The sequence below is a fragment of the Zerene cesonia genome, chromosome 22 (genome assembly GCF_012273895.1).
Source record: "Zerene cesonia ecotype Mississippi chromosome 22, Zerene_cesonia_1.1, whole genome shotgun sequence".
NCBI lineage: Eukaryota > Metazoa > Arthropoda > Insecta > Lepidoptera > Pieridae > Zerene > Zerene cesonia.
Window position 1 is genome coordinate 3,315,457 of NC_052123.1, and position 60,124 is coordinate 3,375,580.

Consider the following 60,124-nt stretch of genomic DNA (forward strand, 5'->3'; position numbering starts at 1 on the left):
ACATATAACTTCCTCTTAAATCGCTCTATCCATAAAAACCCCCATCAAAAATCTGTTTTGTAATTTTAAAGGTCTAAGCACACAGATACACAAACGGCGGAAAGCTACTTTGTTATATACTATGTAGTGACGATACATCAATAACTACTGACTGTTCACTAATATAAAAGCGTATTTGTATGGTTACGAAGTAATTTTGGCGCCCACGCTTGGAGCAACCCTTGAAATGCCTATTAAGCATAAAATCGGTCAAGTACGAACTATAAATATATTTCGGGTTCGTCAGCTAATAAAGCTGGCGATTTATGTTATGGTCAACGAATTAATCATCAGATTTGTGTAGGTTTTTTATATATTTAATAACGAGACGCTCGTCCCGGCTCGGCCCGGACAGCAATATTCCTGTTTTATCCAAAGCTTAGAGATTAAAATTTTTCTATCACCCTAGTCAACTCATACTCTGTCTGTATACCAAATTTCATCAAAATTCATTCAGAAGTTTCAGCGAGATTGACGAACAAACAGCCAAACAAACAAGCATTCACATTTATGATATTAGTGTGATAATCACATATATTATACACATACACACACACACACACACACACATTTTTAATATAGAAATATTAACGGCATTAGAATGGTACCGATTTGGCTTTAGCCTCGGTATAAGTGAGTCTTCATCAAGGCGATAAGTCAAATGAAGCAAAATACTTTTTCCACTTTCAACACTGCTTTTTCATTCTTGGACTCCTCTTTTCTGTAGGTAATACGAGTATTGCTACTTAGTTAACTAGTTAGTTAAGAAGTATCTTTAGATTTCCACCCTCTGGACACATATGTCCTTTATGAAGTATCCATCCTAAATATTGCTCACCGCAGATTCATTTTAAAACAAACGTCAACGTTTCTACAAAAAGTTGAAACGATTCAAAGATCATTTCAGTCTCTCTCTAGATGGATAAAATAAAAGCAGATGTTTCAAAGGACAAACATGAATACATTTAATTAGCTCCCATTGAAAATTGAAATGGGATTGGACGTTGCTGCCATTTCGCGTCTATTCACATTTATGTATTCGAGTGTTGCCTTTTGTAGTGTCACTTGGCTCTGGTTCAACGAAAGGCCTACATAATAAATGTGAAAGTTGAAAGATGAGAGATGAGAGAGAAGTCATTATGCGCGCTCGTAGCGATAGTGCTTCAGTGCTTGATCTGCAACCGTTGATAGGCGAGTCACTTGAGCGCTGGCTTTTGGGTGGGAGGCTTCTTGTGCAGTATCGAATAGTACTTGTGGATCAGGAGTTAATGCTAAATATGGAGATTAAATCCTCGCACCAAGAGGGTTACCGTGACGTCTTAAAGCATTTCAATGTGGGATGGCGTTAGACGTACAGTACTACTTCATGACGTCACGGTAACCCATCTGAGCTTGTTACTCTATAATTGAAACAGTGAAATCCTGCAGTATACACTACTCTGGACAATTTTGCTTTATTTCAAAATTGTTTCATATAGACGTCTGCAATATATTTTACATATATGGTTCCAGTTTCCACTGATCTTCATCGTTAAAGGTTTCCGTTCGTCCGTACTCTTCTTCGATCAGTAATAGTTGTTATTTATGTCAATTTCTATCCGTCTTTATTTTATTAAAGTTCTTATTAAGAGAAATGGCTCGTTTCATTTGTTTACGGTCTATTCAATAATAAAATCGCGTTGTTGCACCCAAATTCTTAAAGAATGATGTCTTTTCCCACATAAAACTTAAAACACTAAATCGAAATAATACGCGTATTCGCTGTCGCCCTGATACACGTGTTATATATAGCTCTTAAGAGAAACAATGATAATGATGATGACGAAATACATTTTATATTTATGCAGTTATGTGTATTTCAATTCGCCTATTTTTTACTAAAATTCCCTTTTGTTGATAACTTTTCAATCTTGGTTAGGATTTCTGTAATCGGATGCCCTCAATTCTTCGTTTGTTCTTAATATTATCTCAACTCATATATCTCATACTCAATTAAAACAAAGTTTGAAGCTGAACCTAGGTATCATTATGTTATATTTAGGTCTCGAATCGTGTTCTAAATACATTACAGAATACCACGAGACTAATAAATCTTTAATCAAAATAATTAATAATGGTGGTCGATTTCGTATTTCACGTATTTAAATGAATTAAAGTCGACCCAATGAAAGCGACCTACAAAATATTTGACCCAGATTCAGGACATCATTCCGTTCCCTATATCCAGATATCGAATATTTCGTGTCATTCGGTATACATTAATAATAAATCTGATTTATTCCTCGACGATACAAGTTTTCGTTATTGTGGGATTTCGTTTTCTTATATGGTAGAGGTGGAAAAATGCGTTGCGTATTTTTAAAGATTTAAACATACATAGGGACAGATCAAGTGACTTTGTTTTATACTATGTATATAAGTAAGAATATTTTATAACTAAGTATGGATACAGATTAGTATTAATTGATCTATTTGAGCTGAACCAAGCAATCACATTGAATTTAGTAGAATTGTTTAGGTTATGATATTGATATGGTAATGTGGATATAAAATTTGAAAATAATTATTTAGAAACAAAACTTTTACGCAAATAAATGACTTTATGGAGTAGCTTATATAAAATGCTCGCTTAATGTAGCGTGTAGAATGGGTTATAATAAAATCCCTTTCTCCTACAGAATTGTCGAAATCTGGAACAATACTCCCTAAAATATTATAAATCACATCAGCGGACATGTGTATGGCAATCATGAACTTCTATTTTATTAGGCCATAAAAGCAAGGATCGATATTCCATTAAGGGAAAAGTAAGAAGTTCTTCACTTATTATTCGGATATAAATTAAGTCCACGAGCAAATGAATAGTTAAACCTGTTATTTATATTATTTATTACGCTATGTCGGAAGCACGTGCTAGTGGAAATTTTATGTTATAATAAACTTAAAAACATGACGATTCTGTTATTGTAGGTCGATATAGTTCTAAAAAATCACATGGCCGATTTTTTCAGGCAAGTCGGACTCGATACAATAATAAATCCGTATAAAAACTATCCATTCAATTTATGATCATACCAGTCGTTACTTAGCCACGATTTTTTTTATTATTCGTTGTGACAGCTGGAGGAAAAATAAATCGTCTCTGTAAATGACAACTTCACTGTCATTGTTTATGGGATAGTGCCGGTGACAAAGAGACGGACGCATAGACATCTGGATAGTACTGCTCAATATTATAGAATGTCCAATAGTGGACAGAAAAGCTTCCGATACCAAATCGTTTCCGTTTACCAAATTAATCCAATTCGTATTTTCGAACTACATATTATTGACTTTTACCCTATACTATAATACATTTTAAATAAAAGTAACTCGTGTAAGAATCCGAGCTCCCTCTTTGAAGTGTGCAAAAGGGTGTCAACACGATGTATTGACACGTTCTTTGTAATATGATACGTTTTAACTTGATCATTTCGCCAGGGAGGTTCAAGGGAAGTCCGTTCGATTTATGTACAGTCCGCGAGACGTAACCTGAGCTTTGCATAGTTACTGACAAAAATGCAGCCAGAAAGCGCTAACTACACGCGCAGCGCCTCAAGCCGCAAGACAGAAGACTGTTAAAACTAATCAAAGGTATAAGCAAATCAAAGGATGCTCCGCGCTCTAAGCCGTTATCTTATCTATCAAATAACTCACACAAAAGCATAGTGCAGCTTATGCCTTAAGGGCTGAAAGATTGAGGAACTACGTTTATACTTATGCAGAGTACGATTCTATAGAAATGCTTAACTTGTCACATGGATTATGCTCTTTTATCAGCTGTAGCGTTATTATGACTTCGAGATCCAATATTCGTAACTGCATTCGATCGCTTATTATAGATGTTGGAAATATAAAACGTTCGCGTTGTTTTAATAAAAACTGCATTTAGTTAAATGGATGGTATTAATAACTCCTGCAAATAGAAAGAAAGAAAGAAAGAAACATTTATTTGTCAGGGACAGCACAACACACCAATGATAGAAATTATACAAATAAAAAGCAAGAAATAGATACAATTACACAACATATATATAAAATTACACAAACGAAATATAGAATCTTATTCTTAGGTTAAATATGTACCTGAGTCATCTCATCTGCTGCATCTCTTGACGACTAATTAATTAATGAGATGCAAGAGAAGTACAAGAAATTTAAACAGCAAAATATGTATTTCTAAATACAATTAACAATGAGAAATTTTGAAATAATAGGAAAACGGGTCACGGGTGGCCGAGAAGCTAGGCGTTGCTACGGTTTGGCAATAAACGCGGGTTCGAATCCTACCTCGTGATCAATCTTTTTCTATTCTTTCAAAATTTCTCATTTATAAAGCATTTCAATGCTATAAAACTAAAAATTAAATACAATTAACAACATTTATTGCGGATAGATAATGCCCAAATTGCTAAAGTAAAATATCATCACAACTATACATTATGGTATTGTTAATAAACTAGTTGCAGCTAAAACAAATATGTATTTGCCATGTCTTTTATATGGAAAAATGTATGGAAAATTATGTTATATATATTCAACTTTTCAACCTAAAAAACACTGTTATCGCTGGGACACCGTCATTCTCTTATCGATATGGGATTGAAACGCGTCTAGCGTTCACTGTCAAGTGGTTGCCTTGGCATTAATAGCTGAGCTTTTAATCATGGTGTGTGTCACTTTGTAATTTATCGTCTATGAAATACTGAAAATATTGTTGTATTTATTTTAGACCGATTTTTATTAGCTTCACTTGTATGTTTGTATGTAACCGATTTCGACTCGGCGGAATAATGTTTTTTTTAGGTTCTTGAATATATTTAGATTAATTTGAAACGTTAAAAATCAAATTTTCAAATATCCAATCTATCCTATATTGGTACACGTGTCATGCTTAATTTTCAACCAATTAGCTAAATTTCAATTTATTACAATTTCTCGGATATATCTATCGATTTTCCCAGCTTTTAAACTATATTAATTTTTTATAACTAATGTTTTAATATTCAGTTTAATTGCTAGGTTTAGGTTAATTTAAGGTCATTAAACTTGCAAGACATTCACACCACAATTATATTTAAATTTTAAAAGGTCATAGGTTTTTAGTGTATTGCAAACATTGCTAATTAAAGTGAATTTGACAGAGAACGATAATAATAATCCCTTATTCTATATAATCAGCATCACAATCTAATCTAGGCAATAGATTAAACCCTTGTCTATATACCGTAGTAAGATAAGATAGTTAAATAGTATCGTGTCTTTTTAATCTATCCGCTAAACTTGCAACACTAATGAAACTGACTGGTTATAATAAAAAAGAAAAATAATAATTAATTAGAATAATTTAAAAAGCTCTTATTAGTTAGTCTCTTATGGTTTCGCATCTTCATGTTAACTGCCTATTTATCTTTAATGATGGTGTCAACAGAACAAACGTGGTTACAGCAATTTATGTAAATTATTCAGCTTTGTGTTCTAGCTTGTATGCCCTTGGAAATGTATAAATAATGGCCGCATTATAATTGTAAATTTTGTAACATAGTTCGCGTCCTTCGGAAAGGTTAGAAAAATTATTCTGTTACATGTCCAGAGAATTTCTTTATAATACATAATTTCATCAAAGGAGCTGATTTTTTTATACAGGCATGCCAATCAAATTGAAACTTCGATGAAATACTAACTTACCATCCAGTTTTGCGATATAAAATCGATATCACAAATTTTCTTCAGCGTTATTCGCAACAATTCATCCCATTTGAAGAGATGAATGTATAAAACGATAAAAAATGCAGCACTTTCTAAATACCTACAGATAGAAAGAAAAACCTTAAAACGGACAGAACACAAAGGAGGTCATGTTATATTACAAGTCTACAAAGCTATCTCATAGCAGATAACAAAACCATAAAACGCAAGCATAATAACTTTGTAACCAGCTTCTACAGATTATTTATTTGTATGCAAATTAAATGAGCATTGCACAAATGAACAAAGTAGTAATAAAATTATGAACTCAGTGCGAGTTATTTTAATTATTACTATGTTATTTAATAGTTACCGTAAGCAGCTATCTGAAGATAGAATAGATGACGAACATCTAGTTACTAATACCGATAAAGAGCGCCGCTTGATAGGTGTTGCAAAATCATTATTAACGTACCTTACGTTACGACAGGAAAATATTGTAATGTAAACATTGTAAATAAAAGACGAAAGAAGAAATGACACTAAGACAGATGCGCATTATACATATACATTTTTAAATATGGAGATCGAGCTAGCTTCGGCTCGAATTAAACTTCGCACCGAGGAAGGGTACCGCACAAACCCACATAAGATTGGCGTGAAAATATTATAGCCGGTGAATGCTACAGTGCTTCGTACAATTGGTGTAGGAGCCGGAGTTCCTTTCGTTCCGTTTCGTACGTTTCGTTTTTTTTATACCTTTTTCGACACAGCAATAGAGGCCCTACGTCTGCAAATATGAGCGGTGGTGCCCGTTTACCGTGACCCGAGCCACCAGCTCGGATGCCCGCTCAAACTTAAAATGTAAAAAATACCTTCAATCATATCAATATCTTTAATACGGAGCGACATTGCTCGGTCATTCTGTATTACAATTATCTTTTATTTAAAGTCATGACGTATTCGTGTAAACTTTTACATGTGCTTTAGAATATATCATTCATATACAATATTCATAACGGCACAATGGTCTATTATAGAAATCGATATATTCAAAGGTTACACATTTAAAAAGGTTATTGTGCCCGTGCAATAAAAGTATTGGAGAAAAAGAAATGATGACTAACACTTAACTAGAAGTGCTCAAAATAATCTATTTCAAGTTAAACAGATATTTAAATTAACGCATTGTGAAGATGCATAATGCCATTATTGCTTAGCAGATAACCACTCAGGATGACATTCAGGTCATGCTCATTATTCTTTTAAACATAACGACTGAATGCATTTATGTTAATTACTTTGCATGCGTGAATAGATCGCTGTATGGAGTAGAAAATGCATTTCTGCACGTAAGATGTAGATCTATGTGTGGCGGTTCAAGTTTGTCTTAAAAAGAATAAGAAATTCAATAGTCCAATGTATGTTGGAGTCAGAATACATGGCAATGCATGCTTTTAGAAGCTGATATAACGAAATGTTTTTTATCAAAAACAATATCTACATGATCTTGTTTGTTATCAGTCTTGCTCCAGAATTTGGTATCGAGTCTTTATGCACTTAACCGTAATAATGATATTTAAAAAGGTTTTTTTATTTTAAATAAATAACTACGGGCAGTCATATCATATGCGCCTTCAGTTTCCACAATAACTGATATAAAAATAATTCTTTGTTTTTTGCAGTAGAGTAATTTATCATTGGGGCATTGTGCATTTTGTTCATAAAAGTGTGTAACACTGTGTAACTTAACTGCCCAACTTGGAACTATAATTGTTTCATAGAAATTTTAATAATGACTTCATTAGTTTTGAATAATCAATAGCATTTCATTATATCTTGCGGAGTTAGTCATCTTTGTTAGAGCAATCGATAAGCGATAATGCCACGCTGTGCAAATCAGATTATTTTCTCACATAACGGAACAGATGGTTGTTGTATATAATTGTATAATATAGCCAATTTTTATCCTACGACGCAAAAACAATTAGTATGTATGTGTGTGTAGATATATCTGTTTGTCATATCGTAGCTACCGAACCCTTGCCGTTCACTGGTGTAAATGGATGCACTAGTTATCCATTTATGTTGATGTAGTATTGGTAGTTAATAAAATGTTAAAGTTGTAATGCATGCACAGTGTAATTCTTATACTTTATGCACGAATACGTTTGCTTTGTTAGTAAATAAGAACACAAACATCAGTTATTAGAACTCAGTATGATGGAGTGTTGCTGCCATTAAATAAAAAAAGGTGTGTGTGTGATTCACACATGATAGAAGTGAAACTTCAGTAAATCGACAAAAGAATGAGATGAATATATATAAAATATAAAATAGTATGCATATTTCTGTCTCATTCTTTGCCGGCTTCATTAGACACATTTTTGTATTTGTGTCTCTTACCTGTCGTTTTTTCCGTTGCATCAGGTTTGAAATCACAACGATTCTAAAGAAGTTTCACTTCAAAAATTGGATATGATTTATTCGTTTTGTAAATTAAAATTGTGATATGCGTAACTTGATGTTGCCTAGAATAGCTTGCACCGTCTGCTGCTAATGTGGTGATATAGTAGCAGGCAAATATTTGATACACTGTAAAAATAAGGAACTTCAGTGGTCTGCGTAACATCGCCAATGAGAAGTAGTAGATAATTCTGCCCTAACAGTGTGATTAACAAACGTTCCGATCATTTTGAAATTAAACTTGTGTAGAACAAGCCATGGTTTACATGACTTTTGTATGTGGTAGTCGAGCACGTTTCGGCACGAATTGGGCCATCTCGCACCGGGGAAGTACCACACCCCCACAGAAGACCGGCGTGAAATAGCATTCTGTTGTGTTTCGTTCGGTGAGTGGGGGAGCCGGAGGCCCATATCCTTTTCCTTCCCCTTCCCAGTCCTTTTCCTTTATTCCTCTCGACAATCCTTTCTTAATCCCTTCCCAATTTAAAGTCGGCAATCCATTTGCAGAGGTGTAAGGTTTGTAATAGACTTTACGCCTCTACAAATGTTCATGGGCGGTGGCGGCGCTTACCATCAGGCGTCCTACCAGCTCCATTGCCGACTGTGACTTAAAAAAAAAAAAAAAAAGATTTATGAATGTAAATGTGTAATTCGAGGCACTCTTTGATATCCTACGTATAACATGTCTAAATTTGTATTTTGGATACGAAATACTATCCTACTAATCCTATCCTACTTCCTACTATCCTACTAATATTATAAATGCGAAAGTTTGTAAGGATGTGTATGTGTGTTTGTTGCTCTTTCACGCAAAGACTACTGAACCGATTGCAATTAAATTTGGTACGTACGCAGCTGGACAACTGGAATAACACAACTTTTATCCCGATATATTTTGCATCCAAAATACTTCCACCGGATATTCGTTAAAACTTGACTTGTAAGAACACTTTACATCTAGCATATAAAGGTTGCAGAACCACTTTAGTTCCAGTATAATGTATATAAAAAATATTTATAATAATGCGACCGCACTAAGAATAGGGACGACAATGACCTTTGTGTCAATTGTCATTTGAAAATTACTACATATTTACTTAGAAATCCTTATGTTCAACAAAATAATCTATTCTTGAAGCATCAAGATGCAATAGATTATTTTGTTTTGGTTTATTTCTGCATTAAAATTAAATACAACTCATATTAGTTCGTAAAATGGCGCTTAATCGAACCTATTCTTAGTTGGATCGGATAGTATCACACTAACCACCAAATCAGCTGCAATAACCATTAATTTATTATTATTCCAGTCGTGCGGCATTTGCACGATGTTTCCGTCGTGCATGTCACTGCTGCCGCGGCGGAATGAACCGCGCCCGCCGAAGCCCGGTCAGGCGCCGGTCGTGCTCAATGTGTACGATATGTACTGGACCAATTGGTGAGTATGCGCTAATCGAAAGCTGACTGGTGGTACAGTGTAGTCAGACCTTAGTTTTGCAAATACAAGGTCTGGGAAGTGTGTAGAACAACCCTTATATCTTTGTTAGATAGAATGCATTATTAGCACGCGTCAGGGCGCTATGATATCGAATTGTTTTATTCTACGCTCTAATGGACAGAGACAGCGCGTACTTAGCGCACGTTAGTCAATTTCAATAGTTTTATAGTAAAGTTTTACTTATGCCCACGTACCAGATCCTTGTAATATACAAAAAAATATTGTGTATATCATGTCATCTGTGTGCAGTATGACGCTATAACCGTAAGGTACTTTTGTCTATGCTACCGTGCGAGGCTGTAACTATATGATAATTAGGATTGTCTATGGTGCTGTGTGACGTGCGTTGTCTATGGTATAAGGACTTTGTATTGTACCACGGTATAGGTACACAGCCGGCGCTGGTGTCGGTGTGTTCCACAGCGGCGTGCAAGTCCACGGCTCCGAGTGGGCGTACGGCGGGCACCCGTACGCGTTCACCGGCGTGTTCGAGATAACGCCGCGCGACGAGCGCGAGCTCGGCGATCAGTTTCGGTTTAGGTGAGGGTTTCTGGAACGTTCCGTGGAAAATTGCTCTAGAACTAATTGTGTGACTAACAAATATAGGTGTAAGTCAATTGTTATAATGAAAAATTTGTGTATTACACGTACAGTATGCATTTATAGGAGTATGATGCAGTTTATACAATTATCAAATTTTTGTTTATAGGAATTGATCAATGATTGTAAATGATGGATAAACTTGATAACTCCTTTACATATTAGATAGATAGTATATGTTATGTTTGTCAAATATGTATCTATAATAATCAAACCTAAGTTTAAAAAATAAGGTCTCTAAAATAAGACTGGCTAGTTTTTACACAGTTACACAATTAAAGCAAATTTTGTAAATTAAAATATCACAATAAAATTAAGTGAAGAAACAACATTATGATTTACAGACAAAGTGTACATATAGGATATACCGACTTCAGCGAAGAGGAGGTGCGCCGGCTTGTCACCGAATTGGGCAAGCAATTCCGGGGCGACAGGTTAGTATCGCCTAATATTAACATATTTCCTGCCAAATATTAAGACTTATGGGGACAATAGAGGAAAATAAAAACAAAAAAAAAATTATTTTAGCACCCATATGACAGGTGCTTAAACAAAAAAAAATGAATTGAAACACATGCAGCTATACTGTGTGGCATTAATAAATAGAGGAATAATATAAATTATATGGCTGCCGATTTTTCCGCTACCTCCAAACATTTATTTATTCAACTGGACTGCGTTTAGAAACGCTTTCGCTAAAATTCAACTTTATCGATTCGGAAAGCAGTTTATACAGAGAAGAGTGGGCAAGGAACTGTAATTGCCCTTTTAAAACCATTAAAACCATACTTCCCACCAGGGAAGTGTCCTGTGAGACTTCAGTATTTCCATTCTATTTGATAGTCTATTGAAATAAAGACATAATGTTTAAAACTCTTAATGTCAAGAAAATTATTCAATTCAATATAATGTTTTAGTTAATGACAATTTCGTTTATACAATGGATTTTTTTTGAGATATAATAAAGTAGCAATTTTTAATGAAATGATATCTTGTCTATTCTTAATTAATATAGAGTTAATTGCCTGCAAAGAAGATGTAAGACATACATATTTCACTTGACAAGTTTTATTAAATTAAATTGAACTTGTAATTCCTTCCAGGTACCACCTCATGAACAATAACTGTAATCATTTCACATCCGCCTTTTGTCTGGTGAGTGTTCATTTATCACTACATAGTATAAAACAAAGTCGCTTTCTCTGTCCCTGTGTCTATGTATGCTTAGATCTTTAAAACTACGCAACGGATTTTGATGGGGATTTTTTTAATAGATAGAGTGATTCAAGAGGAATGTTTACATGTATTAAACTACGAAAAACGCTTAATTTACCAACACAAATAGAATATATTATATACATTTTGCAAAACACCAATGGCTGTCTTATATAGTGACCTGCGGATTCCTTAAGTCCGATTTATTGATTTTATGATCAAGTCTTATCTTGATTTGAAAATCTCCATCCAATCATCTAATTTTGTCTTATGTAACTTCTAATATTTTATAAGGATTAAAAATTTTAATGAATAAATTGTTTTTAAAACTCCATAAGTAGCTTCACTTGTATAAAACTGACCGATTTTGACCCACTTTAAACGGATAGTTTATTTAAACTTTATACACTTACCAAGGATCGGTGATAATATAATAATAGCACGAATTAATTTTGCTATCCTGATAGCAAGGCTTTAACAATTTCATTACGTATGTCCTCTGTACAAAAGCAAATGAGACAATATTGTTGAATATATTATAAGAGCGTTTTTCTTAAATTTAATTGTAATATGTATTAATAAGTAAATTTAAACCTTATTTGTTAGTGCGTGTGCATTTTAAATTTAATTTAGTGATAATATTTATCGTACTGTTTGTTCAGATTACAATGGTCTTGTTTATATTTCCAGGCGCTGTGCGACAGAGACATTCCCGCGTGGGTCAATCGTCTTGCGTACGTCAGTTCCTGTGTGCCATTTTTACAGAGATGTTTACCGAAGTAAGTTCTTAGGTTATCTAGATTTACATATGCCTTGATGGTATAAACCATACATATAAATGTAAATGGTGATATTGAATGAAAGCAGCTTATAAAATATATAATGTATTTGCTTGTGAAACTAAAATTCTTTTTATAAGCGCAAATCATTCATAATGGTTCATAATGGATGGATTAATACGTTTGACAATACTAATACATAATAACACTTCATTGGGCAGTGCAAGAGTATATTATATAAATATTTATAATAATAGCGATAAAGAAATTTCCAAACTACTACTAACACTGTTAGTAACTCATTCCTAGCTATCTTAGACTAGTTTAAAAATTGTAAATAGAGAGTAGGCAAAATATAAGGGAAGGTTAGTTATACGCTTTTGCGATGTGATCGCTTCTCCCGCTCGCTTAAATGCCAGTTTTTATGCCTAAGTATGAATCTCTTAGACAATTATGAATATACACCTGTATATTTTGATATACAGGTGTATATTTTTTTATATTTGTCAGGGTGTATGTTACGTTCACTCACGTATTAACGAATGTATGAACGCTAGGGAATGGCTGACGCCGGCCGCGCTGCAGCAGTCGCTCGCCGTGCACTCGCGCTCCTCCTCGCCCGCCACGCCGCAATAGCACCGTGAGTGGGACACTACACAGCAGTACGCGACACTGCACTACACTGCACTACACTACACTACACTACACTACACTGCACGACACTACACTACATGTGTCTATACAACACTAAACGACACTACCCGTCACTACACGACACTATACATTACTACACAACAGTGCATTACACTACACGACACTGCACTACACTACATGTTTCTATATAACACTAAACGACGGTAGATGTTACTACACGACACTTAAAGAGACTTAAACACCAAAAGTTACAACGTGCCACTGCAATGCACTATATGGCGCTTTATACAGAAAATAAATTACACTGAACGACATTTGGCCTACAAACTTAACATATTACTTTATATATAAACAACTTAACTTGGTTTTACAGATGAGGCGCTTATATTGAAGATATAATATTGCATGCAATATAATATATCGAAACACAACAAAAATGAGTATTCTAAAATAATACTTTCTCAAACTATTATTTTTTTTTGTTTCACAGACGAGGCGCTGCAATGATGCAGACGAACAGACAAAAGTGTTGTGCGTTATATTAGTATTAAGTTTAACGTTTAGCTAACGATAAGTTTGGCGCATTGTCGACTGGTTATCGATGCGTTGTTTTGTATTTATTCATACATCTTTTTTTATTTATGTTTTATTTTTTTTATTTTTCGGATAGTTCATATGTTATGGACTATCCGCTATGGACAAGTTACTTAATTCTTATGTTGGTATGCTGTATTTGTAGCAATTTCGTTGCTAAAATTTCTCTTAAAACGCCTTTATTGACAATTCTGTAATGATACGCAATATGAACAGAGTTAAGTGTAATTTAAATTGTAATTTAAAATCTAAAAAGTACAAAACTGACGCATCGAATTGACAATGTAGTTATATTATATTAATATTATTATAATAAGGATAACTGATTATATATTAGGTTTTATTATAAGGAGCCTGTTTCAATGCTTAAATGGACTTTTATGTTAAGTCCGTGATGAAGTTTCTCATCGTGGATCTGTTTTTAACCGACGTTCCAAAAAGAAAAAAAAGGTTCCCATTTTTTGACGATTATTTTTTTTTTTGTTAGTCGACAACTCCGTGTGTTTTCAACCGATGGACGTGATTCTTGTTGTATTTGATAGGGAATTGTTGTCATTTGGTCTGATTTTAAAACTAGAGTCGTATCAGTCTTCTTAGGAACGTCGGTGATCCGTTTTTGTAGAGAAGAATTATATAAATCATGTTTTGCTAGCGTTATATTATTTTATTTGCCGTATAATTTTAATCTGTAGCACCTACAATAAAAAAAGAAAGAAAGAAAAAAACAAAGAAACATTAATTGAAATAAACGGATTGAAACGCTACTTAAAAATGACCACTTATGTGTATAACCGTTTGTGCAGTGGAATAGTTAACAATAAACATTATAATAGTCAAGTTGTCAGTTTGTTATCCAGTGGAGGTAAAAAATCAATACAGTTGTATCTTATGTATAGATAATTAAATAAATAGACACGTTACATACATCCGTCTCATACCCGCATATGGGAGATAATAGACTACTTGGTTAGTCTATGGTCTTACATGAATCGAGCTAATACAATATTTGAATAAGTTTCTTTGCATCATAAAAGTGAGTAATTGCCTTAAAAACCACACTGATAACTCCAAAATAAATATAATTCTAAATTTATCTTTTTATTAAGGATTAAAAATAGTTACTTTTTTCATATAAATAAAAAAGTATCACACAAAATTCATATTCGTAATTAACGGACAATAATTCAAAATTCACGCATTATAGCAGTCGTTAACATTACACTTTACATTAAGGTACACAACACTTTTAAAAATATCTCACGTTCAGTAATAAGCTTAATGGTGCCTTGAAGTGACAGCACTGTTTACGAACGTAAGTTGTTTCGAATTAATTTTATTAAAATATAATTAATTCATAAATAAGTTAAGGCGCTCGTGCATCTCTTATTTATAGACTAGCTACGCACATTTCACGTGTACACATCGAATGTTTTATTCATTATCAAGAAATTAATAGTTGTGCCTTATACATAAGACTTAAACCACGGCTAAATTTTGAAGCAATAGCGATAAGTTTCTCATTCAGTTCTGCGGCTGCTCAAGTTATAGTTCCTACATTGAAATAGTTCAACTAATGGTTTTCGTTTACACAATGAAAGGGGCATTTATCTATTTGTATATGAAATCGAAATCTTTACTTATTGAAATATAATTTTTTGAAGGAAAATGTGACAACGTGCATGTTTTTAAATAACTCTAAAAATCATTATAAAGAAATTACTCAATGTAGTATATTTGTTATTCACTACAAAATTGGTCCTTCGAGCCGGATAAACAAGCAAAATTTTAGCTACAATGTTATGAAGTCAATAAAGACGTGAAAATTTACGATACTTTATTATATCTTCAATATAGTAAGTTAATTTAAATTTTTGAAATAACTATAATGCCTCGGAGGATATATCTCAATGTCTAAATGTCTCTTTCATTTTGCCAAATGGAAATAGATGATATAACCCATATTTGATGACAACTTTGCTGTATTTTATCACGTTTCGTGTAATTATTGAATAATATACGTAGTTGTAGTTGTCCGTCCGTTGAAATTTTTAGATTTAACGTTGGCATAGCTCATTATAACAACATTACTTTAACCAATATTATAAGATGTGTTATTCTTCGAGATTGTAAGAATATAATAATTTCGTCAATACGTTTAAATGTCCGCCTGCGAATGATTTAAATTTATAATACCTATTATTACGATAATGTTCCGCATTTTTCAAAATGTCATTCAAATTTAAATTCCGATGTTAAAATATATTCAAAAACAAAAAACAAAATTATTATATTCCGTAAATCTTATAAAAACTAATTATTAAGAATCTATGAAATTAAATTATACTTCTAAGTGTTTCTCGATTTCGTATTAAAGTGCCATGTTGTTAAATACTATTTAAATGAAATTAATCCCATCTTATAATGTAGTAAACAATTTTAACTTGTTATCTAATATCTAACGGTAGGTATAAACGGGCAGACTTAGAACACATTTTTTTATTTTCAGTAAATAAAGGAATCGAGGTAATCCTTTACTTCAGGAATGAAGATACATAACCTTCTACAAATTATAACCAAACTCCATAACTGAATCGAACTAGACATTATTGCTTCTACAATTGATACAGGTGGGTTACCGTGACGTCTTAAAGCAGTTCTAATTCCACTGTGAAAAAAGTATGTACGCAATTATTAAAAAATGTCAAGAGTTAAATGAAATGGAGTATTGACTAAGATGCAATTAACATATGCTAGTACTTTGGGACAAAATTATATGAAAAGTAATAAATCCAGAAAAATTATTGTTACGGTCACTCACTTGGATAAATTTGGTATCTACCTATTGTATACTAACGTGTACTATATGTACCTAGGTATAGGTACCTAGATTATTTTGAACCATTTTCTTCTGAAAGTATTGATGTTCGATAGATAGGTGTAAATATAGAATTAATTAGGTTTACTTGACAATGCGCCAGTGAAATGACGTTTTTCACAAGGATAGTTTTAATATTAAATGAGCCTCATTTATTAGTTAACGATATTTAACGATTGTCGAATAATCGTATAACTCATTGGAAACTTAGTATGGTCTAAGACTAAGAAGTATGTTTAAAAATGTTATCTCATTTTGATCACGTTACAAGTTGTATTCAATAAGGTCTATTTGGAAAATATAAAAAAGTTACGGAGATATGTAAAAGTAAGTATATGTAAAAGTACGTGTTGTGCAAAGAAAATATTATGTTCACAATGAGGATGACTTGAATATTAAATTTTTTTATTACAACTGCACCATCTTATTACTCTGGTGAAAAGAACGTATGTATAAATCCATATTACAATACGAGATATCGTTTCCTAATAAATATTGTTACGTTTCCATATTTCTTATTTGTTCGCTAAGTGTGAAACGTAAATGGTTATCCGAATGAAAAACGTAGTATTTATGTATGACTTCCGTGTGAAATTATTCATCTATTGATTACTTAATTGGTATATTTTATCATAGAACTTTAATTGGATGGTTTCTTTCAAAGGAATCTTAAGGTCGCAATTCATTAGAGTCACCCGGTATCCTATCAAGGCCTTGTTGTCCGCGATACCTATATACTTTATTTGAGTATTATATATTTAGATATCACTTGATATTCAATGATATGAACGTATCACGTATGATAGATGCTCTACCAACAATTGGGGATCATACGAACAGTGTTTAATCACTTAACCGTACGAGTGTAGGCGATTGGGGTCGGGTCGGGTGGCACTAATAAGGTGAGACCTCTTTTATCCCAACAATTACGTGCCACTGTTTCATATATTATTATGAATTAAAGTTTTTATATTCTATTTAAATAATTTAGATCATATCTACGTCCTAGAGAACATTGGTCAATACATTATTACATTATTTTATAAGCTTTAATTTGCTATCAAAATAAGGTATTCAGACAATTGCGTCGTAAAACCATTCATGAAATTATACAAACAATGTATTTACGGTTAACAACTAACCAAAGATTGGGGCTGTTTGATTAAAATATTAAACATTATTGTCTACGGACGCTAGTGTTGGCGCTGTTACATTAAAATTTTATTTTGACTCACTTTTAACTTATCTGCATTGTCGTTAAGTTTATAACATGACAAATAATTTTAAGTTATAGTTTCATGAATTACGACATGCTCATTGTATTTTAACAATTAGTTTTGTAATCGGAATATAGATATTTAGTTTGCATTTATTACATTGTAATGTTGTGAGAGCGGATTTTAACTAAAAGCGTGAACTGTTTTATTTATAGAAGTTTGTTTTAATGCTATGCTAAAAATATGTATCAATTAATAATCTTACTTTAGTTGATATTCTACTTGGAGTTGAACGAGATAGCAGTTGCTGGTTGAAGTACTAACAAATTAACGACTGAATGATTTAATAATTAATGTAATTAAAAAATATATCGGCAATAGAAGTTTTGAAAAGAATAAAAATGTATGTAAACGGTTTTCAACACGCAGTTTTATTTTTCCTCGTAACTTATAGCTAATATATCATAGCAATTTAATTTATTCATAGAAATAAATGTGTTTTATATGGAGCTTTTATTTGTTAAATAATATCTTAGGACAGCATATATCAGGGGGTGGGATATATTATTTTCCCATATAAAAAAATAGTGTTTGGGTTGTTGGGCGTTACAAAGAAATGAACATACATACACTCGAAAAACATTAGTCTCCTTCTGCCGAGTAAGACCGCGCGGAACAGCTAGTGATAATTGTAAATGTCTTCTTGAATTATTGTTTCACTAATTTTCTAGTCGATGAGGTGTATGTTACGTTTTGTTTAGAATTTATGCGCATACTACGATATTTAATGCTAATAAATATATAGGTATTTGTGTAATGGAATATATGAGACTTATTAATATTATGTGTATCTTTCCATAATATTCGGGTACCTCCAGAAGAAAAGCACCCGGTCTTTTAGAAGGATTACGTGCGGACACAGATCCAACACGCAGAGGCCTTTAGAGAATTTAATGTGTTGTGAGACACCCGCCGCAGCCTGCCCATGACTGTACTATAGAGATACAGATGTAGGACTATTGCAAAAAAATAGCGTGGAACAAAACTGGGCTATGGAAAGGGGGTGTTCGATGGATTGGTGGGTTGGGCCTATGGGAACTATGCGTCTGCCTTTTCAACTTATAAAAATTGAAAAATAGTGGCAGACGGTGACTTGCCAGTTCGGTTGATGGGCTCCCAAAAAAGTTACCTAAAATGGCAACAAGGTGGCAACACCAGCTGACTGGCTAGGGGTGTAGAGAGGTGCGGCACCGGTTTCACCATCGCGGGCCTGCAGGCCCGGATTGGGTTTCCCCGTTATTACACCATTAGACACTTCCACCCCCGAGCATATAACTCTTGCATTTCCACTCCATCCGTCAATAACTACTTATATGTGGTAGTCGAGCACGCTTCGGCACGAATTGGGCCAGCTCTCACCGGGGAAGTACCACACCCCCACAGAAGACCGGCGTGAAATAGCATTTTGCCGTGTTTTGGTGAGTGGGGGAGCCGGAGGCCCATATCCTTTTTCTTATCCTTCCCAGTCCTTTCCTTTATTCCTATCGCCAATCCTTGCTTAATCTCTTCCTAAAAAGTCGGTAATAGTTTGTATAGGTATAAGGCCCTTACGCCTCTCCAAATGTTCATGGGCGGTGGTAGCGCTTACCACCAGGCGTCTCACCTGTATACAGATGAAATTTGGTTATGACAGGATATGAGCTGACTTTGGTGATAGGATACTTTTTATCCCGATTCAATGCTCCCTTGTGATAACTTAATCATTTGTAAATGTTCTAATTCCACGCGTGCAAAGCCGCGGCGGTACAATATAGAAACCAACTAATAATTAAAAATTGCTTCTTTATTTACATATTTTTTTCAAAAATTGATGTCTGAGCAGATATGCATTTTTTTCTTATTCATAATAACATTTAAAATATAAATTATGACCGGTAGGCATATATAACTAAAATAACTATGACATCACTAATTCAGAAACAAGTTACGATTGGTACTCTGTGGTAAAATAAGTAATCCACTTGGCCGCACTAGTGACTGCCCGCCGCCATATTGAAGATAACTTGGCGCTATTCTATTCGCACGTCGCATAATTTGCGAGTAATGTTATTTTTGTTGTGTAATTGTGCGATATTGTGTTAAATTGTGTAAGATTGACTAATTTAAGTGAAATAGAAAAGTACTGTTCTAACCATGGATCCCGCTAAAATGAAAGTGGTCGATCTACGATCGGAGCTTGGTGCCCTAGGATTAGATACTAAGGGCAACAAGCCGGCATTAGTGGAAAGATTAAAAAAGGCGCTTGAAGCAAAATCTGGAAAAAGTGAGCATTTTGTTTTAAAATTATCGTTGTAATAATGCAATGTTTTGATTATAATTGCACTATAAATCATTCTGAGCACGTGTAAAATGACGCCGCCTCCATGTTTTTTTATGTAGTTACGCTTCCCAAAACTGTCAAATATAAAAACGTAGCCCATTTGAAATTTAGCGGGCATTTTTAATATACTATGTAAACAATAAAACATGAATATAATAAGATCTAGTACAGTCTGCATGGTTACAATATAAAATTTGTTTATTAGGAGTTTTTATAATATTTATGTTTACTCGAGTAGAGAGTTAATGGAATTTTTATTTATAATTGATGCAATGCAATTTCTTTCGCTTGTAGATTATCAAGGCGACCTGAAGCCCTATACCATGATTCACAATTTTTTTGGTACATTTTTCTGAGAACTGAGCTTTTTGATTTAGCTTTTTTTTTCAATAATAAACAGTATTATATCAATATAAAAATACAATAATTATTAATATTAATAGTTGAAAATTTTGGTAAATAACATTGCACACTCTTCTAAAGGTACTTTTTGCTAGTAGTATTCATAGCAAGATAAATTGTTGTGTTGTTATGGAAATAATAATGTTATGGAACTAATTCTTTGATCAATGTAATGCTTTGCTTAAGTTATGGAATAGTATTAAAAATTACATAGGCTCAATTCTGTAGTAATTAACAGTTGCCTATTGTTTTAAATTAAGCACTGTAATAGAAATCCTTATCAGAAGTTTGCAATAAAGTTGAACAGTTATTGATAACACTAGAGCTGTGCAGCGTGAAATAGTGTTTGCAATAAACTTGAATAGTTTTGGATAAAACTGCAGCTCTGTTGCATGAAATAGTTTGGTCACAGTTAAACACAAATTATCTTGAAGAATATTTCATTTTCATTTATATTTTTCATATATATCATATAAAATAAAAAATTCCACTTATTACCTGATTGAGAGTAAAATTATGACAAATTTATTTGAACTATATATATGTACCTACACAGAGTAAATAATTAACGAGAATAAATTTGTGATTGGTGAATGATGTATGGTAGTTTTGCACACTTTACAATGATAACATAATTGTGTATGTCATAAATTTTTTTCATTTCATCATGTCAAAATGAATGTGTTTGTATTTGTTGTAGGCCTACCCGACACATCGATTCTAGAAACCTCAACAGAGGATGCAGATGAACCTGCTACTCCACGGAAACCAGCTCCGAGAACTACAAGAAGAACCTCATCATCAAGACTTGCTGCTACTCCTCTTAAGGTAATTATTGAAACTACTGTTTTACATTATCATATCGGTATCGGTTTTTGTTACCAGCAATGTGATGAATTTTGGGTTATTTGTTGCCATTACAACTTTCTTATTATTAAACAAAAGAGCTTGAATTGAATTTATTATATTCAATATTTAAGTAATAATTGAAAGACTTACAAATAAAATATTTACAGATAGCAAGAGAGGAACCATCAGAACCCATCCAAGAAAAAGAGGAAGAAATTAAAGAACCAGAGAAAGTACCATCTCCTGTCAAACAACCAGAAGTTGAAGAAGAGCCCCCCAAACCAATAGAGAAACCAAAAGAAGCCGAAGAGAGTCAAAGTCCCGATGAAGAAATGGAAGACAGTCAAGATGATAAGTGAGTTTTATTGGGTTATAAAATTGCATAATTAAATAATCCCAATACTCTGTTGTTCATCTCTTATTGGACTTACCTTACTGTACAAATTCTGGGTAAAATTAATTTCCACATAAAGAAAATATATAAGCATGTATGTGTGTAATTTCCACATAATGAAACAAATTTAAGAGCAAATTTTTGGAGACTCATACCACAAGATTAGTTTTCTAGTAATATGTTTTTACAGGAGTCAATCATCAGTAAAAGAAGAAGAAAATGTGCAAGCACCAGGTAATTAATAAATAGATAATCATTAACAGTAATTTGTAATTATTTGTAAATTGGTAAATTGAAAATAACATTCAAAAGAATAAATTCTTTCACTTGCTTCCTTATGAATGTGATGAGCATATCATACAGACATATCAAAATGAGATCAATTAAAGAAGAACCTAAAAACATCTGATTGGGAGTTGGGACTGCTCCCATTTGGCATTAGTTTAATCCCTATTCCATTTATTCCCTATATTAGTATAGGAATTTCTACTTTTTAACAATCTGAAAGCTATATTGCCCTCTAAAATTCAATATATTTATTTTTCTTTTAAGAACAACCAATGGAAGTTGACCAGAAGCCAAATGATAATGTTGAAGAGGTAAAAGAAAAAGAAAATGAACAGGAACTGGAACCGGAACCGGAAAAGGAAGGAGAAAATGAAAAAGAAGAAGAAAAGGAAGAGGAGCAGAAACAGGAACAGGAAAAGGAAAAAGAAGAAGATAAAAAAGATGGAGAAGATGAGAAATCAGAGAAGATGGAACAAGATGATGATGGTGAAAAGGATAAGGAAAATTGTGATGAGGAACAAAGGGAGGAGGTTTGTGTTTATTTTTGTGTATGTTGCTTTTGATTCTTCAATAGATCATTAAAAAGCAAAAAGTAGTTATAATAATAAATATGCAATATAAAATATAGAATACTTATAATGACATTGGAGAATCATATGGCAATATGTATTTGAATGTTTATACATTGACAGCTTATAGAAACTCTTGTTATAAACTTATTTCCATTTTTATATCACCTTAATTAGTTATTATAATAGTGTGGTCTGTAGCATGTTAAGAAATTTAGAAGAATAAGCCTGTTTATTTTGCAATTAAACATTATTTGGAGAAAATACTGGATCAAAATCCACTGATTGAACTCATTTTGAGTACCATGTGAACTATTGGGAAAAGGATAATTTCACCTATTTTAATAATTGATGTTCTAAATATGATTATTTTGTACAGAGGCCACGAGAATTGACAGAAGAAGAAGAGTGGGAAATATTGAATGAAAAGCTCCGTATCAAGGAACAAGAGAGGATTGAACGGGAAAAGCGGCAGGCTGAGGAGGATGCCAAGTTGCTTGAAGAATTGAGCAAGGTCCGTAGCATACTTTGTAATATAATAATACAGTAATATTGAATGTCCTGAGCCCTGTTATGTTCATAATATTTTTAAATTATTGTTTAAAAAATTATATGATATTGATTTTTTTTTAATTATGAAGATACCTATAGGTCATTGGAAATTGTGAATTTATAATATTTTGTGAAAATTATTATATACCATATTTTGTTGTTTTAATTTTTGTACAACTAATATGTCGTCAATGTATGGTCCGGTAGAGACAAAGAGTATGATGAATTGTTATAAACATAATAAAAAATTGCTTCTTGTTGAGCACGTAAATTCGAGTGAAAAATGAGAATTGGTAAAATGAAATCAGGTAGTATTTTAATTTTTTGTCATATGTGCCATTTATCTAACAATATGCTACATATATAATTATGCTATGAATGTAATAATTTATTGTAGGTTTTGGATAAAAAATTATAAAATAAGTAATTGCGCCACTTTGAGTTTTTTTATTTGTTTAATGATTTTATTATATTCAACTCACCATAATTTTTTGTTACTCAGAATCCAATAAAGCTGCAGCGTTTAAAACGCAAGCAAGAAAAGAAAGCGAGATGGAGTAACTACTATAGAACTATTGAGGCGACCAATGAGATACTGACACCACCTCCTGAGGTCAATATTTTACATTCTCTATAAAGTATTGTAGAAAAAAAAAAAGTTGTAATTTAAGGCATTCTATAAATCTTCGGAAAACCTATTTTGATTTCATACATTTTGCAATCTGTATCAGAAAATTTAAAGAAAAAAATAGGCAAGTTTTAACTGACAAAAGATGTTGATTATGGTGAAATATATTATCGGTCAAATAAAATTCTACATATTCCTATAGCATGGTTTTACCAAATGCCAATATAAAAATTAAAAGAACATTAAAAAGTCATAAAATGTTATTATATTCCTAGTGTAGTGCGTCATAAGATTGTTTAATAAGTAAAATAACAAATACTAAAAAAATTGCAGTCATAATTAGTATAACTATAACTAATAATATTATTAGATATTATTACAATAATTGTAAATCAATCTAGTATTTAAAAAAAATATTTCTAGTTAATATTATTACTCACAAAATTTGCTATTTACAGCCCATGGCCCTGTTACCAAAGAAGGACAATGTGGAACAAAAGCCAGTCGAACCTGAATTGAATGACAACAAAGTGACACTTTCCTGGTGTAAGTGAATATATGAATTATATTATTTATATATAATGTTGTATGTGCTACAATCGGAACTCTATTATTATAAATAAAAGAGAGATTTGTGGTAATTTTAGAACCAAAGCACTATGCTGTTTAACCATGGTACTATGAATTAAATTGCTGTTTTGAACTTTGATAAGATATTTTCAAAAATCTACAAACTTAAATAAGGTTTCCACCTGATTAAAATGTTGCTTGTTTGTGTACTCTTCACGCCTAAACCGTTGAACCGATTTTGTTGTAATGCGGTAAAAAGATACGCTGAGCCCCCCCGAGAAAGGATATTGGCTAGGTTTCGTCCCGGATATCCGACGGAAACGGGAAGTGGGCGATCGGTCGGGCGGCGAGTGATGTTGGGGTGTGACGTTGCAGACGACAGCGACCTGAACCAGTACCTGGAGCTGCCGGAGCTGAGCAGCGCGGTGGCGCTGAGCGAGGGCGCCTTCTCGCACGCGTGGGCCGGCGCGCGCGCCACGCACGGCGCGCTGCACCAGCGGATCTGCTTCGAGGTGCGTGTACACTGTACACTGTACACACCGACGACCTCGTCCAGTGTACACTTGCATTGTAAAGTATTGTTATCTTTGTAACGCAAAAACTGCTGGACCGATTTTAAATAATTCTATCGCCATTGGAAAGCATGGTCGAAACCGGGGCGAACTGCTATTTTTATTACATACTAGCTTATGCCCGCGGCTTTACATGCGTTAAATTCGGAGTTGTTTAATAGATGTTACTACCTCACACATTTAAAACTACATCTTGAATAACTCTATCTATTTAAAACAAAATGCGTCAAAATCCGTGGTGTAGTTTTAAAGATACAACACACTCACATATATACTTACAGACGCGGAAAGCGACTTTGCTTTATACTTTATACTATGTACGTAATAGTGAAAACGCAATGGTGGCCAACTGACTACCAGTACTAACTACTAAATCGATTGGGCTCAATTTGACATACAGTTCATAATCAGAGTCACTATGATGTAGGCATCCACTCAAATCAAACAACAAACAAACAAACAAAATACTATATGATGTATTTGTTATACTGTTTTTTTATTTTTTAATTTAAAATGCCTTTTGCAATAAATTAGTAAAATGACCTTGACAGATATTCAAAACTAGATTAAATCAATCTTATTATTTGTTTTCAAATTATTAGATTTAAAGCACATTTAGATACAATGTAATAATATGTAATGTAGAAAATATAGGAAGAACCTTAAAAATGGTAAAGTTTATATAAGAAAATGAATAATGTATAGGTACGAGTGGGTTCCATTATTACAACCAACGAGGCAGCTGAGAAAGAAACTGTACTAAATGGTCTAAGAATCGGCTGGTCTACTGACGATTCCACATTACATCTTGGTGAGTAGCTTGCTTTGAATAATTTGAAATGAGTATGAAATATGCTGTCAAATATATTGACCTGTATTTAAGCCATTAAAGTAATGTAAAACATATATACATTATAAACTACATAATTTTTCTCTGATCAGAATTGTTTTTTTTTTTTTTATTTGTTTTTAATCAATTTTGTTGATAAGGTCGCTATGTTCTTGCCGTGAAGTGATGTTCAAATGTTACTAAATTAAAGTAATATTAATAAATTTTAACATCAACCGTCAACCATCAAGAAATATATTTTGAACAGGTGAAGGCGAATTTAGTTTCGGGTACGAGAGCACCGGACGTGCTGTGAACAATGGAGAGTTCAAAGAGTATGGCAAGGAGTTCCAAGAGAAGGATGTTATCGGAGCTTATTTGGTATGTTCCTTTATTTGAATCTCGTATAAAACTTTTTTAACGTCGTTAAGTAAACCAAAAAAGTAATATATAGATGTTATTTAATTAGATAAGTGGGTTACAGCTAGTAACTGCATATTTCCTGCTTATATTTTCAATTGTGTTATTCCTATGGGTAACACTCCATAAAAGCAGGTACAGTAATAATTTGTATTTACTCTCTTTTGTTATCACATAGCACTTGAGATCGCAAGCAGAATTACATATTCTTTTATAATTTTTTATTCTATCTCTGATTTTATGAATGGTAATTATGTTTTTTTTTATATAATTCGTCATAATTGAAAGGATTGAGAGTAAATTTATTATTATTTTATGATTTATTTATTGCAGCTTATTATTTATTATCAGTATATTAGTTAAAATCCATTTTGACCCAATCTCATAGTATGAATAAAATGTAATCCAAACAAGAATAATAATATAAGGCTATGTTTCAAAATTCAAACGTCATAATAAAAATAGACTTATAGTAGATCATTAAATAAATAAATATAGTTAATTAAGTTTTTATTACTTGGTATATTTATTATTATATAGTAATGCATTTTTCACGTTAACAATTGTATATTTTATTTTGCATATCCATGAAACCTCCAATTACGATTAAATATGGCGCCGAGTCGACTATGTTCTAATTTGAATCGCATAGCATATTTATCGACATGAAAATGTAAAAATAACAATTAATATTTGTTATTTAACAAACAGGATCTCCAATCGAGCCCGTGCAAGATATTCTACACGTTGAACGGCGTGGAGCTGGGCACCGCGTTCGAGTTCGACAAGGCGCAGCTCGGCGAGCGCGCCCTGTTCCCGCACGTGCTCACCAAGAACATGTGCTATAAAGTTAATATGGGATATGAGAAGTGAGTATATTATACTGATACTAGCTGACCCGGCAAACGCTGTTCTGCCCTACTCTTATCATTTAGGGGTATGATAAATAGATGTTGGCCGATTCTCATACATACCCAATATGCATACAAAATTTCATAAGAATCGGTCCAGCGGTTTCGGATGAGTTTGGTAACTAAAATTGTGACACCGGAATTTTATATCTAAGATAAGACGGTTTTTTTGAGTCACGAGCGGTCAACTGAGCTGGGTAAACGATTACCACCGCTCATAAACGTTCGGAGAGATGATGCCTATTCGAATTACTTTCGAGTTAAAAAGTCATAATTTTGGAGACAATTTGACAACAGTTGTATACATATGCAGTCAGGTCTTCTTCATGCTTGAACTTCTGAACCGACTAGGCTGAAATTTATTAATAACATTTTATTATATATTTCTTTAAACTTTAGGATAGTAAAAAATACTCACAATATATAACATCAATGATAAGGACAATATTCGGTTATTGGGTAAAACGAATTATACTAAAAAAAATGATTATTCCTAGGTACACTCTGTTGACGAGAACGAAAATCGTGCGTAAGCGCATCGAAGTGCCGATCGAGCAGGTGTTAGAAGAGAAGCGTAAACGCGAGGAGGAGATCAAGAAGAGAAAGGAAGAGATGGTCCGAAAGAGACAGGAGAGACAAAAGAAAAAGAGAGAGGTAATTTTTAATTTCATAAATTTATTTCTATAAATTTGTTTATAGAAAATGGAAGGACTATATATTCTTTTGTATTATTGAATTGTTATTTTATTGTATCAAAATTAAAAATCGTCCCACCAGGAGAGAGAAAGAGCCGAAAAAGAACGAAAAGAGAAGGAGGAAGAGGACAAGAAGAACGACAGCATGGAAACGGACAAGGATGATAAGGATGAGGACAAGGACAAGAGCGAAGACGGAGGAAAGGAAGAGGAAGACGAGAAGGAAGAAGCTCAAGTAAGCTGATTTAAAATAATACAAAAATTTACACTATACAGTCCCAACTAAGAAAAGGGTTATTAAAACCTTTGTGTGAAATGTTTTTTTAAATATTAATTGCTTAGGATTTGTTTTTTGCTGTTCAATAATGGTTTAATTTATAATTATGCCGCACTCTTACATCAAATTAAAATACAAGCCTTAATGTATAACTGAGATAATTTTTCGTTTGAATTAAAAACCATTATGTCACAAAATGACGCTGCATCGATCCTGTTCATAGTTGGATTGCGTAGTATGGGGAATTATATAGAGGTATTTTAATTAGTTGTGTAGTATAAGTAATATTTATACATTCCACTTAATTGTAACACACATATTCCTGCTATCAAATAACGCTGTTGTGCGCATTTTATATACGTACAATACAACGTGGCAGGAAAATCAGTATTTCGTATTTACTCTCGTTCATTCTTTAACGATCGAGGTCGCAAGCGAAATTACAATTGTTGTCTTCGTCACACTTATAGTCACACATCGTACATTATATCAAGCAGATAGTCTTTATTTCGTTCACCTGTTTAGACTTCTTTTTCCAGTTTTTTAAGTATCCGAATGCAAGTAAAGTTAATTTAAACTAAATAAAACATTAAAACACTCTCTACTGGCCTTGGATAATATATGGTGAAACTTACACCTCTCTTTTATAAAAGTAGATGTAATTTTCAATAAAATATTCAGGAAAACGGTGTGAAAACTGAAGAGAACGCTGACGCAGCGGTAGAGGTGAAGGCAGAACCAACTGAAACTGAAGCAGAAGAAAGTAAAGCTGAATGCGAGACCAAGGAAGAAATTGGTTTGTGAATGGATTCTTTTAAATCTTTTCGAGCATCTCACGTTGTTTTAAGGGATTAAAGTTTGTTGTGTGGCCTTGTTTGCTGAGAACTAAATAAACCCATAAATAAGAATCTTTATTAGGTACTTCAAGATACACTTAGGGTTTATGTTAAAATACAATATGGTATCATCAAAGACTATATAAAATCAACTATGACCAACAGTAGCAGAGAATTATGCCAAATTTAAAAGAAAACATTTCACTTTTAAACAGACTGTGGGCGAGTTTAAGTAATTTTCTAGTTTAATTATCTATTACAGTAACAGGAGACGTGTCCGAGGTGACTGAAGAGCAAGTGATGCTCGGAGCCACACTCGACAAGAGGGTCAAGTTTGTTATCAGGTACCTACACTTTTTTGTTGTTTTTACTATGAAATTTCGTATGGGCATTTTGAAACCACTTTTTTAATGAACACTGCTAAGGAGTGGAATTCCCTTCCTCGCAACTGTGTTTTGAAGTCGGCTATCCATTTGTAGAGGCGTAAAGTCGATTGCAGACCTTACGCCTCTACAAATGGAAATGTTCATGAGCGGTGGCAGCGCTTACGGTCAGGCGACCCGCCAGCTGCATTGCCGATTTAAAAAAATTAAGAATGAAATTACCGGCTATTCTACTTATATGTGTCTTATGTGTGTTTATTTATTTATTAAAGAGAAAAATGATTGAACCATAAAACGGGATTGGGCGGGCGGGATCGATCAGGTTGGCCGCTCGAAAAGTGAACAAATAATAAATGTATATATGGGGACACTCAGGTGACTCACAGTTATTTTAAAAATCTTTTAATTTATTGTGAATAATATTAATTCCAGGCACACAGTGGAAGAAGAGTTAGACGGCACCGAGGCCTGCCTCGTGCCGGGCTATGTGTTCATATCTCAGGCCGACCTAGTCGAAGGGCCTAGGCGACCTAACTCTAACGCCGAGTGCGAGGTAAGCGTTACATATATTTCAATAAGTTAGGTCTCATTTTTTTTCACTACAGGAAAAAATGTCCTCAGGAAATTTATCAGGTGTTTTTCATCTGTCCCATGCCTTGGCATGGACTCTGGATTTGTCACTCGGAATGTGGACATTTTTAATCTCTATATATATATATATACTTGTATATTTCGAGAAGAAATTTTCTTACCAGCAGATATTGTCTACAATGTGACGTGTTGAAAATATCATAATAACTTAGTTTTAAACATTATTATTCCATGGAGTTATAGGCGATCAAGCGATAAATGGATCTTGCTGTATTCTATCGAAGATACTATGAACATATATGGTTGGGTGTTGTCAAGAAGATTTTGTACAAGTTATTAATAAAGCAACATGGATGCAACTTAGCTTAGGGCAATCGAGTTTCTAAACGTAACGAAACAGAGTGTTGGGATTTGTATTTGTGTGACGCTCACGCACACCGCCACAAATCAGTGGAAACTCGTGTCCACAGGGACAAACGCAGGCATGTGAAACTATTACATATATATATACATATTAATTTTTTACACGTATATATGTTTGTCCATTGTTGTATGTTTATATAAAACTTGCTAAAATCCTACTAGGACTCCGTATGCGGTCGGTGGTAATACATTGACCGGCGATGCGACGGCATGTCAACATAACAAGGTACGATTTATAGTGAAAGTAAACAAAATATTACTTTACGGTCATTAATATTAAATAGAAACAAGTAGTCACATATCGGGTGGGGATACCAGTGCAATAATATGTCTTTATGCATGGGAGATTTTAATAATGAAAACGCGAGCAGGAGGGGGGGGGGGATTATACAGAAATCGAAAGGATTTAAAAGGATTGTAGTTATTTATGTATATGGGGTATTGTAATGTTACAATCGAATAGTATAAGTAAAGGGATTATTGGAAGGTGTTTGTATGAAAATATTAATTTATATAATATAGATTATTATGAATGTGTATGATCATACACTTTGGTACATACAAATGGTCTTCGCATATGAAATTTATCCTGCATCTGTATTGCTGTTAGAAAATCTATTTTACTTTACAGGAAGCTCTCAGATCAGATATGACCAGTGGACTCTATCTTCTATGTTAAAACTTCATACAATTTAATTATATTTTCACTGCAGATAATTAAGCCATCGATGGTGTAGGATATGATCGACTCAACAAATTAATGCAGGACAAATGGATGTCATCTCCCGTCATTATCAATATGCTAAATATGCTGTAATATGCTGTTTTAGTTTTGTCATTTATTTTACGTGGTCTCGAACCTTCGACTTTAACCTTATGATCAGGAAATTCGGCACTTTTCTTCAGTTGATACTCTTAGACAATTATATCATCATATAGATATTAGTTTGTCAGACATACCTAACGTATCCTTGTATGGAATATATCAATATATCATCGTTAACAAATGTATCTTATACCAGTGAAATGATCACTACTCTAATTAATCATTAATTAACAGATACATAGTCTAAGCTGTATCTTTGAAAACAAGATTGGATTATAGCATTTCGCAATTATTTCTTAAAGTACAGAAGTTTTTTTTCTTCTACTGATTGGATTTGAAAAAAAATTGTCGTATTTACCTCTAGGGTGCAAGCTTATTTCTATTTGATAATTTTTATATAATGTATAAATGAATCTTACTTTAAGATGCGCTGCGTTTTTTACTGATTGATGGAAAATTATTAAGAAGTTAATTGCCAATTTTATTTACAAAGTATTAAGTATAATAGCAGTATTTTCTCCTCAGCTAATAGTATAAACAGCGCCGATATTGCATATATTAATAATAATAAGCGTATAATTTATCTCACAAGGATTTGAACGAAGCAAAAAGAACAAAAAAAAAATCAAAAGTTCGGGTGTCCATCTTTTTTAAAAATCCCATTTTAAATCACCGTCCTTATTATGAGTTTCCGGCCATCTTGAATTTGATTTATTATAGTGTATACTCTATAGCATTCTACTAGTTAAACATTTTTATTTGACATATTCAGAGAGTAGTGAAAAAAAAAAATCGTAACAACCGGTCCTGTTTGCGCCGGGGGTTGGAAATAAGTGCTAGATATTTAATCTTCCCTGACTAATCTTATAATTCGTTTTTAACACGAACACGGATCAAAATTTGGAATAATAAAAATAATGGAATAAATAAAGGACTTAGAACTATTTTACAAAATTTGCTGCCTTAGACATAAGTGAGCTCAAACAATGTTGAGACGACATTAATTGTGTATAGAAATTTATTCAGCAATAATTTTGTTATAATACAATATTTGTATATCTTATCCACAGAGTTTAGGTCTCATAAAAATATATTATACCAGTTTTCTGAAACAAATTAATGTTTTTACATATGAAAGGATTGCAAACAAAACAGGCGCGTCACCTGAAAAGCATCACACGCAGCCCATAAGTACTTTCTGCAAATGAAACAGTTGTAGATAAATGACACTGGAATGTAAACTTCTTATTTAAATATAAAATCTATGTAAAGGAAAATGGAGGTAAAATTAAACGCAGCAGACGTGTCACTTGGTAAGCAACAAACGATGCCTCTAAATGCCCCATGTTTATGGTTCACTGTTGTCCTTGGTTTGAGGTGCATGATATGATGGGTTATATTTTAGATGACCTTAACTTCTTAGCTGACTATTTACCGGTGGAATGGCAGACGTTGACAGAATCCGTTTAAAGTAAAATATTAGCGGATACAATACAACATTCTGAGCAGGTGAAGCATTTGCTTTATATTTTATACTTGTAAAACTAAGATTAAGCGATAATTACTATGTGAAGAAGCGAACATCGAAGTCTCGAGCAAATTCCATGTGAAGATTTGTTTTATCAGCGGACTGACTGTTTTGAGATGTGCTATTGTGAAATCAATGATATCAAAATATCGTTAAATTGATTCCTGCACCACGGACCGGCAAGAAGATGGCTGTTTCTGTCGTGGATAAGAAGAGAGAAGAAGAAAAATCTGATAAATTTAGATAATTGTTATCCATTATATTAAGCGTTTTCTTATTTGTTAAGGCATTATCTGCAAAATTAACAGTTAGAAAACAAATTCATTCTGAAATCCCTGTCAGATTTTTTTCATCTAACATGGATCAGAAGCGTCAACGATTACTGCATACAGCAAAATGTTTAATAAAATAAATGTATACGTTACATTGTATATAATAAAAAAAAAATAGTCGCCCATAAGCAATATTTATATGAGAAATAAACGCTATATTACGCACGTAAATAAAAAATTAACGGAAACAATGAAACAGGTGATCCTCATGGTGGGTATGCCCGGCGCGGGCAAGACGTACTGGGCGCGCAAGCATTGCGCCGAAAACCCGGACAAGCGGTACAACATACTGTCCACCGGCGCGCTCTTCGATAAGATGAAGGTATGCATACACATACACATATATATACATACACAGACACTACACCAACACGTTTGTGAGCATAGATTATATAATTTACAAACTAATAAGATAGTTAATATATGTAGTTCAAAAGAGCTCAAAAAACACGCTGTAATGATAGCTCTTGGTCTTACACAGTGTGTGTAAAGAGATTATGTCACCCTGGCGATCCTAATCAGTGGTACGTCAATAGCAGATTTACCCTAAATCACACCAATTAATTTGATACTTATTCTCTAATACCGTTATTACAATCAGGATGGTTTAAAGATAAAATCACAAAATTATTGTTTTGTCACCTATCCTTGATAAGTGTACAATGTTTGAATTAAAAACTGTCTGTGTCAATTGGGGTGGTTAAAAAATATTGTACAGCGATAGTAAATACAATTTTATAATAAATTATTCCAATTGTTATTAGAGAACAGCATGTGTATTAATGTCAAAGTAATATTTTTTGAGATATGTTAATGAATTAAACGCGAAATGTTTTTTTAGGTGGACTGCAAACCCTTCCGCTCGACATACGAAGGCCGGTGGGACGCCATGGTGTCGAAGTGCGCTAAATGCGTGCTTAAACTGTTAGAAACTGCTAAGGGCAGACGCAGAAACTTTATTCTAGATCAGGTGAGGGTTTTATCTTTTGAGATTAGTAAAGGTATAATTGTTTTCTTTTCTAAAAACGGTTTGAAGCGTTTTTTGTGGAAGATTGGGCATCTATTTATTACTATTATCATATAATATGTATGTTGGTTGTATATTTAAATTATTGCCAAAGGGTACACACGTGTGAGAGAGTGTGAGTTTGGGATTGTTTTTTTTGTGGGTGGTTAAAAGTTCTTTACACTTTAGTGTGTACCTGAATCATTGTGAGCAAGTATACGAACTTTATAATATAAAAAATGTACCGTATGTTCAGACCTCCGCCAACTAGGCCGTGCCTAGAAATTCGCATGGCGCCGTCGCCACTTCAACGGTTGGATATCACAATATAAAAAGTACACTCTCGCTTGCGTAAGATTAATATTATAATAATATTATCTTCAAATATAAACTTACGCTTGGAATAATTTACAACTACATGTACTAACCCAAAAACTTGTTCATTGGTCAGTAGCAAGATTCGCTATTTCTACGAGTGGTAACGAGAAACGCTGCTCCTGTACTTGTACTCATGACTATACGGTGCCGCAGACGAACGTGTACCCGTCGGCGCAGCGGCGCAAGCTGCGCGAGTTCGAGGGGTTCCGGCGCGTGGCCGTGGTGCTGGTGCCGCGCGCCGACGAGCTGGCGCGCCGCCAGGCCTCGCGCGAGACCGCCGACGGGAAGGAGGTGCCCGACCCCGCCGTGCTCGACATGAAGGGTGCGTCTGCCGCCCGTTGTCGCTATACGATAGCGGCACTCTTTCTTCATTGTTATATGAGATAGCCGAAATTAAATTACTTTGTTAAAATAATTGTATCTATTGATTAGCTATGTAGGACTAACAAAAACACATAAAACATCAATCAATATCAGACATGCAGCACATAGTCAGATTCAATTAAAACTATGTAAACTTATCGAGGATCGGTGACAATACGATAATATATTAAAATGCATTATATTCGAGAGTTGTCCTATATAAAAATAAATGATATACTTCAATTATGTATCCATACATATTTAGCAACAGAGGTAACCGACTTAACAAATTTCCATCACAGCGAACTTCAGCCTCCCCGAGAAGGGTAACTGGGTGGACGAGGTGATATTCCCGGAGCTCGGTGAGGAGGAAGCCAAAGCGGTGATTGAGGAGTACCACAAGGAGGCGCGCGCCGCGGGAGTTGTGAGGGAGAAGGAGAAGAGGGAGCGCTCCGCCGCGAGGGACGCACCGCCCGCCAAGAGGCCGCGCTCGGCCGAGAGGAGGCGTCCCAGAGACGATAGGAGGAGGGAGCATGGAAGGGATAGAGGTGAGGGATTTCTGTACATCAGCTTTGATCATTGATATCAACTAAAAATGCAATCCTATACCAAAACGAATACTACCTAAGCTGCTTGACTACACACCAAAACCAATTCAACCTTATTTTTACCAGTTGAAAGTCGGATTTAAATATTTTTGTCGCCGTCTGTGTATCTAGTTATTATTAATGATTAAAGTATATAAGGATGGGCTCCTTATATACTTTAATAGAGAAATATTTATTGAGATCTGTTTTTGATAGTTATTATTAATCTATGTGAATCACCTGTTTTTGCTAATGTCATATATATTACACGTAATTATAATTAAACATAATTTTTTTCGAACTTGCTTGTGTGTACTGTTATTTTTAGGCATATAAACACTATTTTCACATAATATAATATCTTGGTTGGCTATACGCACTTCTGATATTTGATATATATAATTATAGTTCAAACAAATGACACAAGTTTATCTTACCAGACCGCTGGAGCAGCGGCGGCAGCAGGTGGGGTCCCGGGGGCATGGCAGGAGCCGGCGGTGGGGCCCCGCGGGGTGGCCGCTGGGGCCCCGCGCCGCCGAGGGACCGGCCCGCGCCCCAGCCGGGACGGTTTGATCGATGGCCACAAGGGAACAGGTATGGTTCATAGAAATCAAATAAGCATAATAGCGCGGGTCGATAAAAAATTATAACCGCATACGAACCGAAAAACAAACGGATGTTCAGATTATGTACTCATAGAATCAAATTATGTCACTAATTGAATTTCTCGCTATTATATTAAGGAGATTTTCTAAGGTATTTGAATACAAAACTGTAGAGAATATTGTTTTTCATATCAGTGTGCATATCTCTTGTACGCAAATAAAAATAATCATACTGCAACAATTTATATTAAAATACTAATTTGATTGTTCATAGGAATGACTTTGGTCGTGATCGCGACTTCCGCGGTCGTGGACCCGGCGGGCCCGGAGGCCCTGGTGGTCCAATGGGACCGGGCATGGGGCCCATGGGCCCCGGCCCGCGGCAGGACAGAGGCCCGCGGGGGCCTATGGACAACAGGTTCGGGCCGAACCGCGATCGCCCGCAGAACAGGCCGAACCAGGCGGACAAACGACCGCCCGGTGAGTGGAATAATCATTAACATTCCATTGACTAACATCCTAGTACTGGAACTTCTTCTAGAAACACTTTTGAATCGTCATTCACCACCGGTTCGGTAAGTAGTTTCTACAGAGAAGAGCCGGCAAAAAACTATTGTCATTGCTCTTTTAAATAATCTTAATTTCTCATTCAAAAATTATATGAGTGAGGACATCATTATATTATATATGGCTCTTGCAGGTGCGCCGGGCGCGATGGGCGCGGGCGGTGCGGGCGGCGCGGGCGGCGCGGCAGGCGGCGCGGCGGGCGGCGCGGGCGCGGGCGCGGGCTCGTGGCAGCGCGGCTCGCAGGCGGGCGGCCCGCGCGCGCACCGCGCGGGGCAGCCGCCGCGACCCAACAACCCCAAGGTACATTATATCAAACCACGCTCCCAATTACGAAGGAGATTCTTGATTGATTTTCCTTTTTTTTTTCTTGTTACTCGATGAATACATGTGTTTTCGCCCGATTGACGTGGCCTTCAGAAGTGGATGGGTGGAAATGTGTTAGATAAAATCTGCACTATTGTTATGAGGAGGAAACTTGTATACTTGTAACGTTTCCACGGAAAAAAAAAACTGGGCCGATTTCAAAATTTCAGTCATCATTAGAAAGCTGCAACTTGACTAACTGCTAGTTGTATATAAAATTAACGCAGAATATATATTGATATCATGTATTCCCACCACAACAGGATGGCAACAACCAAGTGCAGAACCCGATTCAAAATCAGGGCGCGAACCAAAACCAAAACCAGAATCAGAATCAACAGGGTTGGAACCAGTGGGCCGGCGGCTGGGGCGGATGGGGAAATTGGGGTAACCAGAACCAAGGTAAAATATTATTTATTATATATTATTGTATTATTTAAAAAACGTTTGCACTTAGGTCATGTCAGCCATAGTTATTCCCATAAAATAGTGCCTTTAAAGTAGTCTTACACCTGATTACTATGCTTTTTGAAAAATAATAGACATAATTATAAAAAGACGAAAAAATTCTTATGTTTGTTTGCTGATATGTATAAATATATTGTGAGAAAATTTTCTGAAAAGGATCTTGATGTTCCCGCAATATTATGCTAATTGTATATTGCCCAACTTCTAAATGAATTCTCCCTCAGGCTGGGGTAACTGGAATAACTGGAACAACTGGGGCAACAATCAGGGGCAAGGAAACAACGCCAATCAGCAACAGGGGCAGCAAGGCAACAAGGGGCAACAGGGCCAGCAAGGGCAACAGGGCCAACAGCAGTGGTCGAACAACTACGCGGCGCAGCAGTGGTACCAGTGGCAACAGTGGCAACAACAGCAACAGGGCTGGCAGGGGGTGAGATGTTATGGTTTATTTTTACCTAAAAATGCCTTCAGGGGCACTCCCTTTAAAGATTGGTATAATAATAAAAACATAAAGGCATAGCAGTAACAAGGCTAGCAGGGGATGTGATATTGTGTATTAAACGATTGCGAGTTAGAGATTAGGGGGGAAAGGAGGGCGGGGGGTTTTCGGACAAGATGTACATTTTTTCGTTGAGAGTTGTGTCGTAAACATTCGACTTAATTTTAGTCATTTGAGAAAAATAATTTATCTCTCTGTTCACGTTTTTGAATACTTAAAAATATGATCATATTCAACGATATGTATATTAATAATATACAACTTTTTCAGTACGGTTCGGGTGCCGGTGGACAACAAAGCGCAACGCCCGCGGATCAAGCGCAAGCCTGGGCGCAATACTATCAGGTATATATGTTGTTTAAAATAATATTAAAACACTATTATATTTGACGAGATGTGATTTAAAAAACAATATACTTTCTTGAGAATTTTTTTTTCCACGATCACGGGTGGCCGAGAGGCTAGGCGTTGCTACGGTTAGACAAGAAATGCGGGTTCGAATCCCGCCCCGTGATCGAATTATTTCTATTCTTTCAAAAAAAAATTCTCTTTTTTTTTTAATTTTTAGTTTTATAGCATTGAAATGCTTTTTTTTTTCTTTAAAAATTTCTCAAAAAAATTATAATAGCATATACTTTCTTGTTTGTTTATTCTATGGTACTAAGACACAAGCAAGTGTTTTTCTGTATTTTGTTTGTCCAGGTATTCGAACAGGAAAATAGATTTTAGTGTGATATTTCAAGTAGTTCTCAAATATCATTGTTTTTCATAAAAAAAATAACGTTAACTAAAAATAATTTCAGAACTACGGTGCCGGTAACGCGGCGGCGGCAAGCACGACACCCGGAGCTATCGAAAAGAAGTAAATCCGTTGCCGAGATCTGCCCTGACATTCTGACGTACCAAACAACAGACAGACACATCACATTCTATATCAAATATAAAGTTATTATATACAGCGTATTCTCAGACCTATTGAATGTACACTAAAAATTGTTTTTAAGTATTTAATGTATGATATAGATATGTTCAACGTTCATGTGTTTAAAATTTTTTGCACTTATATATTCATATATACACTGTTGCAGCAATAATATCGATAAAAACAATATACTGTCTGTCTGTACTTAATTAAATTTAGACGGTTTTGAAAGCACTTGTGTCGCATTCACGAAAAAAAAATCACTTGTATTTTTATATAAATTTCTTATACACTTGTCTCAGTGGAGGTAGATTCGCAAGTTTATTAAACTTTGTAAATATATTTCGCTTGAAGTTCGCGGTTTATCTTCGCTCGATACTAAATAGAGGTGACTGTTTGGATTTGATTTACGACGCATGTAAGTATTTCGTTCGATTTATCAATAGATATAATATATAACTGTTGTTTCTTTTTTCATGTTTTACATAATATTGGATTTTAAACGAGACTAATGTAAAGAGCGAAGACAGTAGATGAAAATCATTACTGTAAGTTAGTTATTAAAGGCATTATTAACGCAAAATAAGGTTTTTTTTTTAATGTTAAGAAATGTCTGTTTTTCAATCTGATTGATGAATGCTTGAGATATGTGTAAGCGAAGGCTTTGAGTACGTGTGTACAAAGGTAGCGTTAAGTTCCGACGTCATTACTGATGCAATTTTATTACATTTATTGATTAAGGAATGTTTGTTTTATTTTTTGTAACCCTGACCCCACTTAAGTTTTCAGAGGTTTCTTATCTCGAATACCTTATATGTCAAATTGAAATTATTTCTGACAAACGTTCTTCCAGAAACTTATCTGTTAGGAGTATAGAAAATAGTTTAAGTCTTACTTAATATTTACAAGAATTTTCGTAAAAATCAATCGCAGTTTTGGTACTATAATTTTGTCATTTTATATGAATACTGAATGATCGTAATAGCGAAAACGAAACATTTGCTCATAATGCTTTATGGCTACATTAGATACATATGAGGACCACAGCGAAATTCGTGCTATGTCCGTCATAAAATAACCCCCCTTCTGTTTGTAAAAAATATTTATTTTCTAAATCGTTTTTGAGGATGGAAGTGAGAGTTAATTAAACTCCTTAACTCTCCTCCTATCCTCTACCTACATATTATGGTTTTGCCCATGGATTAGATAATTTATTAATTCACTCGTCATTTTTTAAGATATATTCTTAACTGAAATATAGATATAATGTGAACGAACATTCCATGAATGCATCCTTAATGGTTGCTATGGTAAAGATTGTTTGTTTATTTACAACAATTTTACATGAAGATATTTTGATATTTTTTTATTAAATAATTATATTATTTTAAATCTCAATAATTATGGCGCGAAAAGAGGAACCAAAGAGTAGGTTGATGTGCTAAAACGTTTTGCATAGTTTATTCTTCGTATTCGTCTCATCAAGAAAAAATATTTTACTACTTTATTATGAATATATCACGCTAATATCCAAAGAATCTACTCTGATGTCATTAGGGAGCACCGCTAGTAAAATCATCAAATTAATGCACTCAGCAATGATTGGTTGTCATCACAATTTTTTTGAATGTAGAATAATTTTTAACAATTACCAGAATATCACCGAAGTCTAAATAAACCCAATTGAACTCCATAGAAAATATTTTTCTTTATCCCTGTTGAAGCAATGTTGAACTTGAACCTTATTCTGTACAGTTCAGGCCAACAATGATCTAGAGAAAAAAATAATCGAGGCGTTTGAAGTGTTTGATCATTCTGGAAAACAGGTGGTCGATGTTCGAGAAATAGGCACCATATTGCGTTCGTTGGGTATGTATATTTTTATGACATTCCGACCAGTCTTTATATAATTACTCGTGAATAGTTGAAAACGCGGGGTCGAAGAAAGAACACATTTTTTTGCAATCAACCCCTTTATGGACTGAAGATTGCTCACGAGCCTCTAATCACATCCAATCTAATAAATGTACTACATACATTGCCTAAATTTTCATATCACTTTTAAGGGGAAATAGCAATTGATTTTCAAAATCTTATAAAATGACCTAATAAGCTGTTATTAAATTACCCAATTTAAATGACTCAGGATGTTGTCCAACGGAAGCGGAAATACAGGAAGTGATTTTAGCCACAGAAAACAAAGAGGCTACGGGAAATGTGCCTCTGGCAAATTTTCTTCCTTTCATGTGTAAAGTGATGATAGAACACAGGTATTTTGGATTTAGTTATGTATGTATGTGTGTGCCTGTATTATAGTAAAAGTACTACTGTTCAATTTGAAGTCTATATACTACTGATATTATTAATGCGAAGTGTGAATTGTTGTTTATGGATGTTTGTCCTTCGATCATGCTAAAACTACTTAAAGAATTTTTATGAAACTTGACACTGTGTTAGCTAAGGTACAAGGTTAGCTAGGTGTGTTAGGTAAGGTACTAGAATAACATTATTATTTGCTATTCTATATTATTTCAACTGCACTTTATAGTAACACAGGTAAACCGTTGGACACTAACTGTGTGTGTGTGTTATTGTAGATAAGTTAATATTATATCTCTAATTCGTATATAATAACATTTATAATTTTACTGTGTCACAAAGATTTTATCCAGCCAGCGCAGAAATGTTGTTAGCTGCTTTCCGTTACTTCGACAAAGAGGGTCGGGGGTATCTCACAAAGGAGAGATTTACACAACTGATGATGGAAGAGGGAGAGCCATTTACACAGGTATCCACAAGTTTATCTTCCATATAAAAGCTATCTTAGAAAATTTGTGTCTCTAGATTGTGTGAATGACAGGTATGATGTCCATTGCCAAAGCTACACACGTCCAAAACGGCTCGACCGGTTTTTATGTATTGTATGTATATGTACGACTTAGTCTGATAAATAGTAGTTCTGAGAATAGTTTTGGCGAATTTCTATACTATAAAGAAAAATATTTTGTCTCGTATCTCGTACGAATTAATTGCACAATTCGTTTGTTACATTGCTAATTGCAGGAAGAGTTTGAAGAAATGATGCAGACTGCTCTCGATCCCGTTACGGACACCATCACATATGAATACTATATTAATCAACTCATGGTATGTATAATGATTTTATTTGTATGAGCAGTTTCATGAGCATATTGAAATGCTTTATCTATTATCTACTAGATCTTTATCCCACCTCGTGATCGAAATATTTTTCTATTCCTTCAAAATTTCTCATATCTGTCTGTTTTTATGACACTACAATGAAATATATATATATGTTAGTTTTTCACTATGGTATATAATTTAACTAGAGGTCCGGCTCCGATTTCGTTCCATTTCTTGAAAAAAATTTTTTTGCACCCACTGAGAACCTTGTGCTTTTTAAACTAAAACGTTAAAAAATAACAAGTTTAAAATTTTACGCTTTACAACACATTAGGCAATTAATTTTAATTTATATAGATTATAACTAAAATTTAATTAACGCCGTGTTCTTGGTAATTCTTTCATCGAATAAAATAAAACTACCATATACTTATTAAAATTTATTATTTTATAAAGATTGTATAATCAAAAAAAGTCGTGATCAAATTGATGAATAATTTAAAATAGAGCAGTGTGACCAAAATAATGTAATAACACAAATAATCAGTTCAAGAAATATTTCCTATACAGGCTTTAATGTATTGAAAAAAGTTCCATGTTTGTGACAAAATTATTTTAATAATAACGTATTCTACTGATTGTTAAGCGCAAGTCTACTAGCTCGCCTAGTTTTAATAGAACTTGGTGTGACAGTAGCCAATCTAGCCGAAGCTCTAGTAGGAGTTGCTCGACCAGACTCCTTCAAACTACTTTTAGGATCTTTATCACCTTCGCTTGCAATTTCTTCTTTGAAAGTATCGCCATTTTTTTCGCCATTATCAATTGTAATATCATCTTCATTGTCATTTGGTGTTATTTCTTTACTTTCGACTGGCGTTATTTTATTATCAATCGTCTTATTTTCGTCTTCCCTGTCTCCAGTTTTTTCTTCCACTTCAGCAATGGTTTCCATTGTTACAGCTTTATTAGTACTAGGTGTAGTGGTATCTACAGCAATTGTGGCGTCATCGCAACTTTTATCATCTTGCTTTTCCTCCATGTCTTGAGATTCAGTGTTTATCTTAGCACTCTCAGATGCGTTGTGCTCGTCCGTTTGTCTGATTGTTGTAAGTAAATTTGTAATTTGTTTGTCTAAATTAGATGGATGTAAATTTGTAGCAGTTGTGTTTGCATCAAGTGATGTTTCTTTATTTTTCTCTGGTTCCGTTTTCTCAGTTTTATCTACTTTATCGACACTCTTGTCTGCTTCGTTCCGCACTGGCGTGTTCTGTGGTGTTGTGGCAACCTTTTCACTCGCCTTTGCGATCATTGTGTTGGTACCTGTGTTTAAGAAAACGGTCAAATTAATATATATAGGAAAGTAAAAAGCAGCTGGTGCTGAATTTGGGTCAAAGGATAAAATTACTTGGTAGTTAATTTTTGACCCAAAATACCAAATTACATCAATGCATTGAGAACACACTTGGTAAAATTTAATTGCTGAGCTCTTATTATAATTATTCGTATTTTGACTTTCTACATAATATCATATATAAATATATTTTTTAGTGAATCTCGACGGTAGTCTGAACGGCTACTACATCTTAGCACAACTAAACTTACCAATTGCAGTACCACTTGCTTCAAGTATCTTATCATATCCATCTTTTTCATTGAAACCCAGCACCAACAAATTACTGACAGTCTTGTGCTTCTTAATACTGGCTGGTTTAAATTGTTGCAAGAAGTCGTATACGGCTTGGCGTGATGGTAATTCTGGACGACCAATAAGCTGTAAGATAAATTAACAGTATAAGTTATGATTTTAATATAAATCTGACATCTGTAAGTCCGGTAAAGTATATAGGTTTCATTCAAAAATAGAGCGGTAAACAGACTAGTAAGCCAAAAGATAAATTTCATATGAAATCCCAGTATATGATGTGGTGAATATTTTATCTCGAAAAATTAGTAATGATAAAATTTGGTATACAAGATGAAATTCATTAAATATTTGGGCCTTTGTCAACGGTTGTGGGCAAAGTTGGACACATTATTTATTTTGTCAGGAGCAATTCAGTACAAACTGATCGTAGAGTTAATTTACCTTCACAAAGTATGGGTAATCAATAATTTTAGCAGGCGTAGTTGCATTTGGTGTTGCACTGTTTTTAGGGAGCGACTTGACAGATGAATTTTCTGGAGTATTAGCCACAATTTCCGAATTTTGAACAAGTGGCAAGTCCACTTTGACAGCTGATGTTTCTGTATTATCAGACTTCTCGTTTATTTTTGTCTCTTCTTCTTGACAGAGATCAACTTTGGGTGATTCGGACGCCATCTCTGTATCGTTTTTGATCGCTTCGATGGCCTTTGCTTCAGTAAGATCGACTTTATTTGTCATCAACTTAACAGCCAATTTTATTGTCTCCTCTTCAATTATTGCTTTTGAATCGTTGTACTCCTTGTCCACATCTAATACAGATACTATATTCTGGAACAATGAAATATATAAAATAGAAAAATTAATATATTTAAAAAGTCTGACAGAACCATTAGATTCCATATAAACTATTGCAACTATTAGAGCAGATTCAACTGCACTACTGGATTTTTAAATACACACAGGATTCATTTTCAGTTTTACACAAAATGAACGAAATTAAATATATTTTGTAGTTATGAATTCTTATATTACAAATCTCTCACTATTTCTTTTCCTTAGCCCATAGATCATAATTTACAGTTGACTGAAATGTTACAAATTATTCCATTAAGTTCATAATTTATGATATCAGATTAAAAGTCGTCCTTAAATGAAATCAGTAGTAATCCTACTACAACTGCTAAGGATATCTATTTTACTAAGATTATAAACGCGAAAGTTATGTTAATGTATAGATATAATGTATGGTTGTTTGTTATCTTTTAATGCAAAAACAGCTGAAATTTGGTACAGAGATAGATTTGCACATAGGCTACTTTTTACCCAGGTACCCCGTGAGTGACGCCGCGCATTAAAGCTAGTACATGCTAATTAACTTACTTGTTTAAACCTAGGCAATAGCTTAGGCAACTTATCTTCAATTAGAGCTTCCATTAGCTTCGCGTACGCCTCGGCTTTCGCTATATTTTTTTCAATTAATTCAGTGTCATTTTTCTCTTTCTCCATTGATTCTTGAGTGCTATCTGCATTCGCGTTATCAACCTTTGTCTCAGTTAAATCAGCAACATGATTCATTTGTTTCAAAATCACATTAGCATTGTCCTTATCAGCGTACATATTTTTTGCCTAGGGACATGTTTAATTGTTAAAAAAATTATTTAATTTCACAAAAACATTAATTTCATTTAGACTTATTTCACGACTTACATGCGTAAAGATTTCTTCCAACTTCTTGCTGAGCAACTTAGTGATATTCATCTTAAAATATTTCTTTGGTTCCTCTGAAAGTCAACTTACAAATTAGTAGATTATAAATTACTTCAACTCTAATGCCTAATTCAATTATACAGCTAAGTTTAACTAGAAATACAAAACAAAAAAGACAATAAACAAGTTTTTGACATACAACAATTATTGTCGTAAATAGAATAAACAATGAACAGTCAGTTCATTACCATATTCGATATTTTGTATATTCATATTTCATTTCACGAATGTCTATTTCAAGCCATTCATTGGAAATAAATTATAAAATGATGACATAACTACCTGATGAATCAAGGCATGACTTTTCGCCCAAGGAAGAAAGGTTGTAGTTGTGAGCTTGTTTGCCGAGTTCAAACAATTCGGCGTCAGTGTCTTTCGGATATTTTTTGCGATATGTATCGACAATATCCGTTACGTGCCCGACCACCTTGCCCGTCATGACGCCTCGAATCCGACCTCTGATTATCTTCTTAATCATTTTTAGGACATAGAACGTCATGGAGGGGTTCGTTATGGTGGGTTCGAATTGTTTTATATCTTTCATAATTGACCCCAGAGCTAATTCCAAACGCCCGTTCATTTGCGGGGACGGTTTTACATTGGGTTGCAGAATCAAGTCGTCACCGACAAGCGGCAAGTTTTTGGTTGGTCCCTCCGTTTGCTGTTTTTGTATATAGGGAGTGCGCAATTTCGGTTTGGTAACTTTAGTTGGATTGAAATCTTTACGCGGCGGCAGAGATTTCGGAATCGGCTTTGCGTTTTGTCGATTCGGGTGAGCGGGCTTGGAATTTTTGAAGTTCAGCTTTTGCGGGTCCATGAAAAGACTGAGGAGTGGTTGTGGTTGTGGTTTAGGATTGTTGTAGTTTTTAGGTTTGGGTTCAGTATTATTATGCGCCCATGGCTCGACTCTTTGCGGCGGTTCATATCGCCGCGAGAGCGGAGGTTCTACAGCCTGGCGTTTATTGCCTTGAGGTCTATAGTAGTTCGAACTATCATAGTCCGCCCTGTAAGAGTTCTGGCTATAGGAGCTACAAGGTTCTTGTTGGTACTGCCTCTGAAAATTAATTGAAAATTTGGATATCGTTAGTGCGACGCCTGTAGCTTTTATATCATTCAGATTTTGCTTTGAAAAACCATTGAATTTTGTTGCTTAAAATATACTGAGCTCAACTTTGTTTTATCGGATGGCCGGGTATTCAATAAACATCTACATTATTGATGTATGACATCATTTATGTAGATTATATTGATTCCTGGTATATTAAAACATGAAAACAAGAAGTATATAAACAAATGCGGATTTGTGCGCATTTTGTAAATTGGGGGTAGATAGACAGACGATGAACCTTTGATAGGTTGACAAGTAGGTGTTGGAATCTAAAATTTTAGTTGAAATGTTTTTGAATATGAAAAATAGAGAAAGATAAGAACGAACCTCAATACTATTTGAGATATTATGTATGATACATAAATGTGTTAAATAAATTATTTAACATAATAATATACATATCCAAAGTTCATATTCATATGGAACCCAATATCTTTGATATGTTTTATAACTATGGTGAAAGCAAAAGGTTTTCTCATCAACTGAGAAAAAGTGAAGGAACATTTGACACGAATATTTAGGCTGCGTGTTTGCAGTCAAACAATTTTTTTTTTGAGGAATAGTAAATTTTAACAATGACAATAAACACTTTATAGAACAGAATTTGTCGAGTATAGTTATTACTCAAAAAAAAGTAAATAAATTTTTGAATATACATAATATTTCAAAATTGAATAATACCTAAATCCAAAATAAAAAAACCAAACAAGTCTTTAGTTCATCTTAACCATTATAAAGTGATAAAAAGCATTTGTATTAAACACCATTAGAAAGATGCATCTTTACTGACTAACATAGGTTATATAATATATACCAGGGGTGAGGTGGACATACCCCCAGGTTTTTTTAATTTTACTTCAAGGTTTTATTACAGATATAACCTAAAACGTAAATAATTAGTAGTATATACTAGAATATTTTCTTATTATTCAATGTGTAATTTGTATATTATAATGTTTTAATAATGAAAAGAATTATTTTTATAATAATAGGAATATTATTTAAGTTACTTGTAACTCAAGAAAGGCTGAACAGATTTTGATGATTTTGGTATTTGTGATTTGTCTTCATTTAAATAAAAACTGCAAATTTTAAAACCTGCAAAAACATACTTTCTATAAATTTTTAGAACAGGTAGGTTCTAAGTTTTTCTATGCAGAACTGCAGGAAGCAGTCATTAATACAATATGATTACCTTTAGATTAAATTGGCGCTCACGATGGAGCAGCTCATGCTCCTGTTGTATCATATCCCTTTTCCTTTTCAAAATCTCCAGTTCGATATCTAATTCCTATAAAACAAATAATGCATCTAGTGGTAGGAAAATTGATTGTGCCTACTAGTATTGTAAATGTGAAAATAAGTCTCAGTTTCTTCTACACTCCAAAATCGCTGATTTGATTTGGATGAAATTTATTAATTTTTTTTTTAAGATTGAAGAGAGGATATTGGATACATTTTATCCTTGGGGGAATGCAAACTGCAGGTGAAACCATCTTTCTATCTTTAACTTTGACAACACGGGTGAAACTTGAGTAGAAAGTAACTTCTAATATACACACTCATCAGAGTTTATCAGTACTAAATTCAATATTTTATTTGCTGTAAGTATGATAGGATTTCAGAGTGGACAAAGAAGCTGATGGTTTATCTGATTGTAATGAAATAATTGTGCCCATGAACATTTGTGGTAGGGCCTTTACCTAATTCTATGTATTCAAGCGAGCTGGCCCAATGAGTGCCTCATTATCAGGCTACATACTAGATATATTGAAGTTTAAATAGCCCCTATTGAATTACTATCAAACTTTGAAGAATAATTTACTTATATATTCTTACATATTTAAGAATAAAAAAGTATCCATGACTCAAATCGAGTTGACAATAATTTATTCCGGTAGTAAATGGTTGTTTGGTTACATTGAAACTAGATACGTAAGTAAGAATCAAATAACCATAGTATAATCCAATTTCTTGTAAAAGGAAAACTAGTCGATTTCAGAATTAACACATATACTTTGTTTCTCTCAAGAAAAAAAAGACAATAGATTGGCTCAATTCAATTGAAAGTGTAACAAGGTGTAAATAATTAGTTCTATTACTTGTGGGATAAATCCCTGTTAGCATTTAATGCTTACCCTTAGATGACTGGTAATTAAAGGACCGCCTTGCGCGTTCGATTCTCGGCCATGGCTTCTCTGAGATGATCCTCTGAACGAACCACGACCCCTCATATTTTTGCTTAACAAACTTGACGGTTATTTAGTAATAATTACAATGAAGTTTAAGATGCTTATATCGCTAATGAAAATTCAAAGTGCCCTTCACAGAACAGTTACATGTACTTTAGTACTTAGTAACAATTAAAAGTAAAATTGACGCTGATCGTCGAGTTCGACGAACGCCACATAAAAGTCAAAATTTGACTTTGGCCTTTCAAGTTTCCAAGTATGACAGTTATAAGACTTTTTTTAAATGGCAGGCACAACAAATCTTGCCAGGTTATGTATTTGTTTTTATGATTAAATACTGTGAGGCAGTCAATTTCAAAATGCGATCTTAAGACAATTTTCATAATATAAACACTGGATAATTGTATAAAAAGATATCTCTTCTAAAATTATTATAATTCATAGGCAAAATTATTACAATATACCTTACGCCGGTCACTCGTATTTGCACGATTATGCAAACCAAATTTAGGACGACTGTGGCAAATGTTTTTGTTCTATACATTCATTGAACGGCATTATGCGCTCATTATGAAAGAGTAGTAGAATACTATGGCTTATTACACTACACTAATTTTAATAGACTTAATTTAGTCGTCACTGAATTTAGGAAAGTGTAATCGTAATCAACGAGTCATCCTAAATTTAGAAGTCATGATGCATTACAAAACTTACTAACTACATAATTAAACTTACCACATAGGTATATAACATAAACGACCCGCCCCGGCTTCGCATGGGTGCAATGCTGATACTAAATACACTACAGAAAAACTGTGAACGTTGTATATAAAAACATACTGCCGCCCCGGTCGGTCATATAGATCTATATTAAATCAACAATGTATTTAAGCTATTTAATCGGATAATAATGCTGTATTAGTTAAAATCACTTCGAAAATTTGCTTTTATTTGTCTTAAAAAGTAAATGAAAAAAAATGTTATTGTGGGATATCCATAAGAGATAGACATATACTATCGCTGAGTTTTTTGTAGACCTTTCAATGTGTACAAATAATTACTATATTATTTTGATAAATCTCGTAGGCTTCAGCGTACGTTTGCAATGTAAGCGGAAAAAATTATAATTAACGACATCACATTAGAAACCTCAAAAGTAACAGTATTTCTCCACTATTTAATGGATGTTATCATCATACATATAAACCTTCCTCTTTAATCACTCTATCTATTAAATGCCGCATCAAAATCCGTTGCGTAGTTTAAAAGAATTAAGCATACAAAGGGACACAGGGAGAGAGAAAGCGACTTTGTTTTATACTATGTAGTGATGTCCTACTGCATGGTTTATTAATATCTTCATTGCGTGCGGCATTTTGATAATGCCAAAATTTTAAATTGAGTGTAATTTCTAATCACCATAAACTTTCTAAAAATCTGGTACACTGGTAGATCACCAGTAGATCCTCTTAATAGAGGAGCTTCTTTTCACTTAGCTAGTGAAAATAATGTACCTATTCAGTTAGTTTAATATTAAAGTATTATCTTAGGTTGCCCCCAAAGATGTTTATGATATAGCTGATGCTCAAGAAGCAGAGAGAAAAAGACTAGAGGCCGCAGCACCGAAGAAGAGACGCGCGTCTTCGTTACTGCGCGCCGCTCAAAATTAGATAATCGTTGAGCAGTTTTTTATCTAGTAGTTAAAACTAGTTTTTTTTAGTTGATTATATTTTATGTTTATTCAACTAGCCGCTTGATCCGGATTGATCGGAAATTAATAATATAATATAACCTGTGTTTCTCAAGAACAAATAGGTATTACATCTATTCTGCTAAATCGTTTAATAGGTAAATGTAGTTTTGGGACTTATTTCACTTGGTTTGAATACTGTAGTTTATTTCATTATAAATCATAATAATATTAGAGTATGTAACTGATTATATTTTATACATACTAATTATTTATGTTGCCACATAAGTATAACGGCTAGCTGTGCATGAATAGGTTGTACTATCATTAAAATAGAAGGTACTCTATGAGACATAAGTTTAGATCTAGTTTGTTATATCTGTTTTTCTAATTTTTGAACATATGCAGATTTGAGTCTGTGAGTCAAATTGCCTTACTCAAAAAACAATTCTGAACGTAATATAAATGCTTCATAACAAATATGCAATGATTTTGTTGTTTCAGGTGGAAGATGAGATTACAGATACTCCGTCGCCTCCGAAATAAAGTGAAATTTTAGTCGAAAACCATAATACTCATGCTGATCATTAATTAAATGCATTATTTCTAAATTTATCTACTTTTATTTCGATTCTATTATTTTGTAATATAACAATATCCAAACTGTACATTTTTTTATGTCATAGCGGGCAACTGAGCTGGTGGTTCGCCTGATGGTAAGCGATCACCACCGCCCATGAACATTCGCAAAGGTAGGGCCTCTGCGAATGCGCTGCCCGCTTATTTGGGGTAAGGGAAATGGAATGGATTAACGACGGGAAAGAAGGAATGGACTAGGACGGGTGAGGAAAAGGAAACGGGCCTCCGGCTCCCCCACTCACCGTACGAAACACAGTGGCATGCCACTATTTCACGCCGATTTTCTGTGGGGGTATGGTACTTCCCCGGTGCGAGCTGGCCCATTTCGTGCCGAAGCGTGTTCGACTCCCACAATAAATTTTTTAAAATAATTGAATTCTTGTATGTCTGTATCAAAAATGAAATGAATTTTTAATTTGAATTTGAAACATTGGGGGAATGTAAAACATACAATGGAGGTCAATAGACAAATCACCATTTAATGACTTCTACACAAGTACGTATGAACAATACAAATTACTTAAGATTAAAAAAAGTCATTCATCATCAGAACCACACTCATCTAAGACCACGCCTTCAGACAACAATGCGAGGATATCTTCATCATCCATTTCATCATAATCATCATATTTTTCAATAACACCCATTTTAGATTGATTTTTAACTGTTTTTATATCTTTAGATTTGTCTTTGCCACTCTGGATCTTTTTTGATGGAACCTTCGCAGTTTCTTTTGCTTTGTTGATTCTTTTAGCAACAGCAGTGGGTTTAGTGAATTTTTGAGGAGTTTTTGTCGTAGGCACCGTTTTAGTGGGAATATTATTTGTAGGCGGCTCAATTTTTGCTTTTACGGATTTCGGTACAATAGCCTGTTTGGCTTTTGGAGTGTTTATTGTTTCATTCTTAGCAGTTTCTTTATTTTTTTCTGCAGTTAGTCCAACAGATTTTTCAGTTTCATCTGTTTTGTTTTCATTAATTTTCCCACCACTATTTTCTTTTGGTTGCGCAATCTTGGCGTTTGTTACTTTTTTAACTTCTGATTTTTGTGACGTTTCTTTATCTGGTGTTTGTATATTACCTGGTTTTGACGTATCGGGTTTATTTATAACTTTTGGTTTATTTACTTCTTTGGGTTTTATATCAGCTTCTTTTACTTCCAATCTTACTGGGTTGGCTTTAGTTGTAGTACTTTCTATTTGATCTTTATTCTCATTTTTCTTTTCTCCAGCTTTTTCTTCTGTTGCAACTTTGTTTTTAACGTCGATTTTTATAGATTCTTCTTCATCGTTATTAGTGTCTGATTTTACTTTAGGGTTTTCCTTTTCTTCGTCTTTATCATCAGCTTCATCCACAAATTTAGTTTTCAACTTTGGTGGGCACTTCATAAACGTGTAGCATGGAGTTATTGTTAGTTTTGCATTACCTGTGATAGAATGAAATAATGTTTAATAACCTATTGTAAAAGTTAAGTTATTGTTCTTTGCTTCAAATATTGTTTTATTATTAAGAAATTTCGCAACTTTTATAATTAGAAGTACACAAGTAAATTACATGCATAGAACAAGTAAAATTATTAATAAACACAGACACACAACCACTGACAGTCATACCAATATCTCACAAGAATCAAATGGAAAATAAGAGTAATTTATTACATACTCAGTTACAGTAGCAATGTTAATAACTTACCACAGCTTATCACCTTCTCCGCGCATATTCTGTCGAAGTCTTCAATGGTTTTCAATTGAGCTGCGAACGTGTTGATCTCTGAAGCGACTCGCTTGAAGCCTCGTATTTTATATTTCTTCAAAAACGCAAGCAAATAACTCTTCTCCGGGCGACTGGAGAATCGAACCTAAAGAACATACATAGATACATATACATTCATACATAGATACTATTGTTTAACAAATCGTTTAATATGCTATTTGAATTTAATTATACAGTACAACATAACACTTCTGTCTATTAAGAATTTGCATGGTATATTACTGTTTGCACTTAAATTAGATTTTCAAGTATGAGAAATTCTTTTAAGTTATATTTACCTTGACAATTAACCTGTTATGTATATTCAGCAGCCTCTTTGTGACGTTTAATCCAATCACCTGCAACATAGAATCGTTATTTCAATTAATTAAATATAAAAACACGAAAATCTCATGATAATTTGATCCCTTCATCCCAGTTACATGAAACGAATGTATGTCACATTCGTTTTATCTAACTTGTTAATTCTACCGCAGTTTAAATAATTTTAAGATTTAACTATTAGAAGTAAAATTTATATGACTTACACTAGCCAAGCCGTATAAAAAAAAGCAGCCAATATAAAAATACACAATACACTAAAGTGAAGTCCCGTGTCCCCTACTGGGGTATGGGGCAGATGATATACATCTGTTTCACTGATCGATTTTCTTAATGGACAAGTAGGTGATCAGCCTTCTGTGTCCTGCCAGATCGACACATTTTTTTTTTTATTGTCCCCATCGGGAATCGAACCCAGGACCCCTCGGTTCTACGCTCACGCGTTTACCACTGTACCAAGGAGGCGTCACAATACACAAGCAACCCGTATTTACTGTTTTCCTTTTTGAGTAGACCATCAGTACAATAAATTAAGGATTTAACTTACATTTCTGATATCATCACCGGCTTCGTTCCTAAACTTTTCGGCGACCAATTTCTCGTCGTCCGTTGGCGGGTCGTCGGGGAACTCTTGCCATACCTGAAAAATATATTTTCAACATTTAAATAACATACGCAAGCTTTTTACACAAATAAATATCGCTATTATTAATCAAAACCTTTATGAAAAAGAAAATTCAAGATTCTTTAACGGAAAATTGCAATATAATGCTAAAGTTTGTAAGGATGCGTGTGCGTTTGTTGCTCTTTCACGCAAAAACTACTGAGCCGATTGCAATGACATTTGGTACGTAGACAGCTGGACAACTGGAATAACATATAGGTTCTGAGTTTGAATGAGATTTAAATTTCGAGACGCTATAATCACAAGACAATATAACATATTTTTATGTAAACGCACCAGTTGAATTTTATATTTTAAATATTTGAAATGTCCACGCGGTAGAAGCCGAAGAAGCAACAGCTTAATTACTACAATAGAGGAAAGATGCGTTTTATATTTGCTTGTTTGTTACGATTTTACACAACACCTGCACGATCGATTTAAAAAATTCTTTCACCATTAGAAAACTACATCTTTACCGAGTAATGTAGGCTTATTTCTTTGGAGTTTTCATAGCATTTTTATTATATCTTACCTTGATCATAATATGTCGCAGCTCATATTCCAACAGGCGTGTAGTGAGAGGATCTAATTCCCGCTCCGTTTCCGGGATGTCCTCTGGAAACATTTCCTGTATCGACTCGTCGGTTTCCTTTTTGACAGCCGTTGTATCTGTTGTTTATGATATGGCATTTTTTTAGAAAAAAAAAATTACTAAAATGAAAGAAAATTTTGTAAATGAAAACAAATTATGGTTGTGTAGGTTTCAATAACGCGTCTTTCAATTAGGTACCACACAATCTCCTCAATTATGCTCATACATGCATACAAAATTATCTACTGTCTTTAACGAAAAAACAGAATTTTTAATCAGAGAAGAGGCAAGAGTACAGTTTCTCCAGTAGCATTATATCTCAGTAAAAGCAGTGGTGGTTCAGTGTTGAGAACCTCGGACTTCAAAAATCGATAAGTCGGGGTTCGAGACCGGGCGAGCAGTGCAGGAAATAAATTGATTTTTCAATTTATCTGCACATGTGGATAACATCACCACTGCTTAAAACGGTGAAGGAAAACATCGTGAGGAAACCGGCATGTCCAAGAATCAAAACGTTCGACATGTGACATCTGCCAGCGTGGTGGATTATGGCCTGAATCCATATAGGAGGCCTGTGTCCCAGAAGCAGAACGTATATGAGCTGATGATGATGATGATGATGATGATTATATCTTAGTGACATGAGCCATATTTTTATCATAAATTTTTTAATTTTTCACGGGTGAAACTGATAAATTGGCAAACAAAAAAAAATATGTACAAGACCTTAACCTCTTTTTAGGAAATAAAAAAAAAGAAAGCATACCTGCTGCATCTTCATTGGGAACCTCATCATCCTTTCGCCCAGTTTTTTGAGACTCCTCAGTCTTGGTTTTGCGCGCTGTCTCATCTGTTTTCTGCTTCACCACTTCTGGACGTGATTTTATATCTAATATATCAAAAAATGTGCTATTATTAAATAATAATATCACACAGAGGGCGAGTTTCTATGTAACTATCCATGTTCTTACTGGAACTGTGTCAGATATGTTTTCCCTTTAAAAACTCGTTTAGATATCGAATCCTATAATTGTCGAATCACTCAGAAACGTGGCGGATTCGTACGGATTGTGCCTTAGTGTTCGTACGTTGTTTATTCAATGTTCGACCCAAGTACCCTCACTTTGTTAAAAGTCTCTATGCTGTAATTTATTATCAACTGACTGCATCAATTAGGCAGTTGTGTAGAATCGCTATACATTCTTATTACGATCAAATTAATATTAAACACACATCCTTTTGATTTGTAACAATATTATAATAAATTACATTCATACGTTAATTTAATCTATTCCAACTTATATATTTTAAATTAAAAATTATTATTGAATACCACATTAATTTTAAAAAGTCAATATTAGATACTTTTAAGGGCTCACCTAGTTTTTTATGCTCAGCCGTTCTAAGTGTAGGCGACCTTTGCGGGAGGGCTTTAGTGGGATATTTCACTGGCATCTTACGAATTGTGGCTGAAACAATATGGAAATATATTTCTAAGTTAAAACAAAAAGAAATGAAATAAAACTTAATTTATATAAAATACATCACAGTGAATTTTTTCGAAGTGTTTGTACTTTACATTTATCTAGACCTATATGATATCGGAAAACATTCCAAATTCAATAATAAAGGAGTGTATTTTTATTCAAATATTTGGAACAAGTTAATATATACTTACAAGAAAAATAGTTAAAAATAAGTACAGTTCACTCTTTATTGGACATTATATTTTAAGTCAATATCTAAGTCAAAAAAAAAAAAATGCAAATCTTCGGTACAATAAAACAAATAACATTAATAAGAAGAGAACTGAAAATGGCAAAGAATATGGTCAAAACAACACTAAAAAAATAATACGGAAATTTTAATGAATAGGATCTTAAGATTCTTCAAAATCCTGGACAAAAAAACAACAACATAACAAAAAAAAAAGCGATAATTTCTTAAATTCCGTACCTCCCAGGTTTTTAGCAGGTGCAAAAGTTTTCTTCAGGAGCATAAACCATAAGCCGAAATAGTGAGATTTCAAGTGCAGCACGATTGCTGAGATGACTCCGTTAGAACGAATCTAAATCTTATAGCAGACATTGATTTATGAAATCACGATCACCAAAGCGCCCATATGTTTGATATCTCCTTATCAGCTTCATGTAAGAGGAATTGACATTTAACTATGTCCATGCCGAATATTATATTACTGTTGGTTGACAAACAAGTGTAATGATGTCTCGGAAACTTCTAGAAAAGATCTATAAAGGAATGCAGATCGACCACACTTACTTTTCATAATACCTTCGCTCCAATTCTAGAAACAATTCACCAATAACACCAAGTATTTATATTCTGCGAATGCAGTACGCCTAATAAAGCTATTGTGTATTTTTAAATTTGTAATGCTAATGAATAGAATATATACGCTGAAAGATTTAACCGTATAAACCATATAAGGATCAGAATAGAAGTCTTGAAGAAGCGCCTGTAAATGTAACAAGGAAAAGTTGTCGATGATGATCTCCTGAACGTGAAATCTCCGTTATCATTGATAAAGAATGGTCCTTCCCCTATAGAGATTGAAAATACTCCAGCAAGAAAAAAAAAACCACATAAAAGTTATCTACGTCAAAATACACGAAACATTATGAAAATACCATAAAATCCCCAACTTCATCCTGCAAAACATTGTTTTCATAGAATCTTACCCAGTTTAAGGACGTTTTTCTATCTCCACGCCTTTAACAGCCAAAGTAACCGCTTCCGAAGATCTGCAACCACGATTCCAATCTTCGTTTCTCTTATCACGAAGATGCCTCGAAGATTTCACGTACTTTCTATAGATAGCGATATATCTGAAACGAACTCGATAATACTTTGAATCAAAATAAGTCAAGTAAAATATTCAATCACGTCATAATATGTGTAGATAACACTTACCTTATTCACGTTAAGTGCTGCAAAACCATTGGACGAAATTCATAAAGACGCATTCATTTTTATTAAAAATACGGCGATATAAATATACGAAAGATATTTCGGACGTTTTATGTATTTATATACAAAAATTAATTTTGATAAATAAATTTATGAAAAATAGTATATACGCTAATTAAGTAAGGGACTATTTTTTTCATTGCTTTTAAATGAGCTCTGAAAATGTTGTCGAATAAAAGGTCTCACACAATAAAACTAATCTAATATCCATTCACATGTATATTAATAACGTAACGTTATAAGGAAAAACACAAATATCTTCTAGCACAAAAATATATAAAGAAATATCAAGCTTAGCCTAGCCTAATCGAGACACACTACATCGTCGTCACTTTCATCCGATGCAATTTCCATATTCGCTACAACATACGTGTCGGTTTGTTCCTCTTTATATTTCTCTAACAATTCGTTCAATTTATCGTGCGAATATTCCGAACGAACCGTAAGCGTTTCAAAATCTGCACCCTCACCTACATAATCCAACTGATATTTAAGCCTAACAATAGTTTCCACCGATTCCATGTCCATCTCAACAGCGAGCGTCGCATTTTGCGAATTCCGATCGAAATTAACTTTGACATATTTCCACTTGTTGAAATTAATACCTTTCACACCTTGATTGCCGTTTCTTAATCTCTCTAATGCAATAGACGCATTTTGTTCCTCTGGCAAATTGATAAACATTTTAATATAGCGAGTATCACTGTCATCGCCACCCATCACAACGATGGCCTGACGATTTATGTATCCTAAATTTAGATGTAGAAGCCAATTTTTAGATTCGTTATTTTCAGGTAGAACTCCGAAATAGCCGGGCGTCATGAAGCCATATTTTACAAAATCGGTCCTACTGTGTCCCGCTAATTGATGGTGTTGGAATAATTTGTATATTATCGAGTCCTTTATTCTTCGTGCAATCGAAAGAGACACTGGCTTGTCTCCTTTAAGGCAGAACTTTATGACATTCGGATTTTGGTTGATAGAAGGCATTGGGGCGTTTTGGGGGGCGGGTAAAAATCGTATAGATGGCTCCTTTAAACCGGCGTCAAAAGCGTCTTTGTCCACGGCTACGGCTTTTAAGAAAACGTTGACTTTCTGGAGTTCATAACTGAGCATCATTTTGTGATTTTCCAAAGAGCGAGCCGAAGACGGGGGCATATCAACGTATATGCGGGTACCTTTAGCTGTAACGATCTTCTTCACCAACTTCCACTTACCTATATTGACGCCTTCTAAAAACCTATTTTGCAACTTGAGTTTCATCAGAGGCTCAATATTACGACATTTGGAGTGACTCGGAAGCCACACCGCAGCGCGTTCATACCATAACTCTTCTTTTGTGTACACAAGAACATTAAAGCCCTGGAATTCGCTGAAATCTAGACTGAGAAGCCAATCCTTTGACGCTATGTCCTTCGTGACTACCTCATAACGAAAAGGGCTCTGTAAGCCTTTCAACGTGAAATCCGGAGCCCAACCTTGCGAACTTTGTGTAACCTTCAGCATTTGCTGGATCAAGTGCTCTTTCAGAGTGTTAGCTTCATGACCATTAATTGGCTGAAAATCATCTTTGCACAGATATAGGTTATAGCCCTCAACTCCCGATGAAACGATAGTTTCTGCTGGCATCGAATCTGGTACAACATTGGCAACGTCGGTATACGTTGGAACAAATCCTTGCATGGTCATAAAATACTGCTGACTCATATAAGTGTTTGCGGGATCCATATGGGGTAACTGCGCTTGTGTCATGTAACTATAATCCCAATTCGGTACTGTGAATAAAAAAGTCTCAAACAATATACAACAGTTATAAACGGCGATACTTGACAGAATAAAATTTAATTTGTACTTACTTTGATATGATATTTCTTGGGTGCCATCTGAAAAAATCGTTTGAGTATAAGATTGTTAGAAACAGATTGAGATATAATATATCATTAATATTACTAGGATGCGTGTGTTTGTTTATTACCTTTACTTTTGACTGGTGTAGGAGAAGGTTTCGATGTCTTCGACGGTATTCCAGATTCATCTGCAAAATATTAATTGAATTTTATTAACATCCAGTTATAATTCAATAATGACAATGTATTCAAAAAATTTAAACATAATCATTGAAATCGGTATTCAATTTGTGGAAAATATGATCTACTTCATATAGATAATTAAAAATAATACAATAAATAAAAATACCAATAAAATCACACCGATCTCACCTTGCGCAGGCCGCTTCCGATACTGGCTCGGGAAACTTTTCATAACCTCGTCGAAAATTTTCTCTTGATCTTTAATGTTGTGCTTGGAGTTGAATTTTACTACCATTTCAATGAACGACACTTCATCGTTTCCAAACATTTCGAAAAATATCTTTGAAACAGCAAATTTTATTTCTTCAATTACCCTCGTTTTAATATCTTCTGGTAAATGGCTTCCATATTTACTCAATAGTTTTTCGGAAATTTCTTCACCCGCTTTGTCTCTTTTAGCTTTTTGACTTGGACTCATGGGACGTCTTATTTTATTTTTCTCTTCCAAGCTGCGGTCTTCTGGACGAAAATCATCTCTATTCCGTTCAATATAAGGTTTTTTCGCAATTTCGTCGCGGTTACGACGTTCTTGGTCAAAACGATCTACATTTCTATCATAATGTTTTGACTCGTGTTGATCTTGGCGGCGTTCATCTCGATAATCCTCTTCGTGTCTTCGATCACCTTTTTTATACATTTCTGCTTTTTTAGTAAAGTCCACGGCACGTTTATAGACGTCTTCTATTTCTTTTTGAAGCTCTTCTTGCTTCTTCAGTATCTCTGTCTTTTTCTCAATACGTCGCGACAATTCTTCTTTTATTTGAGTAAGGTCATTTGCGTCCGTATAATTAGATTTATAGCGTCGATCTTCATGTTCGTGGCGTTCAGCAAACT

At 34.0% G+C, this 60,124-nt stretch overlaps 5 protein-coding genes across 8 annotated transcripts in view; 3 read left to right on the plus strand and 2 right to left on the minus strand.

The window, feature by feature from the left end:
- LOC119836004 (deubiquitinase DESI2) overlaps positions 1 to 16,577 on the plus strand; it is a 21,130-nt gene extending 4,553 nt beyond the window's left edge. For all 3 annotated transcript variants that reach the window (XM_038361164.1, XM_038361167.1, XM_038361165.1), the window contains 7 exons: positions 9,543 to 9,670; positions 10,118 to 10,270; positions 10,675 to 10,764; positions 11,434 to 11,485; positions 12,236 to 12,324; positions 12,882 to 12,964; positions 13,469 to 16,577. In XM_038361164.1, the coding sequence (XP_038217092.1) occupies positions 9,543 to 9,670; positions 10,118 to 10,270; positions 10,675 to 10,764; positions 11,434 to 11,485; positions 12,236 to 12,324; positions 12,882 to 12,960 (591 nt within the window). In that variant the 3' untranslated portion in view covers positions 12,961 to 12,964; positions 13,469 to 16,577. The remainder of the gene's footprint in view (positions 1 to 9,542; positions 9,671 to 10,117; positions 10,271 to 10,674; positions 10,765 to 11,433; positions 11,486 to 12,235; positions 12,325 to 12,881; positions 12,965 to 13,468) is intronic.
- A 3,112-nt stretch (positions 16,578 to 19,689) lies between these two features.
- LOC119836003 (heterogeneous nuclear ribonucleoprotein U-like protein 1) lies at positions 19,690 to 39,421 on the plus strand. Of its 2 annotated transcripts, XM_038361162.1 has the most exons (28): positions 19,690 to 19,987; positions 21,147 to 21,274; positions 21,463 to 21,650; positions 21,880 to 21,923; positions 22,242 to 22,507; positions 22,926 to 23,060; positions 23,601 to 23,711; positions 24,185 to 24,272; positions 24,672 to 24,808; positions 25,574 to 25,679; positions 25,966 to 26,078; positions 26,829 to 26,986; positions 27,526 to 27,682; positions 27,806 to 27,958; positions 28,682 to 28,796; positions 29,099 to 29,180; positions 29,652 to 29,772; positions 33,119 to 33,241; positions 33,761 to 33,889; positions 34,457 to 34,625; positions 34,969 to 35,214; positions 35,694 to 35,847; positions 36,133 to 36,338; positions 36,559 to 36,725; positions 37,052 to 37,190; positions 37,481 to 37,686; positions 38,026 to 38,100; positions 38,559 to 39,421. In XM_038361162.1, exons 1-28 carry the CDS (start codon positions 19,858 to 19,860, stop codon positions 38,619 to 38,621), a joined length of 3,909 nt encoding a protein of 1,302 aa, XP_038217090.1. In that variant the 5' UTR covers positions 19,690 to 19,857; the 3' UTR covers positions 38,622 to 39,421. The 2 variants fall into 2 exon arrangements, with proteins under 2 accessions (XP_038217090.1, XP_038217091.1); XM_038361163.1 differs by lacking the exon at positions 23,601 to 23,711.
- Positions 39,422 to 40,080: 659 nt separating this feature from the next.
- On the plus strand, positions 40,081 to 50,203 carry LOC119836016 (dynein regulatory complex protein 8). The gene is made up of 6 exons (XM_038361181.1): positions 40,081 to 40,105; positions 40,433 to 40,546; positions 40,824 to 40,947; positions 41,339 to 41,465; positions 41,741 to 41,824; positions 50,084 to 50,203. The coding sequence occupies exons 1-6, from the start codon at positions 40,081 to 40,083 to the stop codon at positions 50,201 to 50,203; spliced, it is 594 nt and encodes a 197-aa protein (XP_038217109.1).
- On the minus strand, positions 42,334 to 48,762 carry LOC119836015. The gene is made up of 8 exons (XM_038361180.1): positions 48,480 to 48,762; positions 47,537 to 47,632; positions 45,516 to 46,287; positions 45,174 to 45,247; positions 44,847 to 45,092; positions 43,908 to 44,294; positions 43,424 to 43,592; positions 42,334 to 43,141 (listed from the first exon to the last, which is right to left on the minus strand). Exons 1-8 carry the CDS (start codon positions 48,573 to 48,575, stop codon positions 42,453 to 42,455), a joined length of 2,529 nt encoding a protein of 842 aa, XP_038217108.1. The 5' UTR covers positions 48,576 to 48,762; the 3' UTR covers positions 42,334 to 42,452.
- A 1,118-nt stretch (positions 50,204 to 51,321) lies between the features above and the next one.
- Positions 51,322 to 60,124, minus strand: part of LOC119835958 — a 19,514-nt gene continuing 10,711 nt past the window's right edge. The window contains exons 11-21 of the mRNA XM_038361090.1: positions 59,420 to 60,122; positions 59,176 to 59,235; positions 59,057 to 59,083; positions 57,506 to 58,975; positions 55,592 to 55,681; positions 54,979 to 55,101; positions 54,153 to 54,289; positions 53,501 to 53,593; positions 52,911 to 52,970; positions 52,552 to 52,717; positions 51,322 to 52,285 (exon numbers count right to left, since the gene is read on the minus strand). Of these exons, the coding sequence (XP_038217018.1) occupies positions 51,399 to 52,285; positions 52,552 to 52,717; positions 52,911 to 52,970; positions 53,501 to 53,593; positions 54,153 to 54,289; positions 54,979 to 55,101; positions 55,592 to 55,681; positions 57,506 to 58,975; positions 59,057 to 59,083; positions 59,176 to 59,235; positions 59,420 to 60,122 (3,816 nt within the window). The 3' untranslated portion in view covers positions 51,322 to 51,398. The remainder of the gene's footprint in view (positions 52,286 to 52,551; positions 52,718 to 52,910; positions 52,971 to 53,500; positions 53,594 to 54,152; positions 54,290 to 54,978; positions 55,102 to 55,591; positions 55,682 to 57,505; positions 58,976 to 59,056; positions 59,084 to 59,175; positions 59,236 to 59,419; positions 60,123 to 60,124) is intronic.

What these genes read in the sequence shown, in the direction of transcription:
- LOC119836003 (XM_038361162.1), top strand. Translation starts at nt 19,858, where the DNA reads ATGGATCCCGCTAAAATGAAAGTGGTCGATCTACGATCGGAGCTTGGT. An exon ending in ATGAGGAACAAAGGGAGGAG is followed by an intron (nt 22,508 to 22,925) that starts GTTTGTGTTTAT and finishes TATTTTGTACAG; the next exon opens with AGGCCACGAGAATTGACAGA. An exon ending in CAAAGTGACACTTTCCTGGT is followed by an intron (nt 24,273 to 24,671) that starts GTAAGTGAATAT and finishes GTGACGTTGCAG; the next exon opens with ACGACAGCGACCTGAACCAG.
- LOC119836016 (XM_038361181.1), top strand. Translation starts at nt 40,081, where the DNA reads ATGGCGCGAAAAGAGGAACCAAAGA. An exon ending in AAAGTGATGATAGAACACAG is followed by an intron (nt 40,948 to 41,338) that starts GTATTTTGGATT and finishes TGTGTCACAAAG; the next exon opens with ATTTTATCCAGCCAGCGCAG. An exon ending in AGGGAGAGCCATTTACACAG is followed by an intron (nt 41,466 to 41,740) that starts GTATCCACAAGT and finishes TGCTAATTGCAG; the next exon opens with GAAGAGTTTGAAGAAATGAT.
- LOC119836015 (XM_038361180.1), bottom strand. Translation starts at nt 48,575, where the DNA reads ATGAGGGGTCGTGGTTCGTTCAGAGGATCATCTCAGAGAAGCCATGGC. An exon ending in TATTGCCTAGGTTTAAACAA is followed by an intron (nt 44,295 to 44,846) that starts GTAAGTTAATTA and finishes TCATTGTTCCAG; the next exon opens with AATATAGTATCTGTATTAGA. An exon ending in ATTACCCATACTTTGTGAAG is followed by an intron (nt 43,593 to 43,907) that starts GTAAATTAACTC and finishes TTTATCTTACAG; the next exon opens with CTTATTGGTCGTCCAGAATT.